This window comes from Silene latifolia, chromosome X, assembly GCF_048544455.1.
Source record: "Silene latifolia isolate original U9 population chromosome X, ASM4854445v1, whole genome shotgun sequence".
NCBI lineage: Eukaryota > Viridiplantae > Streptophyta > Magnoliopsida > Caryophyllales > Caryophyllaceae > Silene > Silene latifolia.
The window spans coordinates 152422964-152495052 of NC_133537.1; the positions used below are offsets into that span (position 1 = coordinate 152422964).

Sequence of the window (72089 nt, forward strand, 5' to 3'; positions counted from 1 at the left end):
ACGAAAATATATGGTAAAAAAATATAGGTTATTAACATCTTGGGCTACTAATAAATTTGTGGCCCATAATATATTAAGGCTAATAAGATACTTAGATCCAATAAGTCGTTAATGAATTAGCAGCAATTTTAAAAATCAATATTAACCTGTTTTCAAATATTTATAATTTGATTACATTATCTATATTCTCTTTAACTTTACTTATATTAGATTATACGGTGTATATTGATTATTAGTATTTTAAATTTTAAATTATATTTTGTGCAAATTAATCTTTTATATTTACGCATTTCATCAAACTATTAGTATATTACCTATTCAATCCCGTGCAATTTTTTGCACGGGTATAAAATTAGTATGATAGTCTTGAATGGAGGAATTGAGGAAACAAGTATTCCAGCCAAAAAAAATATAATTTTGAAGGGAATATATTGACAGGATATGTGATAGTCTTGAATGGAGGAATTGAGGAAAGAAGTGTTCCAGCCATGGTATTAGCAACGCAAAAAGATTCTCTCTAGTACTCCACCCTCTTCATTATCTTCCAGTGCCTTTTAAGGGTCCGGATTTTATTTCGGAACGATCTAACGGTTCGCTATTTTGAAGAGGTGTAGAGGAAATAATAATTTTATATTATTGTATTAGAGGAAATGGAGAGAAGAGGTAATGGAGAGGATCCATCCTCATTAGCAACAAGGATAATTCCAACAGTATAATATGCTAATGCTACTGTATATATATTATATTTGCAAGTTTGAAATGTCTATTTGATTCTTTCAATTCAACTTAGTTTCATACTTTCATTCAATATATTTCAATTCAATTCAGTTCAATACTAACTCAATTCTATTTAAATAAATTCTTAATCTAAAGAGATGACTTCACATCAAAATAATAGGGGTCTAAATGTAATATTGATAAATTTGAGAACAACAAAATAGAATCAACTTTTAAATTAACCTAAACTCTAGGAAAGGGAGATTTTTGGGTAGTGATTTGGTTTTAATTTGATATTTAACCTCAAGAAATTCTCATACCTTTTTGGTTACAACAAATTGCAATTGAGAGAGCAAAAGGGAAAAACAATAAGAGTAAGGAGAAGTACAGTATATAAAAGCATTGATTGAATCTTGATAATTTTGAGGAGTAAAGTCAAAAGGGTTGTTGTTATGGAGAAATGGCAGCATGAATATGAGCTCCGTAAACCCCTTCGCTGCATTGTCAAACTCGGTTACATTCCTTTCTTTACATCCATCATTTATTCTTATATCTACCTACCTACCTACCTCTTTTTTTTTTTTTTTTTTTAAAATAATTATAATTAATCGACACCTTGTATGGTATTGATAAACACAAATAGGGGGTGCAGCAATAACCTGCAAGAATGAACTGGAGAAGATGAATCAACAGAATCTGACACAAGTCACTACTCAAAAACCGTTGTTATATAAAAAAGCGGACGTTGTTAAAGCGTCCGTTGTAAAAGGTTATAACAACGGTTGGTTTTCTTAAGGAAACCGTTGTTAAAAATATTAACACCAGTTTTAAGTATAAAAACCCGTTGTGAAAAGTGTGACTCAATTTTGGGGGGAAAGTTATAACAACGGGTTTTAATATACAAAACCGTTGTTATAACTAAAGACAACGGGTTGTTTGTAAATAACCGTTGTTGTTTGTTCTTAAAAAATAAAAAAAAATTAAATTAAATATTACTAGATGCATGCATAATTACGGCCCGTTAGAATTCCGATGCATGCATTATTACTGACATCCTTTGTACATATGAGCGGATAATATGGAATGAGAAGGGTTAGTAATAAGATTTGAAGCAGCATTATTGAGAGATATGATGATGATTATGGCACAACTTTCTAACATATATATTAATTAAAAAGCAACTCAACCCACACATTGCTTAGTATATATACATTGCATTATCTCAACTAACATTTCCATTATCTCAATATATTCATCTCCAAACCCTAACTGCTAAAACAAACTCTACTTAATCTTTCAAAACAAACTCCAAAAACTCCAACAAAATGAATGATTTCATCCTTAAGACTCTTACCATGATCGAGAACAACAACAACTTCATCCGCCGGTTCCTCCATATTGAGGAAAGTTTCAGGAGCTACCTTGCGGATGCTCGATCCGCACTGAAGCACGCCAAAGAAGATGGCTTGACGGAGCGGCGAGATTGCGGCTATATGACGATATAGCAGCTGGCGAACGGAACCTCCAAATAGCCAAGGAGGAGAGGACGGATACGATAGAGCGGAATAAGATCCTCTATGAAAATATAAGAATTGCATTTTTATATATGTAATTTTTTTTTTAATTTATGTATTTATAAAAATATATATATATATATATATATATATATATATATATATATATATATATATATATATATTAATTATGTTTATCTTGCTTCTTCATTGTTTTACTAACTAATTATGCGAACAATACTTAAACAAATAACATAATGGTCGATAAAAACACATACATGCAAAAGAAATAAATAGAAAAAGAAAATAATGACGATGAAACTAATGATTGGCGAGATTTACTGATAAATACTGAACGTAATAGACGATGAAATCAACGGTGTGGCGAGAAGATAAAGCGCGATGAGAAAGTGAGAAAGAGAGAAAGAGAGTGTGTGTTTTGTGTTTGTTTTGTCTGCTTTGTGTTTGTGTTTGTGTATTAAGGGTTGTGTTTTTGTGGGCTGCAGACTTGACTTGTTTGTGTGGTTTATAGTATGGAAGGTATTGACAACGGTTATTAAACAACAACCGTTGTGAAATATGTTTTAACAACGGTTGTAAAAAACACCCGTTGTTAAATAAGTTTTAACAACGGGTTTCAAAAATAACCGTTGTGATTACTTTTCACTAACTTTGCGCCAATTTTGCGCCAAATTATTAACTGTGATTTGTGCATGTGTGACCGTTGTTAAAACTAATAACAACGGTTTTTATAACCATACCCGTTGTAATTGATTTTAGTAAAATTCGCGCCATACATTCTACAACGTCTATTGTGATTTTCGTGAATAATCGTTGTTAAAGGGGCGTTGTAGTTGCCTGGATTTGTAGTAGTGAGTATGTATGCACTTGCGTGAATCCATGATGTCGTCGTCTGCTCCTCAACCTCAAGAAGTTGTTGTTGTTGGGATGGATTGGAGCACTAGACCTGGAAAATCACTTATTTCTGTTGATGTCAATCACATTGCGGATCAGCCTCTGCCAGATTCCACTAACTTCATTATTGTTCACGGTGCTGGTTCATTTGGCCATTTTCAGGCCAGTCAATCCGGGGTACACAAGGGAGGACTTGATCAATCTCTAGTCAGAGCTGGCTTTGTTGCCACCCGCATTTCAGTAATCAACCAAAAGCCCTTTTATACTTTGGAAATTATGCACTCATCTAACATCTAATCTAACCATTTATTGCTGCTTATAGGTCACCTCACTCAATTTGGAAATTGTTAGGGCACTCGCTCATGGTATCTTATATCTCACTGCAAATACACCCCAACCCCAATTTTTGTAAAGGAATATACATACATACTTTTAACTAGCTTGCCTGCCCAAATCAGCTTCTCCATTTCTTATATCTATATCTTTCCAATGCGATCGTAATATGAGGATCTTTTAAATAACCCTCTCTTGTGTGTCACTGATATGAAATTAGACACTCCATCCTTCATATGACTTACTTTTTTTCTGTCGTTCATATGTATGGGCTTATGGTGATAGATATTTATCAAATCGATCTTTGACTACGGTTACCCGAGTATCTCATTTTGATTCATGATCTACACTTGGATGCATCAAACATATTAGCCATCTCCCTTAGTCTGATCTTTTCTAGCATTATATTCATGAAAAAAGACATTCATTGACACTCCAAAGTGCAATCTCTACAATGCGTATGCATACAGATTCACAATAACAAAGAAGCCAAGATTGTCATAAAACATAGACCAACTAAAACACAGAAACACATACATTCTAGAAAAATATGCGAAACATACTCGCGTGAAGAGGGAGATGTACAGTAAAGGAGCATCAGCGTGTTTCATCCCAGTTTGCGATTATTGGAATATCCATAGACAATAAGAAATCTTACTGATGTTTATGTTATCTTGCAGAGGGTATCCCCTCAATTGGAATATCTCCATTTTCAAGTGGATGGACAACATCTCAGAGAAATGTTAGTGATTATTGCTGATAAAATAATTGTCACAGAAATTCTAGGGATTACTTCAACATCTTATCAACTGATGTCATTTTGTGAATTCAGGTTGCCTCTGCAGACATTGCTACTGTAGCCACAGCAATTAACTCTGGTTTTGTCCCTGTAAGTAATGTTTACTTTGGCAGTACTATACGAAGTCTGAATACAGAACTCATCTTGATTGAGTGATATAGAAGATCCTATATCAAAAGATTGATGTATTCTTGCATAGTGCTCAGCTGTTGTCTTCTTCTTTGAGCTGTGGAGAGGAGTTGGTTGTCAAGTTAGCCATCTAATTTAACTATTCATTTATGGGGACATACTCTTGTCCGACTTGTCACTCTAGGAGATAGGGTGTATAATCGCACCCGAGCCTTATCGCTCTGAGACTTATCTTATTAGAGCCAAAAAAAATGGTATGCATTACAAAAGTAGAGAAAGAGACTCTGTAGAAGCATTAGTATGATATTTAACGAATTAAAGGGTCCTCAAACATCTCTCTATTCACTTTAGAAACTAAATATTTTACATTTATAATTATAACTAGATTTATTTGAAGACATGTCCTTGAACCCTTTTCCTCGTTTTTGGATGGAATCTTATGTAAGAAATGGGGTCAACCTGACACTTAATAGAGTCTGAGTAGTTTAATGTTAGTCATCTCATTGTTGTGTATCTTGGCCTCCTGGAGTATTACTTCATAATGATTAGGTTTGTCTATGCATCATAATTTTGTGTCTGATTTAGATAATTTTTTTCAGGTCTTGCATGGAGATGCAGTACTAGATCACTCACAGGTTGCTCTTTCTTCATCTACTAATATAGCTCTGTTTGTTAGAGTAAGCAGCTAATGCTCCAGTACATATGTCAACAGGGCTGTACCATCTTGAGCGGGGATGTAATCATACGACATCTTGCAGATTCATTGAAGCCGGAATATGTCGTTTTTCTTGTATCCATTCTTAGTTCTTACTACCTGATTGGTTGTTCCAATCTGCTTATATCCTGGCATTTCAATAGATTTAGATTTCTTAAAAGTGTTTCTAGTAGCTTACTTAGAAATGAAGTTGTCTCACAATGTCAAAAGCTCCATTGTAACTAGACTTTAGTTTTTACCAGTTTCCTAATTTTGATCTGTAGTCAAACTGTGCTCACTATGCCTGTTTCCAATGCAATCATCTTTCTAGACAGATGTTTTTGGTGTATATGACCGTCCTCCATCAGATCCCGATGCGACATTATTACGTGAGATAGGTGAGTTGTGAGCAGACTCCATGAAGGGTGATGATGTATAATCTCAAATGAAATAACTTAGGATTTCGTATGTTTGTGTGCATAACAGTCAATCCTGCCCCAGAAACTATGAGTAAGCAAGGTAAGTAGTTGACTTGTCATACCTAATACAGAGTAATAATTTACTTCAATGTTCCGAAAAAGCTCAAGTTTGCACCTCAATTTCCAACTAATAGTTTACCCGCTCATAATGCACTTTGGGTCTGTTCTTTTCGGAACCAGGTCTATTTCCGGGCATGAGATAATGCGGTCTTTTAGAAAACAAGTCATTTCTGGTCGAATGGTTACAACCTTACTGGTTGAGAGACTTGGGACAAGTGGTGCTTTTTAAGGTTTTTGTCATATTACATGTTTTGAATTTTTGATTAACTCAAGGGTAAATCTCAAATTGGTTGATTGATGTGTTTAGTTCAAGTCATTTTTGGATTCGGAGGTTAAAGTTGAGTCAACATGGAATTCAGCAAATTTGGGTTGGATGTGGTCAATTTGTGTTTTTGGCCATTTTCGAGTCATTTAGTTCATACTAGTCTAGATGTTGGGCTATTACAGAAAGGAGTGAAAACGAGAGTTAGAGAGAGAAAGTGTAATCACCCCAAAATTAAAAACCCCCAAATCAAAACCCTAACCTAATCCACCACATTCAGCCACCACCCGACACCCTCGCTCCTCTGCTGAGGCCATTTGTGTCCACGGAGATGAGGCGGTGTCTTTGCTCATCTCCGGCGGATCGATTTCCCCTGCCGTCGTTTTTTCTCCTCCCCGTCTGCGGTTCACCTTGGAGTGCGAAGTGCGGTACATCGTCGTCTCATCTCGTCTGTCGTTAATGTGGGCTTCGCTGACAACATCAGTCCAAACCCAGTTTACACAAGTAACAAACTTTTGCAGACAAAACCAATAGAAAATGGTACCATACCGGTCCAATGGCTGCCTTCTCGGTGATTTTGGCGTGTAGCTGTTTCATGGTGATTGATCATAGCCATTGCTTTTATCCAGTTGACTAGTAATCATCCTTTTCTGAGCAATAGAAAGGATAGGCTTCAGAATCACATGTTTTATTGTTTTCCGTTCACATTGGCTGAGTGTAATTGTTAGCGGTCAACCCTTCGGTCACAATTTCTTTTCATATAAATGGTTCGGACTCCATCTGTGCCGGACTCCCGTCCCTCCGTACCCTTGTCCTGTCACCGAAAACCATATTTGCAACCTAGGGTGATCCCCCATTCCCCCCCCCCTGGTTTGGCCTGTTTATTGTGTTCTTGTGTCTCTTGTGTTTTGTCTTTGTCGTCCCTTTGTCCGGCCTTTTGCTTGTATGGCGGTGGTCCTGGGAGGCGTCGGTTGGTGATTTTCTTTTTATATAAATGGTTCGGACTCCATCTGTGTCGGACTCCCGTCCCTCCGTACCCTTGTCCTGTCACCGAAAACCATATTTGCAACCTAGGGGTGATCCCCCCATTCCCCCCACCCCTGGTTTGGCCTGTTTATTGTGTTCTTGTGTCTCTTGTGTTTTGTCTTTGTCGTCCCTTTGTCCGGCCTTTTGCTTGTATGGCGGTGGTCCTGGGAGGCATCGGTTGGTGATTTTCTTTTTATTTAAATGGTTCGGACTCCATCTGTGTCGGACTCCCGTCCCTCCGTACCCTTGTCTGTCACCGAAAACCATATTTGCAACCTAGGGGTGATCCCCCATTCCCCCCACCCCTGGTTTGGCCTGTTTATTGTGTTCTTGTGTCTCTTGTGTTTGGTCTTTGTCGTCCCTTTGTCCGGCCTTTTGCTTGTATGGCGGTGGTCCTGGGAGGTGTCGTTTGGTGAAATTGGGTGTCTTTTGCGGGGTTCATGTTCAGTGCTCCTCTCCTTGTTTTTTGCCTTTTTATGGTAAGGGTGTGTGTTGGCCCTTGGCTGGGTGGTTACTGTCATGTTGGTGTTATTTCGACTATTGGGGTGGCTATGGTCATGAGGGTCATTACTTTTTTTATCCTGGGTATGTTACGGGAATTTTTGTTGGTTCTCTCTAGTGTTGGTTGGATGTGTTGTGCGTGTTTGAGATTGATTTGGTAAGGGTTTGTAGTGCCATTTTCGCTCCGGTTTTCAATTGGTGTTATGTGAGACTTTTGGATGGCTACTGTTTTCTTCTGACCACCTCTGGTGAGCCTTTATGGGTTGGTTTCGTGGTGGGGGAATCGATGGGTTGTGTCGTTATGAGCCTGGTGTGGAGTTGGTTGGTATTGCTGTGGTGGTTCTTCTCTTTATGAAAGGACTTTGTTGGAATGTTAGGGGATTTAATAATCCTCTTGCCCCTACAATCGCTAAGACTAGGGCGCTTCTTTCAAGTACTTATTTTGATTTTATTTTTTTAGCTGAGACAAAATGTAAAGTAGCTTTAGTTGATCCTATGTTTCGTTCTTTTGGGTTTTCTCGGAGTTTTGGTGTTGATCTTTGATGAAACCAAAGGAGGTCTCTGGTTTGGTTTTAGACATGATGCCAATTTTGAATGTCTTCTAGCTTGTCAAAACTTCATTATTATCAAAGTCACGCAATGTAGCGGTAGTTTTTGGTACTTATGTCTTATCTATGGCGAACCAGTCACCCATAAACGTGAAGCTGTTTGGAGTGATCTTAGTGAATGGATTCGATCTTTTGACAACCCTTTCCTCCTTATAGGGGACTTTAACCAAGTTGATTATCAAGAAGATAAATGGGGAGGTAGTAAGGGTCGGATTCCGGGGGCTGCTCTTTTTAATAAATGGAAAGCTGAGCATCTTCTGATGGATATTCCTTTTAAGGGGCCAAGGTTTACTTGGTGTAATAAGAGAGAAGATCATAGTGTAGTGTTGGAACGACTTGATAAGGGTTATGGATCGTGGGATTGGAATGACATTTTTCCGAATTCCGGTATTACTCATCTTCCTATTCAAGTTTCAGATCATGCGCCTATTATCTTTGAAACAGATCTAATTACTTGTAATGGTAGAAGACCTTATCGTATGGAGGCTTGGAACCTGGATTATGAGGAATGTATTCGTTTGGTTCATAACGGATGGACTGAGCCTGTCTCAGGCTCTGCCACCGTCAGAATGATACGTAAGTTATCAAGAGCTAGAAATTGTATGCGTCTTTGGTCTATTTCCAAGAGGAAAGAATGGAATAAGAAATGGAGTGATTTTGATGACAATCTGGTTGAAGGGCTCCACGATATTGAGACGAAGGGAGTGACTCGAACTTTCACCACTGCATATGCTAGTCAAGTGGAGTATGCTAAAGTCTCGGCTAAATATTGGAAACAGAGGGCCAAGATGAAATGGAACACCGAGGGAGATACATGCTCCAAGTACTTCTTTAATTGGGTTAAGGGTAGGGCGGCGGGAATTACATTCTTTGGGATTAAAATGGATAATGGGGAGTGGAATTTTGACAATGAGGGTATTAAGGGATTATTTGTCCAATTCTATTTTAGACTCTTTCGGGGAAGGAGCGAATCGGATCAATTTTGATGAGTACCGCCCTCTTTGTGAAAAATTTGTTCAAAGTATTAATAAAGAGTTCCTTTCTCGATGAGATGCACTTTGCATTCGTTTTACCCCTAAGGAGGTTAAATGCGGCTGTGTTTCAACTTGGTCCGTTAAAATCTCGGGACGATGGTATTCTGCTATCTTCTTCCATAAGTGTTGGCATTTTATTAAGCATGATGTTGTTGGGACTGTCTTGGCTATCCTCAATGGTAATAGCTCACCAGAATTTCTGAATAAGACTTTCTTAGTTCTTATCCCGAAATCTAGTGCCCCTGAAACAGTTGATAACTTTCGGCCGATTAGCTTATGCAATGTTATAATGAAAGTCATTACTAGATGTATCACTAACCGATTGAAAAAGTACATGCGAAAACTAGTGGGTGACTTTCAAAATGCTTTTGTCCCTGGGAGGAATATTGGTGATAATATTTTAATTACAAATGAAATATTACACAAAATTTCTTCATCTAGAAGTGGTAGGATGGGTAGGATGGCCTTTAAGGCTGACATGAGTAAAGCCTATGATCGGTTGGACTGGAACTTTATCAGAGGCACGCTTCTCTTGATGGGATTCCCTCCTAATTTCATTCAGCTGTTTTCGGCTTTCTAGGACGATGGTTATTGCAAGAGGTAAGCTTTGGATGACCTAGACTAGAGGTTTCCCTAGGTGGTGTGTTCTTTTCCACCATTCCATTTTCAAGGGTGAGTACGCGAATGCTCAAATTTTCCACTGTAGCTTGAACTCGTAGGACCATGGCATAAACGTCCTGGAGAGACATGGTGATTGTGGCTTGATCTGCTTTGTGACCTTGTTGATTGACAGAACTTGCTGGATTCCTACTCGACAGAAATGACGCGCGTTACACTCGGTTCGACATGGGATCACGCATACTAAGGCAACAAATAAAGGAAGGGATAAGATGACACATCTAGACTTGACTTGTGAACTCGTGAAATGTCGTGAGCGACTTCTCGTGTTTGAATTCAAGGTGCTTGACTTTAATTTTAGACTCGAGTGTTAACTTTGACGGAGTGACATTTACACAGTTGACCTTATTGACGGGATTGAAGACACGTGTTGATTCTGGACTCGAGGTTTGCTTATAGGTGTTAAGAAGGCTGTTTGTAGTTTAGACTCAAATATGAGGCCCATTGAGACTCGTGTGTTGAGCCTCGGAACGTGTGACTCGAGTGTTTTAGATCCTAACCGAATTGGGGTAGGGGGTCCAAAATGACGGCGTGACGCCTTAGGACTTGACTTGAATTTTGAAAAGACCCAAAATGTAAATGAAGACGGGTTTATAATTTGACTGAGTTCGGACTAGGACATAGTCGGTTTGAACTTTGACTCTAACTTAGCCCAATTGAATTTACACATTTACATTTACATATTTTGAATATTTTTTTTTTTTTTTTGTTTTTTTTTTTTTAAAAAAACGTTTTTTTTTTTGGTTTTTTTTTTTTGAAATTGGTTTGAGGCCCGAAATTTGACTCGATAAACGGATGAGAATTTTGACTGGATTTTGCGCTAATCAAATGGCCTATTTCGAAATTTTGATTAAGAAAAGGGGTTTTGATTTTTGAAAATTTGTCATGGTTTTGTTTAGAAATGGTGATCACATAAGGTACAAACATATATACAAGCATTATAACGGGATGTTGATTGCATTTAAAAGGGTTTTGGTTTAAAGGGTGGGTTGCCATACCGAACCATCAAACCCGAAGTCTGTGGAGAGGCTCGTGCCAAACAAGAGTAAGGCCGATTCCTAGTCCATTTCCTCAAGTAGTGAAGGCCCTTGATACAAACAAGAGTAAGCATCATGGTATGGATGACGTCAATCGCTATCCATCCTTAGGCCCAAATAAGAATTAGGACCGTTTAGACGGGACGATTGGTCGAATGGGTTGGGTTGGGCCTAGGAAGGCCGATTTAAACGGTCTAGGAAGACCGAGTTATGAAAACCGACAATTGTCTTGTACAAACTTATTCCCTAACCTTGTTCAAGTTTCACCCTTAGCTACACGTAAGTGTATTATCCCCAGTGAGTCGCCAAACGTTGTGGTGGACGGGCCGCCACGGGGGCGCTTGGTGAGGGTCGAAAACAAGCGTTTGCATTTTGTATGGAGTCGCCACCAATTTTTATGGGAAATTGGAACCGTTCGAATACCTCGTGTCATGTCAAGACACAAAGTAGTGACATGAACACTAAGCAATCGTTACCCTTAGCATTCTATGTCTAGAATGACTCTCGTGGATGCCAATGAACACGGGTGCTCACGGAGATCTGGAGTAAGGGGTGAGGGTACGTATTAGGAAGCTCTTTTGATCGAACACCTAATCCCGCCCGCCTCGATAGCGGCCTCTACTAATGATTAGGGAGTTTATTCGTACTCGATATATCGTCGGTTGTATGCATGCAATGCAACATCCATTAGATTAATCCTAGCATGTGAAGATTTAACTAAGTCGGTGAAACGCGTAATTAGCATACAGTTGGGTCGAAGTAGGATTTAATATTGATTTACATGTGAAAACATACAAATGATAAAAGAAATACAATAATAAAAAATTACAATAATTACAACGGAATAGGCGATTTATGTCGAAAATACCGCTAAAACGGATGATTTGAGAAAAAGAATAAAAGAATAAAAGAATAAAATTAATGAAATAAACGAACAGAAATTAGCGATATTACGGATATTAGTTAATTAATACGCAGCCTAATTAAACTAGGTCAAGCAAAGACGGAGTTCAGAGACAGAACTCAACCTGGAACAGGCGCAGCAGGACTGCGCCCTTTGGAAGAGGCGCAGCAGTTGCTGCGTCTGTTCCAAGGGTGAGTTCTGGCTGTGAAGCCGGAACTGCAAATCGTTAACGTTAATTGGTAATTTTAATGATGGATTAAAATAATTAGTCGGATGAAAGTGATTAACAGGTTGTCTAACACGTGAATGGGTCATAAAAACAGTAAAACATGAGTGAGACGAATGCAAACGAATTAATTACAGAAGTGAATAATATTAATGAGTCCTCTATTGAAATCAATTAACTAGTCTAAACATGATGATATGTGACGAATATAACAATAAACAGATGAAAGCTATATCAAAGACGAATCCCAGAAACTCAATATGAACAAATTGAATCTCTACAACCCGGAATTGAATTTAATGACGAAAACCCGCAAGTATTGAATTACTTAAGATTTAAGGTCGGATTTATGATGATTAAACATATTAATGAATGATGAATTATATACATGTGATTATTAAACTATCATGTGAAAGAATTAAATACGAACAAGAACGAATTACAGAGGACGAAGAAGAAGAAAAGAAGCAGGAACTGCGGCAGCCTCACGAAGAGGCGCAGCAGGAACTGCGCTCCTTCGAAGAGGCGCAGCAGTTGCTGCGTCTTTTCTCGACTGTCAGTCTACTGAAAATCCGTAAAAAGAGATTTAAAAGACGGTTTTAGAAATCGGTTTTAATGGTGTATTCGACATAAATCTTACAACGGTGATACGATAAATAAAATACAATAAATAAAGAGAATTATACACCCTCAGACTTACATGTTGACGGAACGAGATGAACTAAGATATCGACTAGTGAATGCTCGACGCGAATGCAAAGAGAGTGCCCTCGTAAGAGGAAAACGATTGATTAATTAAAGTTGATTGAGTGTAGTTGGTCAAATTGGTCGGTCATGCAACGGAGAGGCTGGTACCCGGAAAGATCCGAGCTTACGTGGTCGGAAGTCCAAGCACGTAGGCGCCAATAAGTAAGAACGAAGTCTAGAATGCAAAGGGAGAAGAGAAGGGCGGACACTCGCGTGAGAAATATGAGGAACGAAGGCTCCTATTTATACTAATCACACGACGGAATTATGGTAAGACTAGGACACGGAAAGAAAGATCCGGAAATAACCGACTTAGGTTAAAACACGGAAACTTGGACAAAAAGAAAGCCCTGGGAAAAGGCGCAGCAGGTGCTGCGTCCCTTGGAAGAGGCGCAGCACTTGCTGCGTCCTTTCCCGGGTAGGTTCCTCTGCGCGTAGAAAACGCGTTTGACAGCCTGTCGTATTTTAGGCATAACTTTCTCTACAAGACTCGGATTAAGGTGATTTCGGTGGCGTTGGAAAGCTAAGAAAGAGATCTAGAACTTTATGTGAAATAGGCCTGACCCAAAAAATCCGTTATGACCTCGTAAAACGGGCCTAAAGGTTGGGTTATCATTTTAGCTAAATGAAATGCACATTTTGTAATGTAAACTTTTAGTTTAGCCTAATGAAGTGACATGAGACTCAAAATGAGATATAATCTCAACATTTTATGACATCCTAACCTTAGGTAGACAAGCACATTGCTTTGACTCGGGATTTGACGGTTATAGAAAATGAAGACGGTTTTTGACCCGGACTCCAAATGTACTCTAATTACTGCCAAAACGACCGTATCGGCGCGTAGAGGACAACCATGAGGTAGACATTAATGTTTGAGCAATCACTTGACGATAATCTTACGAACTGTCACAAATCGTTCCGCGTATCAAACATGCGGCCCAATCATCACCGGGTGGTTTGCGAGGGGTGCAGAAACGAGGTGTCTCTGAGCCCCCACTTTGGCGAGGCTTGGACAAGGCGAAAGTCAAAGTATAGCCATCAGGTCAATCGAAGATTACAACCGACGACTATGGCGCGAGGCGGCTCAAGGGGTCTGAGCCAAGGACCTATCGTCGGGAACATTTTAGAGTCTGTCGACTATCGGGGAGGGTCGTTTAAAGTCCATTAGACTACGTAAGGAGGCTCGCCAGCCATAAGAAGAGACCATACCTGAGACTTCTTTCTCGAGATGTTTCCGGAGGTGCATAGGAGCTAAGGGTAAGCGTAGGAGCTAAGGGTAAGACCTAAAAGATATATAAAGATTTGTGCTAGGGTATGGGGCCCTAAAGGAAAGCATTGACGGGAAGGAGGCCTAAAGTAAGTTCAACTTAAGGAGTAAACCGGAGGTTGGGTATAGGAACTCTATTGGAAGTGATGATCCTAAAGGAATATGATCCTAAAAGGAAAAGGTGATCCTAAAGGAATATGATCCTAAAAGGTATAAGGTGATGCTAAAGGAATATGATCCTAAGGGTAGAAGTGTATGAACTCTAGGGAGTTTGGGAACTTAAAAGAAGCTAGGTGTGTGAACCTGGGTATACGAACCTAAAAGGACGGCTGGTATGGGAACTTAAAGGCTTGCGAACCTAAGAGGAATTGGGATCCTAGGGTTAAGTTTAGGAACTACTGGGTTACTAATTCTTATTTTGGACACATGCATCCAAGCTTCCTATGGTATGGGAACTTCAAAAGGATTTATGGGTTTATGAACCTAAGGTCGTTGGTATGGGAGCTTAAAGGTTTATGAACCTAAGGTCGTTTTTGGGATCTAAGAATCTAGGGGTAAGAATCCTAACTTTGGGTTTACGAACCTAAGGAATGAGGATTTGGTTTGGGAACTTCTGGAGAACGACACCTTTGTCGAACTCCGCGTGGAAACAATAATATCGAGGGTAGCAGGACGTCGGTAGAAACTGCTGGGAAATCTGCTTGCGTCGGTCTCGAGCGAACTCTGGCAAAAACTTGAGGTTGAATCTGCTTGCGTCGGTCTCAAGCGAACTCTTGTTGGGGAATATATTGACGATTAGGAACATCTTGATCGCCATGGAAGAAATCTTGAGTGAGCAATCTTTGCAAAATCTTTTTTCTGCTATTTGGGGACAAATATTTTGACGACCTAGGAACATCTTGATCGTCATGGAAGAAATCTTGAGTGAGCAATCTTTGCAAAATATCTTTGTATTTGGGAGAATGAAGACTTGGGTGAAGCCCCCAGTCGGAGCGAGCACTGCTTCTGATACTTACCTGCATGGTTAGTAGCCATACAAGAATGCAATCTAATATGCAAATAGAACATAAACACATATGCACGTAAGCAAATATTACATGGACCTCGAATGAGGAAACACATAGGTTTTGCAAAAGGCGTTTCTTTATAAAAGTTGTTTAAAACTTGTTCAAAGAAATTTGTCGTTTGTAATGCGTTATGCATTTTCAATGGGCTTTAGACATAGGGCTTGACACGACATAGACCTTATATGGACGCGACGCGAAATATAGACTTAGCCTGGACTGACGCGACACCAACTTAGATTTGACGTGACACACGGATGACTCTGACAGACTTTGCTTAAGCATGCGCAACTCCTAGCCAAATATGGGTGATAACGCGTATCGGTTCCAAAGGTAGAAAAATTGCAAGAATGATGAAGGCATATAAAGTTAAGGCATGAGCCATGGATCAGCTGTCTACTAGGGCATCTTTGGACACCGTTTGCTGTAAAAGAGATCCCTCTTGAGGCACGATGACTTGGAGAATCGATCCAAGACCTTTGTCATTGTCCGGACCGAGTACTAGCTAGACTTAGAGGAATAAAGGAAGGGTGGCATCTCGGAAGAGAAGCCCCCAGGATGAGAAGATGACTCTGGACTTTGGTAAAAAAGAGATTGGGCGACAATAAGGAGCCCCCGGTATAGAGGTGTTGGTTGTAGAAGTGATGTTAATTGAGGCTGGAAGGTTGAAATAGAGGTTAAAAGTTGATGGTTGAGGTGGTTGACAATTGAGATTGAAAGTTGGAAGTGGGGATGGTTGTGTCCTTGAGGACTGCCTACGTATTCACGTGAAGAGGTGAAATCAAACCAGATCGTAGTTCTGAGGTTTGGTTAATTTTGTTTGGGTGTTGTGGTTGTATCCTTCTTGGGTAAGAAAGGACTGCCTACGTATCCACCTGGAAAGGTGAAATCAAACCATGCTCGTAGTTCAAGTGTGTGCCTAAGCTATGTTGTTAGGGCCTTAAAGTGCAGGGGTCACAAGGGTAATGTTCCTTTGGTGACTCGAAGAATCGATTTGAGATAACTCCTTCTGGTCATAGACCAAAGAGGTATAATTAAGTTTGTAAAAATTTCCTTGTCATGTGAGCACACTTAGTGGACCCCAAGGATGATATGGGTATGTCCCGTTCTAGGTAGCAAAGTATTTGAAGACTCCGTGTATGGGGTCAAGGTGAAACTGGATTGGATATTTGGAATGTGGAGCTTGGACATAAGAGGCTTTGACTAACAAATCTCTGGAGCTTGATTTTGTGGAGTTAAAGCTCGATGGGATTATGGCTTGTAATGTGGCTTGGAAATGGAGTCTCTTGGCTTGATGTAGCCTGAGCACATAAAGGTAGGTTGAAATGACGTGGGTTCAAGTTTCCATGTCTTGGCCCTAAAGGATGGGTATACTTGACGAGCTTGATAGGATTCTCAAAATTCCTAACTATCTCCCTGGTAACGGTCTCGAGAAGGACTTAGGGTGTGATGTGTGAAAGGCTAAGTGAGGGTGCTAGCTGACCATCTTCATTGATGTCTTGGTTCTATTGACTTCGGCAGTATTCTATATTTGATTTCATGCTTGTTCTTGATTCAGACTCAGGTTCTTGGTCTAGAATATATCTCGGCTTCTTGCTCAGATTTTTGATTCGGTTTTTGATGATAACATTGACTTTCGATATTGACTTGTTTGATTGAGCCTTCTTCTTTTGACTCTTTTGTCTTGGGCTATAAGCATAACTACGGCTTTGGATATAGATCTTGGTCATTTCTATTGATTGAGCCTTTTGTCTTTGATCATGGCTCGCATTGTCTTGGATTTTCTTGTTACCATGTATTTGGGTTAGACTAGCACCTTTGGTGTGAAACGGGTTGGTCTTTTGTAACACGGGTTGTTTATTGTGGGGAATGGGCTTGCCTTCCGTCATGGATTGTCAACAAGGGAGATGGTCTGGATTTGTCCTAGAATCTCTTGAGATAGGCTCGTCCTAGACTAGGGTTATATTGTGGTTTCTATTGCCAGACATGGAATAGGTAAAGAAAACGAACACGGAGTCTTAGGTCCTCTACAACTTTGAACGGAACATCATTTAAGTGCACTCACATTGACTTGACATGTGTTGTTCATTGTCATTTTAAAAAATGTCTCAAACCAATTCTTGTTGTCACAGGAAATGGGATAGAGGAAGAGATATGATAGAATATGTGGATTGAAAAGTGTTCTTTTATTGAAATGAAGAATGAATGTATTTAACATAGACTTGAGAAGACATGTGACTCGTGGGACAGCCCCCAGGTTGTCACTAGAAATGAAAATGGAGAAAGATACTATGACAAAATTATGGGATAGAAAGCCTAAGACTCGGACTCGGACTCGGACTTTGACGCGATTCCAGATCTAGACTCGTAATCATCGGCCCATGCTTGAACATTTTCTCTTCCAGCAGCTGGCTTTGGCATCCGACTTTGAGCATTCATCCATTTGAGCACTCCGTCCTCATTATTGGGAACACTGGAAGGATAACAGTCAAGAAGAGTTTCTTGATAAGTGGTATATCCATGAGGATTGCCTAAGCTACCTTGTAGGTTAAAAGTTGAGAGGGACAACTTCCCACTTTCAATCATATCTTGGATTATATGCTTCAAACAAAAGCACGCTTCTGTATCATGTCCCCTACCACGATGATATTGGCAATATGCATTCTTTGTCCCATCTAGGTAGTATGTTTCGAGTGCTGGAGTTGGACCGATTAGGTGTAATTTGCCCTGTGATACTAACATTTGTAGTGCCGCCGCATAAGTAATGCCAAGGTTAGCGAATGCTCTAGGAGCCCGTCTTGGTCTTCTGGGTGGGGCTTCCATGAGTTTAGCCCCATCACACTTAATGTCAGCTTGAGCAAAGGTCGATTCATGGTACTTGCCGTTCTCGATATTATCCTGGATGATATTCTTTAGTTTGTAGCAATTCTCGGTGTCATGTCCCCTTCCTCTATGGTATTGACAATACGAATTGCCATCCCAAAACTTAGACTTCTTTTCCGGATCTGGGGTAGGCCCTATTGGTTCAAGAAGACCTAGAGAGGATAATTTGTTTAAGGCTAGGGCATACGGTATGCCTAGACTTGTGAATGACCTGGGAGAGTTCTTTGACAAAGGCTCCATGAGGTTGACTTTGTTGATTTTGATGCTTGGATTGGAAGAACTAGAGACAAGTGGCTCGTTTGTTGCCTTGGGACTGTCAGGTTGAGGGTTTGTCTGGACACTTTTCATCTTGAGAGGTTGGGCATCAAGCTTCTTACCCATTTCAGCAAACTGGTTTTCAATGTTGGAAAGCCGAGAGTGTAGGCTATCAATAACTCCCTCTATTCTGGAGAATTTATTGTTGAAGGCAATGGAAAGCATGAGCATTCCGCTTTGGATATCTCCGTCTTCGAGGACATTGATTTCTTCACCGTCACGAGGATTGAGGAGATGAGAACAGTCTAGAGATGATTCTTCGTCATGTTTAATGATATTAGACCCAAGAGGGTCGATTTTCTTTGATTTCTTGACAGAAGGTGGCTCTGGAAGCACGCCCCCTTCGATCATATCTTGGATGGTGTGTTTCAAGAGAAAACACTCTTCAACATCATGACCTCTACCTTGGTGATATAAGCAATATTTGTTGCCCTTCCAGAGGTTCACCTGTTTCTCTAATGGTGGATCCGGAGTCGGTCCTATTGGATGTAGCTTGCCTTGGGCAGAGAGTCTCTTCAAAGCATCGACATAAGACATGCCTAAATCGGTAAGCACCCTTTGATGCCTCCCAGGTTTCCTTTCAGCTGTTTTCGGCTTTCTAGGACGATGGTTATTGCAAGAGGTAAGCTTTGGATGACCTAGACTAGAGGTTTCCCTAGGTGGTGTGTTCTTTTCCACCATTCCATTTTCAAGGGTGAGTACGCGAATGCTCAAATTTTCCACTGTAGCTTGAACTCGTAGGACCATGGCATAAACGTCCTGGAGAGACATGGTGATTGTGGCTTGATCTGCTTTGTGACCTTGTTGATTGACAGAACTTGCTGGATTCCTACTCGACAGAAATGACGCGCGTTACACTCGGTTCGACATGGGATCACGCATACTAAGGCAACAAATAAAGGAAGGGATAAGATGACACATCTAGACTTGACTTGTGAACTCGTGAAATGTCGTGAGCGACTTCTCGTGTTTGAATTCAAGGTGCTTGACTTTAATTTTAGACTCGAGTGTTAACTTTGACGGAGTGACATTTACACAGTTGACCTTATTGACGGGATTGAAGACACGTGTTGATTCTGGACTCGAGGTTTGCTTATAGGTGTTAAGAAGACTGCTGTAGTTTAGACTCAAATATGAGGCCCATTGAGACTCGTGTGTTGAGCCTCGGAACGTGTGACTCGAGTGTTTTAGATCCTAACTGAATTGGGGTAGGGGTCCAAAATGACGGCGTGACGCCTTAGGACTTGACTTGAATTTTGAAAAGACCCAAAATGTAAATGAAGACGGGTTTATAATTTGACAGAGTTCGGACTAGGACATAGTCGGTTTGAACTTTGACTCTAACTTAGCCCAATTGAATTTACACATTTACATTTACATATTTTGAATATTTTTTTTTTTTTTTTGTTTTTTTTTTTTTAAAAAAACGTTTTTTTTTTTGGTTTTTTTTTTTTGAAATGGGTTTGAGGCCCGAAATTTGACTCGATAAACGGACAGAATTTTGACTGGATTTTGCGCTAATCAAATGGCCTATTTCGAAATTTTGATTAAGAAAAGGGGTTTTGATTTTTGAAAATTTGTCATGGTTTTGTTTAGAAATGGTGATCACATAAGGTACAAACATATATACAAGCATTATAACGGGATGTTGATTGCATTTAAAAGGGTTTTGGTTTAAAGGGTGGGTTGCCATACCGAACCATCAAACCCGAAGTCTGTGGAGAGGCTCGTGCCAAACAAGAGTAAGGCCGATTCCTAGTCCATTTCCTCAAGTAGTGAAGGCCCTTGATACAAACAAGAGTAAGCATCATGGTATGGATGACGTCAATCGCTATCCATCCTTAGGCCCAAATAAGAATTAGGACCGTTTAGACGGGACGATTGGTCGAATGGGTTGGGTTGGGCCTAGGAAGGCCGATTTAAACGGTCTAGGAAGACCGAGTTATGAAAACCGACAATTGTCTTGTACAAACTTATTCCCTAACCTTGTTCAAGTTTCACCCTTAGCTACACGTAAGTGTATTATCCCAATGAGTCGCCAAAGCGTGGACGGGCCGCCACGGGGCGCTTGGTGAGGGTCGAAAACAAGCGTTTGCATTTTTGTATGGAGTCGCCACCAATTTTTATGGGAAATTGGAACCGTTCGAATACCTCGTGTCATGTCAAGACACAAAGTAGTGACATGAACACTAAGCAATCGTTACCCTTAGCATTCTATGTCTAGAATGACTCTCGTGGATGCCAATGAACACGGGTGCTCACGGAGATCTGGAGTAAGGGGTGAGGGTACGTATTAGGAAGCTCTTTTGATCGAACACCTAATCCCGCCCGCCTCGATAGCGGCCTCTACTAATGATTAGGGAGTTTATTCGTACTCGATATATCGTCGGTTGTATGCATGCAATGCAACATCCATTAGATTAATCCTAGCATGTGAAGATTTAACTAAGTCGGTGAAACGCGTAATTAGCATACAGTTGGGTCGAAGTAGGATTTAATATTGATTTACATGTGAAAACATACAAATGATAAAAGAAATACAATAATAAAAAATTACAATAATTACAACGGAATAGGCGATTTATGTCGAAAATACCGCTAAAACGGATGATTTGAGAAAAAGAATAAAAGAATAAAAGAATAAAATTAATGAAATAAACGAACAGAAATTAGCGATATTACGGATATTAGTTAATTGTCGCAGCCTAATTAAACTAGGTCAAGCAAAGACGGAGTTGAGAGACGAACTCAACTGGAACAAGCGGAAAGAGATGCGCCCTTTGGAAAGAAGCGCGCGATTCTTTGCGTCTGTTCCAAGGGTGAGTTCTGGCTGTGAAGCCGGAACTGCAAATCGTTAACGTTAATTGGTAATTTTAATGATGGATTAAAATAATTAGTCGGATGAAAGTGATTAACAGGTTGTCTAACACGTGAATGGGTCATAAAAACGATAAAACATGAGTGAGCGAATGCAAAAGCGAATTAATTACGAAGTGAATAATATTAATGAGTCCTCTATTGAAATCAATTAACTAGTCTAAACATGATGATATGTGACGAATATAACAATAAGCGGATGAAAGCTATATCAAAGCGAATCCCGAAACTCAATATGAACAAATTGAATCTCTACAACCGAATTGAATTTAATGACGAAAACCCGCAAGTATTGAATTACTTAAGATTTAAGGTCGGATTTATGATGATTAAACATATTAATGAATGATGAATTATATACATGTGATTATTAAACTATCATGTGAAAGAATTAAATACGAACAAGAACGAATTACAGAGGACGAAGAAGAAGAAAAGAAGCGAGAGAAGCTGCGGCGGCCCTCGAAGAGGCGCGGCAGAGGCTGCGCTCCTTCAAGAGGCGCGGCGATTCTTTGCGTCTTTTCTCATTGTCGATCTCTGAAAATCCGTAAAAAGAGATTTAAAAGACGGTTTTAGAAATCGGTTTTAATGGTGTATTCGACATAAATCTTACAACGGTGATACGATAAATAAAATACAATAAATAAAGAGAATTATACACCCTCGGACTTACATGTGTTGAAGCGAGATGAACTAAGATATCGACTAGTGAATGCTCGACGCGAATGCAAAGAGAGTGCCCTCGTAAGAGGAAAGCGATTGATTAATTAAAGTTGATTAATTGAGTGTAGTTGGTCAAATTGGTCGGTCATGCAACGGAGAGGCTGGTACCGGAAAGATCCGAGCTTACGTGGTCGGAAGTCCAAGCACGTAGGCGCCAATAAGTAAGAACGAAGTCTAGAATGCAAAGGGAGAAGAGAAGGGCGGACACTCGCGTGAGAAATATGAGGAACGAAGGCTCCTATTTATACTAATCACACGACGGAATTATGGTAAGACTAGGACACGGAAAGAAAGATCCGGAAATAACCGACTTAGGTTAAAACACGGAAACTTGGACAAAAAGAAAGCCACAGGAAAAGGCGCGGCAGTGCTGCGTCCTTGGAAAGAGCGCAAAGACTTGCGCGTCCTTTCCCGGTAGGTTCCTCTGCGCGTAGAAAACGCGTTTGACAGCCTGTCGTATTTTAGGCATAACTTTCTCTACAAGACTCGGATTAAGGTGATTTCGGTGGCGTTGGAAAGCTAAGAAAGAGATCTAGAACTTTATGTGAAATAGGCCTGACCCAAAAAATCCGTTATGACCTCGTAAAACGGGCCTAAAGGTTGGGTTATCATTTTAGCTAAATGAAATGCACATTTTGTAATGTAAACTTTTAGTTTAGCCTAATGAAGTGACATGAGACTCAAAATGAGATATAATCTCAACATTTTATGACATCCTAACCTTAGGTAGACAAGCACATTGCTTTGACTCGGGATTTGTGATTTATAGAAAATGAAGACGGTTTTTGACCCGGACTCCAAATGTACTCTAATTACTGCCAAAACGACCGTATCGGCGCGTAGAGGACAACCATGAGGTAGACATTAATGTTTGAGCAATCACTTGACGATAATCTTACGAACTGTCACAAATCGTTCCGCGTATCAAACATGCGGCCCAATCATCACCGGGTGGTTTGCGAGGGGTGCAGAAACGAGGTGTCTACAAGGTGCAGAAAGATTTTTGATAGTACCGAGTGCTCCCCTATTGGTGCTATCTTTCTTTATCAAGACTCCCTTAACTTAGCTCTTTCTGCTGAAGATGGAAAACCGGGGCCCATAGCTTTCCAAACACCGATAGAGGAGGACTTGACTAATCTTAGGAATGGAGTACCCTTTCCTCTGATTCAGAGTTCTGTGAGTTGCTCTCGGACTCATATTTATGTGGATGCGGCGTGGTCTAAGGAGTTTCTTCTTTGGGTTTGGCGGATGCATCCTTTTTGATAATGATATTGTTTACGAATTCGTATCAAAGGAATGGCGAGAGAATCTTGAACAAGCGGAAGCTTTGGCAATTAGGGAAGCCTTAAAGTGGGCGCTCTCGCGCAACATCCTCCATATTAACATTTTCTCTGATTGTCTACAGGTTCTTGCCCAAGTCCTACGATTCTCTCAACTCAAACATTGGACAAGGAACACTATTGACGATATAACCGATCTAGCAGCAAACTTTCATTGTATTACTTTTGCTTATGTTCCTAGAATTTGTAACAAAGCCGCTCATAGGATAGCTAAGCGTGCTATTAATATGTAGGTCTCGTTAACCCGATTGTCAAAAAAAAAAAAAAAAAAAAAAATAGTCTAGATGTTGGGCGCGGTTGGAATTTTGGCAGGAGTATAGTGAACTTGGAATTCCCGAACATGGATCTTTATTTATTTTTTTTTTGACAATAATGAACTGAAATATATTAAAGAAGCACGACTAGGATCTGAGTTGCTTTGTTGCCGCGGCGTACAGACCAGAAAGGATAAATTACAAACAAAGCACGGATTTCCCGAAAGGAATGCCGCACACTAATTGGGACTGGCAAAGAGGTTGCCAGAACTGCAGATAGTTTACAACAAGGGACTAAGAAACAAACAGAACTCAGACCCAGAGAATGGGCATAGCGCATAGCACATAGAAGGGCCCTGGTGACAGCGTCGAAAGATGAACTTGCGCGAACAACACATGACTACGAAAAATCAGCTCAATGCGATAATGCGATGGTGAAACAGTTTGTGCGTGGGGACGTGGCATGTGGAAACATAAAAAGAAATCGCACTCCGTTGAGGTAAAGATGTATCTGTGACAACACATGGTGCAACAAAGTCGAGAGGGGTGCAAGTTGTGTAGGACGTACCTTGGAAAATTGCACATGTGAGTGCAGTAGATCCTCAATGAGTCGACAGTGTAACTGCAGGGTCACCATTGTGATTTCGAAAAATCACCGCATTGCGAGTAGTCCAAATGGCCGGAGAACACAAGCAAAAGTGAAGCGGGAGCCACCTTTGATTAGGCACCAAAGATTGTCGTAAAGATAAGACAAGAAGTCTCAACCCAAGTTATAAAGGAAATAGATGGGTTAGCCATGGCGTTAATCCCAAGGGAGGATGCGTTCCGGACATGTTGGGCGACTTCACATGAACGAAATAAATGGTCTTGATTTCGGGGGATGAATGAGAGAGTACACGTTGAGTCAACCGGCACATATTTGGATATTAAATTTACATTTGTTGGCATAATATTATGAGCCAGACGCCATAACATAATTGAGATCTTTGGTGGCATCTCTTTTCGCCATACTTGTTTCCAAGGAAAGGTATGAACAAAAGATCTAATGCAGTGAGCGTGAAGATTGAGACCATAGGAGCGAATAACTGATTTTACCGAATAAGAGCCATCCTCTGTATATTTCCGAGAGAAAGTCATCAAAATTTGAGTGGGGTTCCAAAGCAATAATCTCCTTTGCACAAATAGAGGAAAAGTAACGGAAAACCATAGACGGATTCCATCCGGATTCAGCAAGAAATCAGAGAGAGATGGTGAAGGCTCTGGAACTGGAACTGGAGCGGTGCCAAATGGCTGTTTACCATTAATCCAACGACTTGACCAAAGGTCAAGTAAACGCCCATTACCAAGCTTCCAGCAAATACCATTATTAGCCGCAGAAACAGCCTTGCAAATGCCGGACCAGATAAACGATGGTTGAGATACTCGAGAGGTTGCTAGAGGAATAGGCAAATCACGGGCATATTTCGGGGCCATATATCTAGCTTGTAAACGCGATCGGTTGTGAATGAATACGCCAAAAATTTTTAAGAAGCAAAGCCTGGCTTAGCAGATGGGTGTTTTTGAAACCAAGACCACCATATTCCTTTGGCGCTTAAAGTATACTTTTTGAAGTCCGGTGAATAGACCGCTTATTCCGTCATTGCGCCACCGAAAGCCGTTAGCAAGGCATCTATTTTGCGACACACACCAATAGGAATAGGTACCGCAGAGAAGACGTGATTCAAAGAAGCAAGCAAGATATTTGAAATAACTATCGTTTACTTGGTTCATTTGAGATGGAGAGAGAACGAGGATGAAATGCGAGTAGTGAGAGTATCAACAAAAGGAAGAAAAATCGCAGACCTCTTGCGAGGGATATCAACAGGAACTCCCAAGTAGGTACCAAAAGTGGGAAGTTGAGCCATCTTCAAAATCGAAGTCAGATGCTCTCGGAAGTCCGTAGGTGTATTCGGACTAAACTTGATATAGGACTTACTAAAATTAATCATCTGCCCTGAAAATACTTCGAAGTCCTTGAAAATATCCCGTAAAGTCTCAAAGGACAAAGGTGTTGCCTTGCAGCATAGAAAAGCATCATCTGCATAGAATAAGTGTGAAAGTGGTGGTGCATATCTTGAAATCTTGATGCCGGTCAAGGAGCCAACTTTTTCAGCTCTGATCAGTTGTCGCGACAGTATTTCCATACACATAATAAAAAGGTAGGGAGACAAAGGATCCCCTTGACGAAGACCACAATCTGATCGGAAAGATTCCGACGGTTCGCCATTAATAAGAACCCTATAAGAGACTGTAGAAACACATTCCCAAATAATATTTCTCCAGAAAATTGGGAAACCCATACGCTTCATAATCAACATGAGAAAGCTCCACGAAACACGATCAAAGGCCTTGTTCATGTCAAGCTTAAGCACAGCGAAACAGTTTGAACCCTTTGTTGTTTTGTTAAGATAGTGCAGCACCTCATGAGCGACGAGGCGGTATCGGTCATCGGCCGTCAGGGACAAAAGCTTGTTGCGAGTCGGATACTGATAGATGGAATAACCGACTTAAGCCTATTTGCCAGGCATTTAGATGCAATTCGGTAGATAACATTACAAAGACTAATAGGCCGATACTGGGTTATCAACTCAGGGTGGTCCACCTTCGGAATAAGTATAATATGTGTCTGGTTCCATTCTTTCAGCATTACTCCAGAATTGAGAAAATGCAAGATTGCCGTAGTTACAAGATGACCAATCTGAGGCCAGAAAACCTGATAAAAACGGGGAGTAATACCATCCGGGCCGGGTGATTTCGAACCATCCATACTACGAATCACCGGAGAATATCACCTCTGTGAAAGGAGCGAGAGAGAATAGAGAGTCGGTCGGCGAAAGCAAAGGAACATCCAGGTCATCAAGAAAAGCTGAAGTGGGTGAAAAATATCGCAGGAGACGACTTGTGACCTCCCAAAAAAATCGGAAATAAGAACAAATCTCGACTTCTATATCAACTGGGTCATTAATCCATGTGCCGTGGAAGTGCGTAGAGAAAAATCGTTGCTTGGAAGATCGTTGCTTAACACGGTTAAACAAAAACGGGTGGAAGGCCATCCGAACTTCTTTACGTGTCTTGTTTATTGAATCCAATAACTATGTTGCTTGGAGAGCAGCTGAAGGTGGGAAGCTCTCAGGTTGTGGTACAAAAGGGCGTCATCAGAGTCCGAAAGAGAAGTAGATGCTTGAAAAAGATCACCTTCAAGTGAAGACCAATTTATACCATAGCAGATACGGTGTTGAATAACCCAATTCAGAATAGCAAAACGAAAAGCGGACTAACTTTCGGGATAAGACATAAGAAGAGGAGCCATAAACTGGAGTGTTCCATGCATTCGATACAAGAGTCATTACTTCCTAATTTGAAGACACCGGTTGTCAAGACGGTATGGCCTCTTACGTGATTTTGGTTGCGGCATAAAACGTAGCATAATTGGCGAGTGATCGGAAATAAGAATAGGTAAGTGAAGAACCGAGGAAGCGGGAAAGAGATCAATCCAGTCTTGGGTTGCATATGCACGATCAAGGCGTTCCATAATACATTTGTTATCAAGTTGGCCATTCATCCAGGTAAAACGAGGACCAAAGAAAGGAATATCCACAAGATTGTTATGAAATTTCCACGCTGTAAACTCAGCTTGACCTCTTATTGTTAAAGATCCACCAAGTTTGTCCGAATGTAATTCCACTTGATTGAAATCGCCAATAACCAGAAAAGGAGAGCAACCAGAGATTTCATTAGAAATGTTATCCCATAGAAAAGACCTATATTGGAAAACCGGTTCCCCATACAGGAACATTACATACATATCCTTAAAAACATCTTTATTTATATATATATTGAAAATTGAAATTGCTTGATAGCTCCATATTGGAGCTTGAGGCTACTCACAAAGTTGATACAAGCATGGCTATTTATAGCCGTTGTAAGTCAATTGTCTTTACTCTAGAACTTGCTTGTTTCTAGATTTTCTTCTTGCTTAGACTAGCTAGATTATTCTAGCAAGGCAAGTGTCTAGTAGTTGACAGATTTTTCTAGATTATTCCATATGTTTTAACAGGCACACTCATGTCGGCTGGGAGTCTGGGACGGGACAATGACAATGTTATCAAATGACTAACAGCTATAAGACCATTTTCTTTTCTTTCAAATTTTGTGACTTTGATCCACAGTTGAGATAACAGTAGCGACTCATGACACAACTGGCGGCATGGTGACCAAGATTTCTGAAGCGGCAGCCATTGCTAAGCTCGGTATTGATGTATACATTGTAAAGGTATACTAGAAGAGGCTAAACTCTGTATGTTGTCTACAACATATATTTTCTGGTGATTGTTGGTCCTCTCAGTTATGTTGCTTGATGATGCAGGCAGCCACAGATCATTCCTTGAAGGCTTTGAAAGGAGAAGTCGAAAGAAACCTCCCTGATGATTGGCTTGGAACTGCCATTCGGTTCAAAAGGGAATAGTAACACTGCATTTCTGCGACATGACTTTTTAGAAGAATATTGGTATAGCCTCTGACCTCAACCCTGGTCAATCAGACATTTTTTTTCCACACAGAAAAGGAGGCTCACATAATAAAGTAGAGGCAAAGATTGGTGTATGCAAGCTTGTACTCTGTATAGTACGATTTTATCAATTTTAAGCATTATTCTGAAAGATGTTGAAATATTTCCCAGTCACATACTCCTCCCCCCCAACCTAACCCCGAATTTGTGTCAACACTTGAATATGTATTCGTATCTGCTACCTGTAGAGATCTATACATTCAATCTGCTTAAAGTGAACACAAGAGTAACCTCTATTAAAAGTTGTACTCCATATAACATACGCATCCAATACAAGGATAAAAACTCACATAATACACGTATTAATGCTTCATGCAACCTGACGCGATGTCTCATAGGATCATCACCTACTTACCAAACGACGCTATATTATCACGGCAGACTCGACACTCAGAATCAAGTCTTTTCCATCAGCGAACCCACTTTTGATCTGCACACAAAAAAACATGGTAAATGTTAAGTATAGAGAGGGTGTGGCATCACAAGTTCTAAAAACCACAATAATAGAGTAGGCAATTACCAAAAAAACATTTTTATGAATTTGTCATTTTAGGAAATTGCCAACATCATCTATATCTATATAATAATATAAAAAGACTAATTAAGCACCTACCTAACCGACACGTGGCATCACCTACCAAACTCCAAGTAGCTATGTGGCGTGACTCATCATTAAACTTTTTTCTTTATTTTATTTTATTTTTTAATTTAATTAGTCAGTTACCGTCTTACAAAGCGGTAAAAGAGAGTTTGAGACCCTTCATCTCCCCCATCTTAATTACCCTCTTCAATAACTATATTTTCTTACTCCATCATTACTACTTCACGTAGTATTTTGTCATCAAACCACCTCTTCATCTTCATTTTTATGTTTCTTATTTCACAAGCCCTTATTTATACTCATTTTTCAATATGACAAAACAAATACTTCCCAAATCTTTTTTTTTTTTACATTGGATGATGGTAATTTACGTCCTATGTTCCAACAACTGGCAGTCATGGCAGGTATTTATAATTTCTTTTTCTACGCAATTAGTTTTTCGAGTTATCTTCTGGTGCAATCTTTATCTCTTTCTCTCTCAATTTTTGGTATTTAATGGTCATTTTGGTTTGGTTTTTTATATGAAGGAGTAGCGATAATTGATTCTTATTTCAGAAGGATCACTTGTATGTATTATAGCAATGGTACGTGGCAAGTATGCTACTCAATTTTTTTTTGTTAGAAGATATCATGTTAGAATATATTTTAATTTGTCTTTCTTTAAGATGTACCAATCGAAATAGTTTCTAAAAGTTGAGACTATGGCAATGATGGAATTTGATAAGGAGTTTTTTAACCTTTTATTTACAATACTGTACGAGTATAGCGTATGAGTAAATGACTAACTTGCTTCTTAATGATCATTAATGTAGGTTATCAATTCGGTCATCACAACATTGCTTAAATTGCTGACCATTAGCACAAAACAAATGCATGGACCTAATTGCGAAGGGATTAAACCTTAATATTGAATTACTAGGGATAATTTACATTTACCTTCAGATTCTATTTAGAATCTATAAATACAGGCCACTTAAGATAGGCATTACTCAAAGAATTGGAGTCTAAAATTACCGATTAGAAATGTATGTGGTCAAACGTTTTTCAAGTTTCACCAAATATTCGACAAATTAGATATGTTTTTGTTAATATGTGAGAGACAGTTGATATTGATGATGTCTTTTATTGCGTTTCTTCCTTTCAGTTAAGAGACAAATGTCTCATAAGCTTGGTTTTTCTATTTTTGCAATATATAAGATCAAATTATTTGTTTTATTTACTATATCACTTATTTATTATATATTTATATGTATGTCCTATAGAGTATAGTTTGGAGATATACTGAATGAACCAATTACCTTTCTTATTGATTTTATAGAGCAAATACTTTGTTGCATTTACACACACAAGTAATTTTCTATACAAATCTTTATTTTCTACAAAAATCAATAAATTATAATTATATTTAATTAATCAACTTATTAGGCTTCGTATAATGTATATAAGTAACATAAAAGCTACTTGCGTGTTTAATCATTCTAAGTTCATTCATATTTGATATGAGTGAATCGCCAACCAAACATCTCCTTAGTTGTGTGAGGTCATAGTTCACCATCGATCGAATATTACTTCTTTTAACAGATAAACCATATACATGAACTTGAATAAGCCCGTGCATTGCATGGGTAAAAGAACTAGTTTAGAAGTGGAAAGGGTAAATAAACATATCAGAAGTAGAGCTGATCAAAAGCGGGCTTGGGCCGAACATGGGCCGGGCCTAGCCGCTAAAAAAGTGTCCGACGGGCCGTATTTTATAGCCCGAGCCCGCTCAGCGGGCCATTTTTCTTTGTATGTACCCGCCCACTTCAAGATAGCGGGCCGGCCCGCGGGCCTGACTAAAATAAAATACAAAAATTAGTGTTTCTATTAAAACACGAGTTTATTATCGCTACATCCCCTAAATCTTAACAATTGTCTTTAAAAGCTTACCCTTAAAAAAGTATACTAATTTTCAAAAGATAAGCTTACTTGATTTTGGAAAAAAACACAAGTTTGGCAATGTTCTGCTACAAACATCAAAAGTTCATTTTTGCCTCGGTATTTGTGCGGCACTGTTAGCCGTTACATACACTCCCGTGTAAATACTTGAAGATAGTATATTTATACAACAATCACGTTAGCATGTCCATTCTCGGAGAATCTTTATACGACAAGTGTAAATACTGACAATCTCCCACTTATACGTAAGGTATAAGTATTCATTTGCGCTACCTAATTGGTTTAAAGTGTACAAATTGCAAATGAAATGAGTAGAGAAAGTCCGAGGATTGAGGGTTTTTATGAGGTCACTATTAATAGCGGGCCTAGCGGGCCGCCCATGGGCAATTTTGCTTAGTCCAAGTCCGTCCATTTATTCTAGCGGGCCTAGTTTTCTTGTCCATTACCCGTTTAATTTTTGATTTTTCTTGTCCAAGCCCGCTATTTTGGCGGGCCGAACGGGCTGGGCCAAACGGGTCGACCCGCACTTAATCAGCTCTAATCAGAAGTAAGAGTTTTTTATGGAGTTTTCAATATATTTAGTAAACCATACCCAGTATTAAAATGCTTATTCACATACTTAAATTTTCGCTAGGTCGGTTCCTAACTTCCAACTTCTATCACTTATTAATTTTATTAAATAGTTAGTTTAAGACATTGATAATTTGACTGAGTTGTTCCTCCCACACCATTATTTGTTTACTTTTTTTCTTTGAAAGGAGTATTTTAATCAAAAGTAAACAAATGATTGGGTTGGAAAATCCTACAATTAAAGAAACTACAAGTTCAACCAACACTTGGTGTCATCCAAACATTGACCTTCTAGTTACATATCATGGTACAAAGAAGGTAGTGTGGGCCTAAGTGCGGATCATTTGTTCCATAAGAAGGTAGTGAGGGCCCGAGTGCGGATCTTTGTCCCTTTTTCATGTCTCTATCTTGTGTCCCACTAACTCTCCTTTTGACAGATCGATCACCCTTAAATCATGTAAAACATGATAAAATTATATCAAGGGAATGAGTGTCAAAAGATAAAAGTATAGGGAAGAAACTCGTGAGGGTGCTGAAGGGATTACTTTTGAACTAAACGACTACCTACTAAAATACATCATACCAGGGGAGTACTAAGTAATCAAATCCGTGAAGTGGCAAGTCCTTACCATTTCTTAGGTACCAACGGCCAAAGCATCTACACGTCGAACAATAGCTATTTTCGAGCAGAGCTCCCAGCCGATGCAAATCTCATTTCTTGTATGAATATCTGAGGATGGTCTTCTCTGTTATAGAAATCAGGTGTTTACCTTAAGTTTCCTCTTGAGAAATCACAAATTGACAGTAAAGAATCACACATTTTACATAATAATAATGTCAAGACATTGAGGTCACAATCTTTGGACTAAATCCAAGTAGAAGTATAGAACAGGACCAAAACAGAACTGTACTGTGAGTCTGGGTTTCACAAAAGGTTGGAGGTCAAGGTTATTGAGAGAATAGACGCAGATTTTCTGGCGACAATTATACTAATTCAGGGTAGAAATTGTGATATGAGACGGTCTAACGAATCATGATATTAATATCATGAGCCTGGCTTGTATTTGTAATAAATGAGGTAGTTACTCTTTGGGTTGATAGTTATTGGGTATATACAGTAAGATTTAAAGTTAAATATGGGTTGGTCTCGCGTTAAAAGTAGCACGAGACCTTTCAAGTTTCAAGAGGCTAATTGAATTTGGAGATCTGGCGATAGGCCTGGAGTTGCCATTCATAGGTCTTAACTAGTATCACATCATGCCAAGATTGGTTTGATCCTAAACACAACTGTGGGAGCTATCTACATCCAACTCCAGACTGGCCTTTCCGCAGGCTAGAGTTCTATGGATAATAAACGATCAATTTGGATGCTCTTCATTTCTTTTTTAACGGTCGTAATCTTGAGTAATGGATGACGATGCATGAGAGAAATATTAATTAAATTGAATGTATTAGAGGAAATGGACCTTTAGATTTGTTTTAGGAAATGAAGAGCACCCTGACACCTAAGAAATAACACCAAATTGAACATGGCCGGGCTTGAAAAGGCTTACAATTCATTAGCTTCTTGATAAGCATAACTTGAGGCGATCGCCAAAAGCTCCCCTGTGTGGTTGTAGGATAAGGAAGCCACAGAATTTGGATATCTTGGCAGCTGCTCACAAATAATTGTAGGTTATGAAGATTCAACAAGTGCTACTTGAAAAGGGGGGAAAATGCTTTATCATATTTCAGACGCATGTTATTGAAGGAAATAGGAATAATTGCATGGTTATCAATTGCCCGATTCGATCCTATGATTTTACGATGTTGACTGATGATGATCCTATGATCAATATTTAAGATCCTCCCCACTTCTTCAATACAAAATAGAATCCTGATCTGATATACAACATAATTTTTCTATCACTACAAATGTTAAGACCGAACTTTTCTTTTCCTAGGGATCAAGGTATGTCCATTGCTTTGTGAGACCAACAAAGTACTCCCTCCGTGTTTCAACAAGATGTTTACACTTTTATTATTTTATGAGGAGTATTTTAATCAAATGTAAACAATGTGTTGAAACTTGAAACAAAGGGAGTAACTAACTTTACACCCAATTTGGGACATTTGTGTCTTTCGAGGTGGGTTGATAACCAGTGATTTTCACTTTCCTCACTCATGTGGAAGGATGAAATATGTTTGTCCTACCCTAAGGGAGCAAAGTAGTTTTTTTTTCCCGTGAATTCAAAAGAAAACAAAAAAAAAACAAATATGATGTAGAGTAGTAAGCTCAATATGCAATGGGCTTGTAACTCTCCAATCAATTAACTTTGCTGATTCCCACGCTAATCAGGTATATTAAGCAGCACTGCTGAAGTTAAGATTGATAAGGCATACCTCCAACAATCTTTTCTGACATTTGGCATCCCACGCAATGACATGTCCCTCGTAATCTCCAGTGACAAACACACCTGGGACACTAGAGACCAACATAATGATCACCCTTTAAACCATTGGAAGAAATAATCAGTGATTCAGATGAGGAATACGTTATACGTACCGTGAGAAGGCAATATCATTCACAGTTACATGATGATACTTCCTGTTCTTTGATTTTGGAGCACAACGAAATGTATACCTGTTATACATGAACACACAACATATATTACTCCAACTAGCAAGTTGAAAAGGCATCATCCATCAGAGAAACATTATTACACCAGAGAATTGTGCTGTGTAAATCCAGTTTGAAGGATTGCCAAATATATTCATGTGCCTTTTGAGCAACGGCTTGTATTAGTGTACATATAGAACAAGAGATATACAAATACTATCTCACTGGTGCCAATGTGTAGTTGGTCAGAAAATGACATAAAGTTATGCATATTTGAAGCGACAACTACTTCCATGCTATGTGAATCCACAAACATTAGAGTTTAGGAAGTTCAGCTGCATGCTACCTTAACCCTAGCTTCATAGGTTATAGAATATACCATTGTGGGTTTTATAAAGCATTCATTCCACACATTCAGGCATTATTAGAACAAGAAAATTACCCCATCTCGTACAAATTTGTTTGCAATGTTACACGACCATCATCTGACCCAACAGCAAAACCTTGAACCAAAGATAGAGAGTCATTAGCGTATGGCTATGGTGTCAAATTAAAAGATTTTCAGAAAGGTGAGGATATTACACAAAAGTTGAACACCACACCAACAAATGGCCAATATGTAAACAAAGGGAATGCATGGGTCATTGAAGGAGGGGGAGGGAATGCTTTAAGAGCTTTATCACTCATAAAATGGATTATGCAATAGGCAAGAGCTACCTTCCCAGACTGCCATGGCTCGTACACATCTTATAGAAATACTCATCGGTAACTCCTCTGCTTGAACTGCTCCACCCAATTTCCGCAAGTCATATTTATGTACCAACGATCCTGTGCCTACTAGCAATTCAAATCGACAGAGCGAAATTGACTCCGCATGTGAAGTAAAACCAACTGAACTTCGTGGGACCTTAAATGAGCGTGGCTCCCAGGATAACATCTTCTTATCCCAGCCAGTAGTTATCACTTGGCCTGTAAAATTCAGGAAAGAAGATCATCTGGCAATGACACATCCATTAATTTAAAGACAAAAATTTACACAAATTAAACTATGTGCAAAAAGACATCAGTCCAAGAACTTCACGCAAATTAAGAGCTAAAGATACATCATTGGCTATGATCAAAATAATTTCGATGTCTTTTAAGATTGTAAGAGCAGAAATTAATGCAGCTTTAAGAGTAAAGTAGGAGGCTTTCAGGGATTCAACAGCGTCATTTATTTTGCAATCATTTGATTTACTCCAGAGAATGTTACATTAACCCGAAAAGGAACTGCTAGTTGCTTGCTGTCGCAAATTACTAAAATGAGCAAGCAGATATATGTGATTACTCAGAAGAAACAAGTGTCTTCTTCTTCAAAAAAAGGAAGGAAATTATATGGTGTACCCTGAGCTTTTGGGTTTTATTAGTTGTACCCCTGCGCTTTTTAAAATTTAAGGTGTACCCTTGAACTCTAGTCGCTACCATGACCTCTTTAAACCCTCCTCTATAGAAACTATCACAAGCTACCTTTAACAACCACAAACTACTAGTTATACATCCACGAAGCATGAAGTGATCATCTACGGTGAGTGGATGGATTATTCAGTTACCTCATAAATTGTTGGGTGAGTTCGTAGTGTGAGTTAATAGGTAAATAGGTAGGTCAATGGGTAATTGGTTGGATTAATAGATGGATTGATAGATCAACGAAGGGACAAAGTTAATAAAGATGACCAATAAGGTCATGGTAAAGACTAGTGTAGAGTTTAGGTGTACACCATAAATTTTCAAAAAGTTAGGGGTAACACATAGAAAACCGAAAACACCAAGGTACACCATAGAATATACCAAAAAATGATTGAAACATATATAAAACCTTTTGCATTCTATGTACATGACATTGTATCCCTAGCAATGAAGTCGAGCTCACAAAAATTGACAAATTTAGTTGTACAACATGAGAAACGCGGGAGAAAAATAAATCCTAGTACAACAAACGAAGTTTACATTGTAATTTATACCACCAGGCTGATATACACATCTTACTCACTTGTTTCATCAGAATATTCAATGCAGGTAGCTGAATCATCATGTTGTCCAACATCATTACAAGTTCCAGTTTGCAAGTCATGCCTACAGGAACAGCCAAATTCGAGATAGTGACATGTGATTCTCAGTAAGGCAGCAAAAACAAAACTACCGCTCCGAATGAGTAAACAATAGTAAAAGGACCTAAATTATTGGTTTTTAGAAGTTTAAGGACCTCAATCTTTTTTAGGGTGTTTTAAGGACCTCAAATTAACGTCCGTTAAAAGCTTCGTTTAAGTCTAAGAGGGTATACACTTGCAACGTAAGCCAACGATGAACAAGACAAAACTGTAATTAATAAGCTAAAAATTCCAAATTTTTTTCTTCCTAGGAGGCTTTGTCCATTACAACACAGTCTCACTAAAAATAGAGACTAATTGACTACAGTCTACAGGCTACAACTCATTTTAATTCAGCTCAGACATTTTCAATTTAAAAGAACATGGCAAATAATATAGATAAGACAAAAGCAAAATGCATAAATATTAGTAAAATACTTGTTTTATTTATAAGTGGGATGTAAAATGAGTATTGGACCATAAATTTAGTTTTGGACCATAAATTTTTAATTGATAATTATTTCTATAAATACCAGGTTTCAACATTTAGTTTTGGACCATAAATTTTTAATTGATAATTATTTCTATAAATCCTAATTTCATCAGTCTAAATAGTTTAATCTACATGTAGCATCGTTAACAAGTTATAACTTAATCGACATGAGAATTAGTATCTATAGTTAATTAATTTGACGGATTTGATTAATCTTGTGAGGAAGAGAATTAGAGAGTGTTTGTGTTTTTTTTTTGGTTTTTTGGGGGAAGGGTAAGGTATGGAAAATAAATCACAAAAAGTCCGTGAAAGAGTAAAGTGCGTCCATGAATGAGCAACTACGTTTTTTTAAAGAATACTACCCGGATCAATAACCTTAAAAAGCCAATTTAATGTAATGGAGTTGGTTCGAGTTTTATTAAAGTTAGCGTTATATTACAATGTTTTGACACCTTTTATTTATCACTTTTTAACAAAGATAATTCTATTTGATTAAAACTAGCATTATCACAAATGAATTTAGCTCAAATTGTCACACTTAAAAGAGTGTGTAAAGGATAGTACTAAATAAATGATTAGTAAATTCCCTAGACGGCACTATCCATTTTAAGAAGGGCTTAGAATTCATCGCTTGTGTTGTATATATAAGAATACATAAGGAAAAATAATATATTCATCGTATATGTATAAGTGATGATATTTGAGCCGTCTAAAAAGCTTAAGACGGATAATACCGTCTTAAAAATAAAAATTTGTTTTTTTTTTGGTACATTAAAATAAGAATCTGTGTTAATGGGTGAATGAATTAAACCAAATTAAGAATTTGTCTTGGCAGTTGGCATGCACTATTCAATTTTAAAGGTAAAAAAAAGCAGCATCGACAAATGACAAAACACTCTTCACTCTTCAGTTATATTTAACGGAAAGATCACCTTAGGTCCTTAAAGCTATGCTTTAGAATTGTAGGTCCTTAAAGCTATATATTGTCATAATTCAGGTCCTTGTAATATGGTTAACTCCGAATGAGTAAACTTTTAAAATTGAAAAGCAAACTTGGTCAATGACGTTTTGAACTTTGTCTTGAAAAAACTACTGCAATATCTAGTAACTGAAGAATTGCAAAAAAATCGCCCCTCCCCTCCCCTTATGGCAATGCTAGACATGCAAAGTCAGTATCCACAACTGCAGTCATTTCCAATCAGCAAAGGGGATGACAATCCACAACCCATGTAGCCTCCTGTCTCGTCTCAGTCAGTTGTTTACCTTTTTTTTACGAAGAATAGGTAAAGAATTGAATGGGACAGAAGGAGTAAAAGGGTACCTGAAAACGGAACCATCAGAAGCAACAGAGAAAGCAGTGGAGTGATTCTGGAAACAGCAATCGAGAACGGCCGCTTCAGTTTGAGCTTCTAATCTCAGCTCATTCTTATCGACATCGTATAATCTTATACTCTACAGTCATCAAACCCCAGAAATCAAATCCAAAACTAAGGTTGAAATTGAGTGAGGTTTGAACTAAAATCAACAGATTGAACAGAAGAAGAAGAAGAAGAAGAAGAAGAAGGATAGAAACTCACAGAATCCCAAGAAGAGATAAGAAGATCGTTGGATTGAGGAGCGAATCTAACCCGGGTAACACCATCTTTAATCGGATCCTCCAAATTCAGACGAATTCCACTCATTTTCCCAAGGGAATAATTAATTAAAGAAATGGTTGGATTTCAAGAAGAAACCCCAAGTGTGGGAAACAGAAAATGAGTGAAGTACTCCCTCCTATTCATTTTAACCTTCCCCTTTCAAAAGGGCACGCAAATTAAGGATAGGATTATTTTATTGTAAAGTATTGTGGTGGTGTAAGGTAATTGGAGAGAGGGAAGGTATTATTGTGGGGTAAGATGATTAAAATAAGTATTGTTGTGGGGTAAGGTGATTAAAATAAGATAAAGTATGAGTATTGTGAGGTATTATTGTGGGGTAAGGTGATTAAAATAAGTATAAAACTTTACTAAATAAGGAAAGGGGAAGAGTTATATGAATAGATGAAAAAGAAAAGGGGGAAAGTTAAAATGAATAAGAGGGAGTAGTAATTAACTAATTTTTGTGGAAAGGCATGTTGAATTTGAGCCCTAAAAAGTGGAGCGCTAAAAAATAAAATTAAAAAAGAAGTTTGGTTTAAACTGGAGCGTTTCCCGCCCTATCCTCTTAACAAAATTGGAACTAGCTTCGTTTTGGATCCCACCAATTCTTTTAACCTCTTGTTTTAGCCAAAAGTTGACCAAATTTAGTGTATACTAGGTAGTATCAATGACTTACGCGATCTGTTTTAAAATTTAGTTATAATAACTAGTATAGATCCGCGCAAATGCGCGGTAAATATAGTCTTTTAATTTTTAGTGTATTAGTTATAGATTTTAGATTTATATCTCAAATGTTTTTATAAAAAATAACTAATATTAAAATTAATCAAAAGAATTGAATAATTCCATGAATTGTGTTTTTTTTTATGAAAATATTTTAATTACATCAAATTATTATAAAAAAAAATCGTCACGAAGTTAATAATAGGAGATACAGTTTTTATGTATAGATTATTTTAAATGGAATATTAGTTTAATAAATGAAAATCTAATTTGTTTCCATACATAAGTTTGAGCACTTTGTAGGGAAAATTTTAGAGAAGTTGTATTATCTTAGTATATAGGAGGATTTATATACTTTTTAAATTTACACCTCATTAATATTTATCAGTTCACTCAATTGTATTTTGATATGAAACAAAAAAATGAAATGGAAAACTAATAAAAAAATTTATTTAAGTTGTGAATTTTTTTTAGTGAATATTTTTTGTCACGAAGCTAATAGTAAGCATGTGTCAAGTTATTCTCTACAGCAATAATTATTGCATTACTGAAAAATTTAGCAACTTATACTTTATAGTTTAATACCAATTTTATTTTATTTTAATGAAAAAAATTATAATTATGAATTTATTTAAAAAATTAGAGTTTATTTATAAGAATATATTCATTGAAAAGATAATAATGTAATGGAAGAATTATTACCCTATTTAGCTAGATGCTTTTTGGAGGGAAACTAAGAGAATTTTTATTCTCTTAGATGAAAAAGAAAAGGGGGAAAGTTAAAATGAATAAGAGGGAGTAGTAATTAACTAATTTTTGTGGAAAGGCATGTTGAATTTGAGCCCTAAAAAGTGGAGCGCTAAAAAATAAAATTAAAAAAGAAGTTTGGTTTAAACTGGAGCGTTTCCCGCCCTATCCTCTTAACAAAATTGGAACTAGCTTCGTTTTGGATCCCACCAATTCTTTTAACCTCTTGTTTTAGCCAAAAGTTGACCAAATTTAGTGTATACTAGGTAGTATCAAGCGCTTCGCGCGATCTGTTTTAAAATTTAGTTATAATAACTAGTATAGATCCCGCGCAAATGCGCGGTAAATATAGTCTTTTAATTTTTAGTGTATTAGTTATAGATTTTAGATTTATATCTCAAATGTTTTTATAAAAAATAACTAATATTAAAATTAATCAAAAGAATTGAATAATTCCATGAATTGTGTTTTTTTTTATGAAAATATTTTAATTACATCAAATTATTATAAAAAAAAAATCGTCACGAAGTTAATAATAGGAGATACAGTTTTTATGTATAGATTATTTTAAATGGAATATTAGTTTAATAAATGAAAATCTAATTTGTTTCCATACATAAGTTTGAGCACTTTGTAGGGAAAATTTTAGAGAAGTTGTATTATCTTAGTATATAGGAGGATTTATATACTTTTTAAATTTACACCTCATTAATATTTATCAGTTCACTCAATTGTATTTTGATATGAAACAAAAAAATGAAATGGAAAACTAATAAAAAAATTTATTTAAGTTGTGAATTTTTTTTAGTGAATATTTTTTGTCACGAAGCTAATAGTAAGCATGTGTCAAGTTATTCTCTACAGCAATAATTATTGCATTACTGAAAAATTTAGCAACTTATACTTTATAGTTTAATACCAATTTTATTTTATTTTAATGAAAAAAATTATAATTATGAATTTATTTAAAAAATTAGAGTTTATTTATAAGAATATATTCATTGAAAAGATAATAATGTAATGGAAGAATTATTACCCTATTTAGCTAGATGCTTTTTGGAGGGAAACTAAGAGAATTTTTATTCTCTTAGTAGTAGGGAGGATTGAAGAAAAATAACATAATTTATATATGACCTTTAATATTTTTACTTATAAATAAAAATAATTAAAATTTCTCAAATTATTTTTTTTTAGGATTAACTTCAGTGTTTTAAAATAAAATACATACAATTTTAATAAAAGCTAATAAGTGATAATTAATTATGCAGTATCAAAGTTTTATAAATTTTTTTGTGGCTGCTCAAATATCATATTAATTAAAATAAAATTTATTCGAATAATGGAACAATCAACATTAAGTTCTCAAATTGTATCATTTCACGATACGTTATGTTCCAAGTCAATTTATAATTGTTCAAAATGATGTGAATATAATTTTATGTAATTTTTAATTTTTTATGTATAATGTGTGATATTTATGTATCAAACATATAGAGTTCAAACTCAACTTATACAGATGTTTTGATTGTGTCTTGCATGTGTTTTTTTTTGGGGTTATTTCATAACAATAATCCAAACTATGTCTCTCCTTCTCATATTAATCCATACTATATTTTAACTGAGAAATATCTGGACTATCGCATCATTTATCTCACAATACACCGGGTAACCTGCTACCTATTGAGCAAGTCACATTAAAAAAAAAAAAAAAATTCCGACACATATTTATCTCTCTCCTTCCTCCACCTCCATTAATAATTAACCATCAATCCACCATTTTAATTGCTATCAATCTCCTTATCATCAACTGCCAACCACACTTTCCCCTCATCATCCACCCACCACCATCTCCACTAGCCCTGCTATTAAACTTGAAACCAAAAACACAAATATGCAGCAAAATTGACAATAATAAACCCACAAATTCTTTAAAGTCAAGCCCAGAAATTCAAACCAAATTAAGCCCAAAATTCCAAAGCAAATCCAATTTTAATTTGATTCACATAATCCTGAACTGACAAATCCCCTTCAACGCTGAACGGTAGTATACTCGAAGCGATCTTAGAAATCTCGCTCTTAAAAATGCCGCCAATCTCAGACAAGTTGTTGCAATTCCAGCGATTCTAGCCGGATCTTATTTTCGTCGATGGCGCTATCGGTGGGGATAGCCGCGTCAGGCGGTGGCGAGGGAGTTACTACATATTTTTGATGAGGGAGTTAACAAACAAATCCAATTTTAGAGGAATTTTTATGGTTTGGAATTTTGATTTTTCTGTGTTTGTTTGGTTAGATCAAAAATTGTTGGTGTCGAAGTGTTGTCGCAGTTCAGCGGAGGTATGGTGGTGTTAATTACGGCGGTGATTTTGGAGATTGTTGAGTGGTGGTAATGGGCGTTGTTGGGCTGCTATGGATGGTGAGATGAGATGAGTTATGGTGGGAGACTGGGGTTTGAAGAAAGAAGAAGAAGATAGAGGAAATGAAGAAAAACAAAAAAAGAAGAAAGGGATCCATATGGTCACTTGTTTAGAAACCTGGAATATTAGGTCAAAAATTGGGTCGGTCTACTATAAGTTAAATGGTGTTAAAGATGAGATTTTTCTCAGTTAAACAATAGGATAGATTAATATGAGAAGATGAGGCTTAGGATGGATTATTGCCATGAAATAACCCTTTTTTTTTGGTGAAAATGTGAATATAAATATAAATATCAAAAACTTTCCAATAATTACAATCAAGTGAGGGGTTCGAACCCCCCACAGCACAAAAGGACTACCTAATTAACTCGCCTGATTACATAGCCATTCAAGGCTCACATTAGCACCCCAAACTTAGCTTTAATTCGCCTAATTGCATCATCCTCAATTCTCTTGCATGTGTTATTGTGTCAAACATTTGTATTCTTAAACAATTATATATAAATGATGATTAAGAGTTTACTTGTAAATAAAATAGGTTAAACTTTCTCAAATAATATTTTTTGAAGTATAACTTCAAAGTATTTAAAAGATAACATATAAAATATTTAACTAAAAGCAATATTTAGCTAGTCATAATCAATATTTATACTTGACATATACATATTTTAAATGAAAAAGAAAAATGTAACGTTTTTTCTACTTTTTCATATCGTTTATAATACTAAATTATTTAATAATCATTACTTTTGTTTTGATTATTCAAATGCACTCGCGATCACTGTGTACATACATACTCGTACACATACTCGTTATCACACTATTTAAACCTATCAAAATATTCAATTTCTCGCAATATAATTTTTCATTCCCACATAAAAACTTATCTCTTAGTAGTTTTCTGTAAGTTATGTTTTTAAGAAATACAATGACTCTTCCAAATATATTTTTCTTAAGATTTAATGCTCTAAGTTTTATAACTTTCTCAAAATATCTTTTTATGTAAACATAAAACATTATGAGACACTCACTTTAATCATATCTACAAATCAAAATATTTCAATGAATACAATGAAAATTATACTCAATTTAAAGCATTTTTCGCAAAAAAACGTAATTATTTACATTTTAGAATTTTTATCAAAATAATTTTTTAATAAATTTAGAATCAAATCACCGTAATTATTTAATGTAATTTTATAATAAAATTTATTAAATTATAATTAATATTTTGCTGAGATTTATACCGCATTTATTATGTTTATATTTAATTTTCAGCTGTAAATAATACTTGTATTTAAAGCTGGGTTGACACGTGGCGCATCCACGTTGCTTCAACCAGCTTTATATTTTATATATATATATATATATATATATATATATATATATATATATATATATATATATATATATATATATATATATAGAGAGAGAGAGAGAGAGAGAGAGAGAGAGAGAGAGAGAGAGAGAGAGAGAGAGAGAGAGAGAGAGAGAGAGAGAGAGAGAGAGAGAGAGAGATATGTTCAGATGAGTCCACAAATTTGGTTGAGTCCATAAGTCCACATCTCTAACATTTGATCTTACAAGATGAATGGTTGAGATTAAAACAAAAAAACACTCATCCAACATGCAATTAATGCTTTGTCTCCCATAATTTCAATTACCAATTTTTCTAATCAATTATTTTCTCTTTCCTATCAACTAATTTATTAAATTAATATACTATCATCTATATTTCAATTATCAAAATATTATAACGAAATTTCATACCCGCGTAAAATCAAAGCGGGTTCGTAAAAGACTCCGTAAATATTCATACGGACTCCGATTAAGGCGAAACAAAATCCTATATTTATTATTTTTTCGAGCCCGACGCAATGATAATATTTTTGAATACCATTGAGTTTTCAAAATTTTGAGTACGGCTAATTACTCGGAAGTTACACCTATTTGCTTGAAATTATCTCATTTGCTTGAAATTACACCATGCCCACTTGAAGTTACACTATTTTTACTTGAACTTAATTAATTAATTTACTCATATAATTAATTGGATTCTGAATGAAGAGGCGAGGGTGGTGGAACGAACTAAAGTTACACACTTGCTTTGTTAAAGTTATACACGCCACATATTAAAGTTACACCTTCAACAATTCAAATTAGATAGACATGTGATAAAGTTACACAAATTCAAATTTTACATATACAAAATGACCAAAGAACTAAAGTTACACCCTTCAAAGATAAAAGTTACACTCGCAAAACACTAAAGTTACACTCGTAAATCAATAAAGTTACATAAACTTGTGCTAAAATTACAAAAATTCAAATTAATAAATTTAAAATTTTATATACAAAATGACCCTAAAAGATTAAAGTTACACTCGTGAAAAATTAAAGTTATACTCATAAAGCACTAAAGTTACACTCATGAAGCACTAAAGTTACATAACTTGTGCTAAAATTACAAACATTCAAATTAGTAATATTCAAACTTGTATATACAAAATGACTTTACAAGATTAAAGTTACACTCATAAAGTACTAAAGTTACACCCTTACAAAACTGAAGTTACATGATATACAACTGAAGTTACACACTACTTGAAGTTACACCCTTACAAGAATACACACTATATAATTGAAGTTACAACGTTCATCAACAATCATCAATCTAAATCAATCAATCTAAATCTCACATCTTCATCGTCAATCTATAACACCAAAGACATATCAACATCTTCATCATCAATCAATATCACCAACGAGTTATCATCATCATCATCATCATCATCATCATCATCATCATCATCATCTCCATCTTCATAAAAAAACTACAATTAATAATTAAAAAATATAGATATAATTCATCAAAAAAACAATCTACAAATCACTATATTTAAAATTATCAAGCCATTTTAAATACCTAAGCAACGATTTCAACAAAATCCAACAAAAATTAATAAGAAACAAACACAAACCATTATATACCAAGCACAACCGATCAATCTATAACACCAAGGACATATCAACATCTTCATCATCAATCAATATCGCCAACGACCTATCATCATCATCTCCATCTTCCTAAAAAAATTACAATTAATAATTAAAAAATTTAGATATAATTCATCAAAAAAATAAATCATACAAATCACTATATTTAAACTTATCAAACCATTTTAAATACCTAAGCAGCGATTTCAACAAAATCCAATAAAAATTAATAAGAAACAAACACAAACCATTATATTTCGAGCACAATCGATCAATACTAAATATTTTGAAAACTCAATGGTATATAAAAATATCACCATTACGACGGGCTCGAAAAAATAATAAATTTAGGCCTTTATTTCGCCCTAATCGGAGTCCGAATGAAGATTTACGGAGCTTTTTATGAAGTGGCTTTCATTTTATGCGGAAATAAAAATTTTGATTTGTTTGAAAATGAAATAAAAATGAGAGGTAAATGAAATTATAAGAGAAAGAATTAATTAGGGTATGGGAAATTGGTGTAAAAGAGACAAACAATTAATTATGCATAGGCAGTGTGAATTGTGTGTCTTTTATCTTTTAATCTCAACTATCCATTTTTTAAGATTCAATGGCTTAGATGAGGACTCATGGACTCAACCTAAAATGGTGGACTTATAGGATCCTATTTCTATATATATATATATATATATATATATATATATATATATATATATATATATATATATATATATATATATATATATATATATATATATATATATATATATATATAGATTTAGGATCCGGTGAGAACGATCACTCGATGAGAACGGTGAGAACGCACTATATACATTAGAATATATATACAAGGTAATTTTTTTTTTTTTTTTTTTAACAAATCTCAAATACACTTTTGACTATCGTAGGTACACTTTTTACCAGAATTCTATATACACTTTTTAATAATATAGATACTTTTTTTTTTTTTTTTTTTTTTTTTTTTTTTACCAAATCTCAGATACACTTTTTACTGTCGTAGGTACACTTTCTACCAGAATTCTATATACGCTTTTTAATTATGTAGATACACTTTTTACTGTCGTAGGTACAATTCTCAAGTACACAAAAATAACCCCAAATTTACATACGGATCGTTACAAATTATCCTAGATACACTTTTTTCAGAATATATATACACTTTTTTATATAATAGATACGCTTTTTTACCAAAGATGTCCTTTTTCTATACTAGATTTATCTTTTTTAATAATAAGTGTAGCTAATACCATATTAAATTAATTAACCATCAGGCTCCTTTTTCCGAATCTCCACTCCGTTTTCCTTTCTTAGCTACATCGTACACCAGAGAACAACCAACGCAATCATTCAATTCTCACACAAATTTGGAAATCAATAATATAATCGTACACCATTCAACAATAAATTCAATCACCAAATCATAATCATCGACAATCATTGATTCACCAGAGGAGAATACTAAAAGCAAACTAGAGGAGAGATAGCCGATTAATGAGAAGGCGAACGAACCATCGAAATCATCGAGAAATGCGTGACGGCGACCATGACCTGTGATAATCGGTAATTCGATACTACGGCGGCGATTTCCGTTGCATACGGCTGCTGGAAAACAACCTCCACGCCTAATTGGCGCACTTATTCTGATAGTAGAGTGTAGCATACAAGAGAGTGGTGGTGAGTGTTGATCAAAAAGTTGCCGGCAACGTCGACGGAGGAATATGGGTGGTCGTATCACTGTCGGTGACAAGCTCGCTGTTGGGATGGTGGCGACGGAGAAAGAAAGAGCGATTAGCAAGAAAGAGATCGGAAAAGGTGTGGAAATGGAGGAAGTGGTGTTTACGGTGCAAAGCTGGTGGTGTGTGTTCACCGCCGTCGGCGGTGGTGGTGGCTTGGAGATTGGAGTGGTTGTTGAGGAGAGGAATAATGACGGGGAGTTTGGTTTCTTTGAATTATGTTTGGGTTATTGTGAGATAGCGGGCCGTTGATTTGTTTTATAATCTTATGGTTGTAAGTCGTTCTCACCGTTCTCACCGAATGTTCGTTTCTCATAGGATCCTACCCTCTCTCTCTCTCTCTCTCTCTCTCTATATATATATATATATATATATATATATATATATATATATATATATATATATATATATATATATATATATATATATATATATATATATATATATATATAAGATTTTGGCCTAAATTGTAAAAGTATTTTTGGACTTAAAAGCACTTTTTTTTTTGAAAGGACTTAAAAGCACTTTTTAGCCAAACACAACATTTTTTAAAAGTTCAAAAAAAAAATTCTCAAAAACTAAAAATTCATAGTTTTGCCCATAAAAATAGAAGCAACAACAATTTGATGCTTCTACTTTTAAAAACACTTTTAGAAAATTAAGCTTAAAAAACAAAAACTCATTTTTGAGAACTGAGGTCAAACATGTTCTTATTAAATTGTTTATGGAGGATCAAAGCCATCTACTTTTTTTAGCCTCAAAACGGGGGTTAATTTTGTAACACCCTTATTTATGCAAGAGCCTTAACTAGGCATTCCTAGATTAAAAAAAACTGTTACCATCTCGGATTGCCCGAGGTAGTGAATAACAAAGTAAAAATAAACCATAGTACTTTAAATAAATAAATGTTTAATGGTCTTATTACAATTTATTAAACCAAATAACTGAATAGAAATTATTAAATACAATCTCGCAGCGGAAATAAAATAAGTGAAGTATCTAAATAACTGTCTAAGTGAGCTAGACTTCTATACGGTCCATTGTCATCCATCTCACGTCCCAAGCTCCCAGTCAGCTATTCTCTAATACCTGTCGGTCAATCTGCTCCACAATAATTGGTTCATCACAGGTGTTTATAGAATACACTCTCAACCAAACGGTTGAGTAGAAATATCTAATCAACATGAAATAACCATAATCTCTCTACTACTAAGAGAATAAAAACTCTTAGTAGTTTTCTCGCCTAAGAAAAATAACTCTCAAAACTATACATGAGAAACAATATTACATTTATATTTTACCTCTTTTGCAAAAAAAACAATCATTATCCCTTGTTTGGGCTAAAATCTGCACTTTAGCTTGACAAAGGAAAAGCCCACTTAATTCCACCTGAAGAAATGGGCCGCAAGGGTAGAACAATCGCAGGAAGCCCAAAAGCAAGAGGAGACCGTCTAAGGAGTTGGGCTGGGAAAACAAGCAACGGAGAGGAAGCCCGCTGATGAAGGAGTCCCGTATTTTGAAAAGTCTTCAGGGAGAATTCAGGGGGATCAGGGAGATTGGAGGGAGACGACTCGTTATGGAAAGAGTTGGAATAGAAGTAATATTCCTTTCCATAAACGAGGTAGGACATATCTAGGGTTCCTACCCTATAAATAGCCAAAGGAGCAATCAAGAAAGGGCATTGAAGATCACACGCAAAATACATTGTGCTAGCTAGATTTACATTCCGCCTCCATTGTACTCATTCCCCAATTAACGAGTTAGTGCAATATTTGGAAGGGTACCGTCCCTTCCTGCGGTTGTTCCCACATTGGGTTTTCCGCGTCATCAAATCTTACGTGTCAATCCTTATTTACACATTTAATTCCTTTATTTAGCATCGAATACAATCATACAAACAATACGCAACGAGTAAGACCGCATTGACCTCATACAATCTAATCCGGTAAAAATTACCAAAACAGTTTGGCGCCCACCGTGGGGCATTATGGTCGTCAATCGTTTATTACTTAAACGTGTAATGGACAAACAAACATCAACAGCCGTGTCAGGGAGCGGTCAGCCGTCGATACCACCAAACCCTATTCAGAATCCGGCATCGACGGCACCAACACAGACTCCTGGGCACACCTCAAGAACCACACTCGTGGCAAAAACCTCTTTACCTCCCAAATCCCCTGCTGCCACAACTCAATCCAGATCGGACAGGAGCATAGTAAGTTCAGGACTCACTCCACCACCTAGTCCGACGCAAACCCTGCTTAGTGGCATGGAAAACCTCCAGAAAGTAATGGAAGATATGCGAGAAAACCAGAGAAAGGCAGAAGCCGAAGCAAAGAAGAGGGACAGGGAACTCTGGGCGCAAATAGACTTTCTAAAGCAGCAGACCAGCACTCCAGCCAGCACGGGGAATGACGGTCGGCCCCAGTAGTAGATCTCACACAGGGGGCATCGGGCAGCAGAAGCCACGTTCGACAGATAGCAACCGAGCTGGTAACGAGACTAGATCTGACAGTAGTGTCAGCAGGAGAAAGAATAACCCCGCAAGGGTTAGGGTATTTCACACCAGACAGCTAGCAGCCAGCCAGCCGCATGGAAGCACAACCAGGTAACCTCCCAGTTGAGAATTTCGTGGTAACCGACCAGACACCTTGTGCAGGATCCGCAGGTAGCCCGCAGGTAAGTTGGCATCAAGGAACGCTCATAACCTCAACACCATTAGCCGCCACGCCACACCGGGACCCTCAAGAGATCAGGCCAAGAAGCAGCACCACAAGTCAGCAAGTAGCAGAGAGACAAAATCAAGACTCTGGAAGTCTAACCAACCAACAGTACCTGGAGCTGAGGGAGATGCTGAGTAGGGTCCCAGGATTGCCACCTCCACTTGAAAAGGCGGCACCCGACAGTTATGCTGACTCACCGTTCGTGGATGCCATACCCGTTATTGCCATGCCAAAGGGATTCACAAATCCAAACACGCCTCTCTTTGATGGCACTGCAGATCCCTTTGACCATATGAGCCAGTACAAGCAGAAAATGATGACACTGACGGCAGTAGGACAAACAAAAGAAGCCTGTATGTGTAACGGGTTTGGATCCATATTGACGGGTCTATCACTCCGGTGGTTCGTAGGCTTGCCTAACATGTCGATATCCACGTTTGCTGACCTGGTAAACACATTCACTCAGCAATTTACAAGCAGCCGGAAGCCGCGGAAGCATGCAGGAGACTTGTACAGAATTGTCCAGGGAGCTGGCGAAACCATTGGAGAGTACAACACCAGATTCAATAATGAGAAGGTGGCAGCACGAGAATGTGATGTGTCTACAGCAGTAGAAGCCTTTAGAAGAGGCCTACATCATGAATCTAACCTATACAAGCAGCTAACTATGCAACATTGTCATAGTTTCGAGGCAGTACAAGAGAAAGCAGCAGCTGCAATCAAGTTGGAAGAGGACACCCTAGCCAGAGCCAGCATACCAAGTACGCCAAGCGTATCAAGCACATCAGCCATGGAGAAATCAAGCAGGAAGCAGTCAACTAGCAAGAAGGATGAAAGGTACAGGCCGTATGGGAGGGGAGTTAACAGGGTCGACATCAGAGAGGAGAATCAGCAACTCCCCACACTAGCAGAGTATGGATTCACAACTGGCGTCGGAGGAATCCTAAAAGCACTCGAAGAGATGGGAGACGGGGTAAGATGGCCCAGACCACCAGTATAAGAACAAGCATGGCGAAAGGACAGCAAAAAGAAGTGCGAATTCCATCGTGACATCGGGCATAACACAGAAGACTGCTACACATTGCACAGGGAGATCAGACGCCTGATTGAACAGGGAGATCTGAGCCACCTATTACCACGTGGGGGCAAACAACAGGATAAGGTGGGTTCCACAAAACCTGCAACTCTACCCAAATGCACCAAAATAATAAACGTGATAACAGGCGGCTCGGACATAAGTGGGTTAACATATTCAGCAGCCAAAAGGCGTGCTACTGAGACCAAAGGAGATAGGCCAGAGACTTCTTGCAGAATTTCTCATAGTGATCTACCTGCGGTTGCTTTTGACGAAGGAGATGTGCATGACGAGCAGGAGCACCACGACGCACTCATCATAACCCTATCAATGGCCAACTGCACAGTCAGAAAGGTCCTGGTAGACACCGGTAGCTCGGTCAACCTGATCATGTTGAAGACCATAGAAAACATGGGATTCAGCGAGAAGGATTTGCAGAAGAAGACTATTCCGTTGGTAGGGTTCAGTGGAGAGACGGCCAACTCGTTGGGCGAGATAGTAATCCCAACCTACGTGGGAGGAGTCAACAAGCAGGTTAGGTACTTAGTCATAGATGGACCCTCTACCTACAACGTCATTCTAGGAAGACCGTGGCTGCACCTGATGAAAGTAGTTCCCTCAACATACCACCAATGCATAAAATTCCCCACACCATGAGGAGTAGAAACAATACGAGGAGACCAGGAGGAAGCTAGAGGTTGCTATAAGAAAGCACTGAAGTGCACAGCCAGCCCCCCCAGCATAGCAATTACAGAAGCATCACGTCTAGGACAAATACATTGAGCCTCCAGCTGAGGAGCTAGATAAGATCAACCTGGACAAGCTGCACCCATAAAGGACCGTGCTAATTGGAGCCGGATGCATGGGATACCTAAGGCAACACCTAATCGAATTTTTACAAGCTAATATGGATTGCTTTGCATGGTCACATGACGACATGATAGGGATAGATCCGTCCATCATAACACAAACTCAGTGTGGACCAAACATGCAAACCCATCCAGTAGAGATGAAGGAAGTTCGCAGCTGAGAGAAATAAGGTGATCAACCAGGAGGTAGACAGCCTACTGGCAGCAAACAAAATAAGAGAGGTGAAATACCCAGAGTGGCTGTCAAACGTAGTAGTGGTACCTAAGAAGAATGGAAAATGTAGAGTGTGCGTAGACTTCACTGACCTCAACAAGGCATGTCCCAAGGATCCCTTCCCGCTACCGCACATCGATGCAATGGTAGATGCGACAGCTGGACATGAGATGTTGACATTCCTGGACGCCTGGAGTGGGTACAATCAAATCAAGATGGATCCAGCAGATCAAGAAAAAACAACATTCATGTTTGAAAGGGGAATATATTGTTACAATGTAATGCCATTCGGCCTAAAGAACGCAGGATCCACATACCAGAGGCTAGTCAACCGTATGTTCAAAGAGCAAATAGGAAGAACCATGGAGGTGTATATTGACGATATGGTGGTAAAATCAGAAAAAGTTGTGGACCACATGCGGCATCTAGCAGAAACGTTCAGCACCCTTAGAGAATACAAAATGAAGCTGAACCCGTCTAAATGCACCTTTGGAGTGTCCTCCGACAAGTTCTTAGGTTACATTGTAACCCAGAGGGGGATAAAAGCTATCATCGAACAAATCAAGGCTGTATTGCAGGTGGAGTCACCTGAAAAACCAAAGGACGTGCAGAGACTAGCTGGCAAGGTAGCAGCTTTGAGCAGATTCATCTCGAGGTCCTCGGACAAATGCAGATTATTCTACGATATACTAAGGAAGAGCCAGAAGTTCGAGTGGACTGCAGACCACGAGCAGGCATTCAGGGAACTAAAGCATTACCTCAGCAGCCCACCATTATTGTCAAAGCCGGAGCCAGGAGAACCACTGTTTCTCTATTTAGCTGTCACAAAGGTAGCAGTAAGCGCAGTTCTAGTCCGAGAGCAGGATAAAGAGCAAAAGCCAGTCTACTACGTAAGCAAGTCTCTGCTTCCAGCAGAGACCAGGTACACATCTCTTGAAAAATAGTACTAGCACTGGTGGTTGCATCTTATAAACTGCGCCCCTACTTTGAGTCCCACACCATACATGTCGTGACTAATTACCCATTGAAAGCAATAATGAGGAAACCTGAGCTATCAGGCAGAATGTCAAAGTGGTCCGTGCACCTTAGCGGATATGACATCAGATATGATCCTAGGACAAAGAATCAAGTCACGAGCCTTTGGCGGACTTTGTATCGAGACTTGACCCGGCTATCCGAACCAGCGGGACGAGGAGATTTTGACCCTCAAAGGAGATAAGGAAGCAAAAATCTGGAAGATACACATCGATGGAGCTTCCAACCAAAGGGGAGCAGGCGTAGGACTAATCCTGCGGTCACCGCAGGGAGATCTGATAGCACAAGCAGTACGATGTGAATTTAAGGCAACTAACAATGAAACAGAATACGAAGCCTTAATATTAGGAATGCAGCTAGCCCTGGAGTTAGGGGTTAAGAATCTACAAATATTCAGTGACTCTTTGCTAATAATTAATCATGTGATTGATGAATTCATAGCCAGGGATTCAAAGCTGATCGCCTACTTAAAAGTGGCAAAGGAGCTGAAACAGAAATTTAAAGATTGCAAGCTCAAGCAGATCCCCAGAGACCAAAATGTGGAAGCAGATGCCTTAGCAACTCTGGGGGCAACCTTCAAGCCAACCGAGCTATCCAATATCCCCATCGCGCACATGTTGGAACCTTCTATCCAAAAGTTAGAAGAGGTGGACAGGGGAGAAATGGAGGATCAGCAAGATGAGGTGACAGTTCAAACAACCACAGATGGCCAGGCAGCTTCCCAGCCAGACAACCAGACGACTGACCAGGCAGCTGGCCAATCACCTGATCAGCCAGATAGGCAGATACCCAGGCAGATGACTGGGATTGGCGGACACTGTACCTAGATTGGTTGAGACATGGCAAACTGCCAGCTGACAAGAAGGAGATAAGATATTTTAAAATGAAAGCCTCCAAATTCATACTAATTGATGACATACTTTTCAGGCAGTCAGCAGCAGGACCTTACCTATGATGCCTGGACAAGCAAGAAGCACAGACTGTGTTGCATGCCCTCCACAGTGGCGAATGTGGAAACCATGCAGGGGGCAGGAGTCTGTCAAACAAAGCCCTCAGACAAGGCTACTTTTGGCCCACGATGAGGGCAGATTTAGCAGAATATGCTCGCAAATGTGATGCCTGTCAGCGCTCAGCACCAATGATCCATCAGCAGCCAGAGCCCTTATACCCCATCATTTCTCCTTGGCCATTTATGACGTGGGGAATGGACATAGTGGGTCCTCTGCCTAGAGCCACAGGAAACAGGATATGGATGCTAGCAATGACAGATTACTTTTCCAAGTGGATAGAGGCCGAAGCATTCACAGAAGTAAAAGACAAACAGGTCGTCTCTTTTATTAAACGAAATATCATCTGCAGGTTTGGTATCCCATCAGAAATCATATGTGACAACGGCTCACAATTCATCTCTAACGATGCCGAAGGATACTGTGCCAGATGGAACATCGCTTTAAAAAAGTCAGCACCCAGGACCCCAAAGTCCAATGGGCAAGCTGAGTCCAGTAACAAAATAATCATGGATAACTTGAGAAGGAGATTACAGGAGTTAGGAGGAAAGTGGGCAGATGAGTTGCCACTAGTGTTATGGTCAGACAGAACGACGCCAAAGATAGCAACAGGCCAAACACCCTTCAGCCTAGTGTTCAGCGCGGAAGCGGTGATTCCATCAGAGGTTCTAGTTCCAACCCACAAGTATGGATGTATGACAGGGGAACTGAACAATGCAGAGATGATCAGGAGCCTAGACACGATAGACGAACTGCGAGCAAGCGCGAAGATACGTTTGGCTGCCTACAAGCAGTCAGTCTCCAGAAGTTACAACAAGAATGTGAAAGTCAGGCTCCTGGAGGTAGGAGACATGGTCCTCCGTGAAGTGTTTCAAAACACAAAGAATCGTAAGGCAGGCAAAATTGCCTATAAATGGGAAGGATCATACCAGGTAGAAGGAGTTGTTGGCTATGGGGCCTACAGATTAATGACCATGGACGGTCAGATCATACACAAACCATGGAACATACTTCACCTGAAGAGGTATCAATTTTAATAATAAGTAGAAATTAGTGTACAGAGTAGTGTGTGAAGAAAAGCCAAAAAAAAAACGGTAGTAGGCATACTACCAATTTCGTGTCAAATTCTTGTTTCTTTTATTTCTTTCAAAATTCAAAAACTATTGGAGTTGTGTGGTCTGTAAGCTTCCTGGGACCACAATTGCTCTGGTACCCCATGATATGGCATCAGGTACTTCACATCGCTCCGATAAATTTCTATTTTCAGGCTTCTCTAAATGCATCTCTCTGAATTCTAACGTCTATGGTACATTGAAAGGGTAACTAGCAGGACTGTCAACTACAAATGTGGGGTGACAAGGCACATGGCACTCCAACATGCCTAACCTACATTTCTCCATTAGGAGCACCCTTACCAGGCGGCCTGTGGAACATACGAAAGGGAGCCTGGCAGACAGCTGAAAGCTTATCCAGCTACCCCTGATACCACCCCCTGGAAGTAGCTCGTAATAAACGCAATTAATCAGGGCCCCAACATGCATGCACATACATATGGAGCGCAGGGATCTCTGAGCTACCAGAATCCTGCAACGTTCCATCGGTCCTAGAATGACGATAAACTTGCCTAAGGTACGCCCCTGTTGGCTTTAAACATGATGAACACACCTTGCGTCATGAACAAGGTTAAGTAGTCAAACTGCGGCATACGCCTAAATCAGTCATCAGACTAACACGGCAGCTAGTTGAGTCTAAATCAGCCTCTTCAGGCTGACAAGACTGGTCTAAATCAGCCTCAAAGGTTGACACCCCCCCCACAATGCGGCATACGCCTAAATCAGTCATCAGACTGACACGGCAGCTAGCTGATTCCAAGTAAGTCTTTTCAGGCTGACAAGACTGGTCTAAATCAGCATCAAAGGTTGACACGACCACCCTCACCCTACAATGCGGCATACGCCTAAATCGATCATCGATCGACACTAAGAAGACTACCGAGTCCAAGTCAGTCTTTTCAGGCTGACAAGACTGGTCTAAATCAGCCTCAAAGGTTGACACGACCACCCTCACCCTATAATGCGGCATAAGCCTAAATCAGTCAGCAGACTGACACGACAGCTAGCTGAGTCTAAATCAGCCTCCTCAGGCTGACACGACAAGCCTAAATCGGCCAGTAGACTGACACGACAAACCTCCTAAGCGAGATGTGTAAATCAAAATGCACAAGATATAATGAAACTTGCCAAACCAGGGCAAGGGGCATTTCAAAATATTGGCCTAAAAGTACGACCCCAAGTTCAAAACTGCCACCAAGGCAGACAAACCAAAAACAAGAAAGTGTTTAAAATTTTACAAGTCTGCACCACACAGGGTCAGACCGTCGTGCAACAAATTTGAAAATAAATTTAGGTCACATTGATGACCTCCACTTCTGGCACTTCTCCTGCCACCTCCTGCTGACTTCCCATTTCAGGTACAGGACCGGCTTGCACGCCCTCGGCAACAGCGGCCTCCTGAGCTCCCTCAGCGACATCAGCTTCCTGAAATGAGCTGGTGCCTCCAGCAGCCATCTGCTCCGCCAGTGCAGGAGAATTCACTTCGCCAACCTCAGGCATCAACACACTTGTAGATACCTCATTTTTGAACCTCCCGCAAACCACCCGGTGATGATTAGACCGCATGATTGGTATGCGAAACGATTTGTGACAGTTCGTAAGTTTATTGTCAAGTGATTGCTCAAAAACTGATGTCTACCTCTTAGTTGTCATCTACGCACCGATACGGTCGTTTTGACAGTAATTAGAGTACATATGGAGTCCGGGCCTAAAACCGTCTTCATTTTCTGATAACCGCCAAATCCCGAGTCAGAATGTTCTGGAATGTTCCGGATATTTCTATTCCATATTTTATAAATCTTTCACAATCTTTTATTCTTTGGTAAAGTATTTCCCGTAATATTCATACAAAATATTAAGGAAAATAAGATTATCCCGTCATTCCATAAACCAAACACGGAAATCTTTCTTCCGCAGGTGGAAACCACTTGGGAAAGCAGAGCACGCGGCAGTCTTGCGCCTCTTCCAAGAGACGCAGCTGATCGCCTGCGCCTCTTCCCAGGTCTTTTTCTGCGTATTTTTCGTATCTTTTAATATCTTTTAGAGATTCACTTCCAAAGTTTTTCCGAAAGCCCTATTCCTCCGTGTGATTAGTATAAATAGAGACCTTCGGTCTCACATATTTCTCACGCGAGTGTCCGCCCTTCTCTTCTCCCTTTGCATTCTCGACCACGTTCTCACTTTTTGGCATCTACGTGCTTGAACATTCGACCACGTAAGCTCGGATCCTTCTGAGTACCAGCCTCGTTTTGCATGACCGACCAATTTGACCAACTCCACATCAATCAACTTAATTAATCTTAATCGTTTTCGTTACATTCGAGTCGAGCATCACTAATCATAAACTTAGTTCATCTCGTTTCGTCAAACATGTAAGTCTGAGGGTGTAAATCTCTCTTTTATTTATTGTTGTTTACTTTTTGTATCATTAATGTAAGGTTTATGTCGAAAATATTTCTTAAAACCGATTTATAAAACCATGCTTTAAAACTCTTTTTACGGATTACCAGAAGATGACCGTCGAGAAAGGACGCGCAAGCTCGCTGCGCCTCTTGAAGGGACGCGCACTTTCGCGCGTCTTCGTGAGGCTGCCGCAGTTCCTGCTTCCTTTCTTCTTCCTTCGTCCTCTGTCAATTCGTCTTTCGTAATTTGTTTTCGTTTGTTCTTCAATTATTTGACATACAATCACAATAATTTCACATGTATATTATTTATCATCATTAATGCGTATAATTCATCGTTAATCCCGACTTAAATCCCAAGTAATCCAATATTTGCGGGATTTCGTCATTAAAATCAATCCGGGCTGTAGAGATTCGATTCATTCATATTGAGTTTCTGGAATTCGATCTTTGGTATATTTTCATCTGTCCATTGTCATGTTCATCATTAATTCATCATTAATTCATCGTGTTTAACCTATTTAGTTCACCTATGTCACTAATCAATCCTTCGTTCATGTAATTAATTCCTTCACATTCGTCTCATCCATGTTTATTTGCTTTTATGACTCATTCGCATGTAATTAATACGTTAAATCACTTTCATCCGAGTCGAATATCGTAATAAATCATTAAATTCACCCAAGAATATTAACGAGTTGCAGTTCCGGCTTCACAGCCAGAACTCACCCTTGGAACAGACGCAGCATATCCTGCGCCTCTTCCCGAGAGCGCAGCTCTGCTGCGCCTGTTCCAGGATGATTTCTGTCTCAGAACTTCCGTTATGCCTTGACCTAGTTTAATTAGCTTACGTATTAATCAACTATTAATCGTATTATCGCCTAATAATCTGTTCGTTCCTTTATGCTATTCTTTCTCAAATTATCCGTTTTGGAGGTATTTTCGACATAAATCAATTGAATCCAATGTAATTATTGTAACTTTTTTCATTATTGTGATTTTCTTTATTGTATTTCTTGTATCATTTGTATGCTTCCATATAATTGAACTTAAATTCCTACTTTGACCCAATTGTATGCTAAACTACATGTTTCACCGACTTAGTATTAATCTTCACATGTTAGGATTAAAACTTGGATGTCGCATTGCATGCATATAATCGACAATATATCGAGTATGAATAATTTCCCTAATCATTAGTAGAGGCCGCTATCGAGGCGGGCGGGATTAGGTGTTCGATCAAAAGAGCTTCCTAATACGTACCTTCACCCCTTACTCCAGATCTCTGTGAACATCCGTGTCCATTGGCATCCACGAGAGTGATTCTAGACATAGAATGCTAAGGGTAACGAGTTCTTGGTGTTCATGTCACTACTTTGTGTCTTGACATGGCACGAGGTATTCGAACGGTTTCCAATTTTCCACAATAAATTGGTGGCGACTCTACAAATGCAAACGCTTGTTTCCCAAGCGCCCCCGTGGCCCATTGTCCACAGTTTGGCGACTCCGCTGGGGATAATACACTTACGTGTAGCCAAAAGGGTGAAACTTGAACAAGGTTAGGGAATAGTTTGTACAAGACAATTGTCGGTTTTCATAACTCGGTCTTCCTAGATCGTTTCATTCGGCCTTCCTAGGCCAACCCAACCTATTCGACCAATCGTCCCGTCTAAACGGACCTAATTCTTATTTGGGCCTAAGGATGGATAGCGATTGACGTCATCCATACCATGGTACTTACTCTTGTTTGTATCAAGGACTTTCACTACTTGAGGAAATGGACTAGGAATCGGCCTTACTCTTGTTTGGTACGAGCCTCTCCACAGACTTCGGGTTTGATTGTTCGGTATGGCAACCCACCCTTTAAACCAAAACCTTCTTAAATGCACTCACCATCCCGTTATAATGCTTGTATAAATGTTTGTACCTTACGTGATCACCATTTCTAAACGAAACCATGATGATTTTTGTAAAATCAAATCCCTTTTAAAATGTAAATTTCGAAAAAGGCCAACGATTAGCGCAAAACCGAGTCAAAACTCTGTCCATTTATCGAGTTTAATTTCGGGCCCAAGCCCATTTCAAAACCTCACTTCGAGTCCACTCCTACAACTACACTAAAGTTGACTAGGGCCAACATTTTTCAAACCTTATCGTTTCTTCAACAGCTCACTGACACAAGTGGCACACACCCACTTCACGAGTCACAACATTTCTTTCTTAGTAAGTGTGCTAGAATGGTCGATCGTGTTTTGATTCGTCGTCGATCTCTTATCCAGTTTCCAAGATGCCTGAAACAAGCGACGCGAACTTCAATCAACTCCAAGATAGTAATGATCGAATCCTAGCCGCGCTAGCTCAAATCCAAGTTACTCAAGACCAAGTGCATGATCGCCTTGACACCATCGAGGGCCGGATCTATACCGTAGAAACAAGGATTCCTCCTCAAGAAAGTGAAGTCGTGGATGACTTCGTGAATGACTTCAGGGAAGAAATCCCTCCCATGGGTGTGACTGCTGCTGAGAAACGACTCCAATACTTAGAGGAACAATTGATGTATCTTAAAAGGGGATGGCATTTATAGGGAGAATAATCGCAAGTATGAGGCCGTGAGTTCCAAATTGCCAACCAACTTCAACATGACGGATATCCCTAAATTCAAGGGGCATGAAAACCCTTTGAACCACATCCGTGCTTTCAAGGATTATATGTCTATCAAAGGCATCAAACCTGAGATGTTCTTAAGGATCTTTCCTTCATCTCTTGACACCATCCCAAAGCAATGGTTCTACTCTCTAGAACACAAGAAGATCGCTACTTAAGAAGACGCCGCGGTCGAGTTTGCTAAACAATATGCGGATAATGCCGAGATCCAAGTTAACATGCGCACTTTAGAGGTTCTTACCCAAAATGACAAAGAAGGTTTCACCGACTTCCTAAGTAGGTGGAGGAATACTAGTACCCAACTAGTTGAACGCCCGGATGAGGCTACCCTTGTGGAGAAATTTGTGGACAACTTAAAGCCCATCTATGCCAATCATTTGAGGTACCAAAACATTAAAACCTTTAAGGACTTAACTGTACTAGGAAGAAGGATCGAAGATGATATCCGTAAAGGGCTCTTGTCCAAAACGGTAGGTCGAGGATATCAAGGCTCAACAAGTCGTTCTTACGGCTCCACTAGCAAGACCGATGAAGTTAACCTCCTCGAGCCATCCAAGAAGAGTGCCCCACCAAGGAAATTTACAAATCTTGGGGACACATACTCCAATGCTCTAAAAAGGCTAATGAAACAAGGCAAACTCCAACCCATAGGACCTATGCCCGAACCTGAAAAGAAGTCCAAGTTCTGGGACGAGAACTCATACTGCGAGTATCATAGGGGTAAGGGACATGACACAGAAAAATGCTACAAATAGAAAAATGTGCTTCAAGACATGATAGAGGATGGTCGACTACCAATACCGCCGGGAGGAAAGCCCAAAAACACTCAGAATCCTCTTGGAATTCTAGTGATCACAAGTGAAGAATCTACCTTAGATTGTTCACACCTCATTTCTCCAGTCGAAGACAAGATCCACGCAATCGAGAATGAAGGGTTCTACTCTACCATTTCCCCTACCATTGCCGACTTCATCGCATGGGCAAGAAGTGTGGATAGGAAAGTTTGGGAATTGGAAAATGTGGTGACAACTTTACACGACCCCAATGCGACACCCAAAGAACATGCGCCATTAATCTTTTCTCAAAATGCCACTATGCAAGAAATAGTCGCCGTGGTTGATAAACTAGTCAACCAAATCACACAATTAGAAGACGAGATCATGAGAATGAGGGAACTAGCTACAATTAATGGAGTATGGGCCGATGATGATGAGGACGAGTATCTCATTGAACACTCCCTAGTCAAGGAGATAGTCCAAAATGATGAAGACCAAGATGTGGACCACTTAACTCGTTCGGGGCGTCCATATAAAAGCACTACTCAAAGTGGTCCAACCAATGTTATCACACCAAATGATAATGAAGATGACTCTACTGATCATTTGCTCAAGCAATTCTGAGAAGACAAAGGTGATCTTTCGATCGGCAATTAGTAGCAAGCTCGTTCCCACATCGCCAAGCTTTACTGCAAGCTTTGGCCAAGCTAAATGTAGCGCATAACTCCACACCCGACGATGTAGCCAACTTGGTCTTCCAAGAATCACCGAAGCTAAGTAATCCTATTACTTTCTCAGATGAAGATTTGCCACCCTTTGGCGCTAGTGACAACTTGGCTCTTTACATCAGCGTCATTTGCTTAAAGAAGAATATGCCAATGACCTTGGTAGATGATGGCTCCACGGTCAACGTCATACCCCTGAAAACGGCATACAAACTAGGCATGAAAGAGTCGGATTGGACCCCTACCAATCAAGGTGTCCGTGCATATGATGGTACACGACGAAAGGTCGTAGGACTCGTTAACCTAACCATAGCCACAGGGCCAATTGAGCGAAAGGTTAACTTCCAAATAGTGGACATCGAAGCTTCCTTCAACATAATTCTGGGAAGACCTTGGATTCACGCTTCCAAAGCGGTAACATCCACCATTCACCAAAAGATCAAAATCCCACTAAATGGCAAAGTGGTGACGATCACTTCGTCGCCCATCAAGGCAATAATCGAAAAGAAATCAAATAATCAAGTCCTTGCAGATCCAGTACATAAACTTGGGGGCTTTCAAAGCATAAGTGTCATAGAAAGCGAATTGGCACCCCTGTACTACGATCCCTACTCCAACTTGGTAGTCAACCACAAAGTCAAATCCCAGGGATACTTCCCTGGAATGGCTTTGAACCCTATCCGAAGAAACACCTTCGCACCCTACAAGGAAGGCAACTAAAAAAGGATTCCACTTGGACTAGGATACAAACCCACTAAAGAGGAAGTTTTCGAGATGCTTGCTCAAGTTCAAAACTGTAAGTACGTAGGAGTCCAAATGCGACCCTATCTCCCTACCCTAAATGGATACTTTGTTAAGGAAGGAAGTCTAGAACTCTTTCACGGATTTCCCGAACCTTGGCATTATCTCGAAAGGAAGCTAGGCGGAATCGAGATCTTTCAAGATTGCTACTTCATTCCTCCAGAAACAGTTCCTACCGTCAAAGCACGTCAAGCACCTTGCTTAGACGAACAAGCTGTTAGTCTACTATTTGGAGAAGATCGATTTGTTAGAGCCGCGCAGGATGAGATCATTACTATGATACTTCAAGACAACCACTTCAACCCTACCGCGTTAATCACAGAAACAAACGCGAATCAGCAGAAAGGATGGAGAAAATCAATCAAGTGGACCAACAATCAAGGAAGACTCTTCAAGCTCACCACTGGAGAAGGAGAGATGTTCAAAGGAGAACCAGAAGACGATGAATTCGAGTCAGAGTCAGAGTCGGAGTCTAGAGAAGTCACTAAGGAGTCTCCTCCTATCGTCATCCCCACCCCCTTTGTTTCTCCTAGCTTACTCTCAAATAATAACAGTAGTTCGGGAAATGCCCCAACAACTGTCCCTTTACCGCCGCTGACCACATATCAGATGGCTTCTTTGTTTCAACTTTTCTCTAACTTTAATATGAATAAATCGGAGTTACGCTTTACTCTGTGTGTTATCTTGAATGCAATTACATTTACGATGATACGAGTATGACCTGACCAGACTCAATTGAGATACCTCCCTATATAGCCAAGGAAATACTACAAGAAGGGGAAGGGGGACCAGTAATAGAGAACACTGAACCCATCAATGTAGGAACCGAACTAGAACCCCAAGAACTTAGGATAGGGACTATCTTGAGCTCCACCGAAAAGGCCAGTTTCATAGACCTCCTAAACGAGTTCAAAGACGTTTTCGCTTGGTCCTACAAAGACATGGCAGGGATCGACAGGGATATCGCCGAACATAGAATCCCAATTAAACCAGGTTTCAAGCCCGTAAAACAGAAGCTTCGTCGAATGAGGACAGAATGGGCTCTCAAGGTCAAAGAAGAAGTCGATAAACAATTCAAAGCCGGGTTCATCAAAGTTTCCGAGTACTCTGACTGGGTAGCCAACATAGTACCCGTACCCAAAAAGGATGGGAGAATCCGTGTTTGTGTTGATTTTAGAGACTTAAACAAAGCAAGTCCTAAGGATGACTTTCCTCTACCACATATCGACATATTGGTGGACAATACCGCAGATCACGCGCTACTATCCTTCATGGATGGGTACGCGGGTTATAACCAAATCAAGATGGCCATAGAAGACATGCATAAGACCGCCTTTTTCACTCAATGGGGAACCTATTGCTATACGGTTATGCCGTTTGGGTTAATCAACGCCGGAGCTACATATCAACGCACCGCAACTACACTCCTACATGACACGATGCACAAAGAAGTTGAGGTGTACGTAGACGACATGATTGTCAAATCCAAGGATAGAGAGGGGCATATTGCGAACCTTCGCAAATTCTTCTTAAGGCTACGAAAGTACAACATGAGGCTAAATCCTCAGAAGTGCACATTCGGAGTAACATCTGGCAAACTCCTGGGATACGTCGTTAGCCAACGAGGTATAGAAATAGACCCTTCCAAGATCAAAGCCTTGATCGAAATGCCACAACCTCAAACGGAGAAAGAAGTCAGAGGATTCTTGGGAAAAGTACAATATATAAGTCGATTCATATCGAAACTCACCATGATCTGTGAACCTATCTTCAAAAAGTTCAAGAAAACAGATCACACCATGTGGGATGATGACTGTTAGAAGGCATTTGACCGAATCAAGGAGATATTAGCTAAACCACCCGTGCTCATGCCACCTCAACGAGATCAACCTCTTGGTTTGTATCTCACAGTGACTGAAACAGCCATGGGCGCCATGCTAGCTCAAACCGTAGGGAAAGAGGAAAGGACTATCTACTACCTTAGTAAGAAGTTCTTGGAGTACGAGTGCAAATATTCACAACTCGAAAAGACATGCCTCGCTCTTGTGTGGGCAACGAAGAAGCTACGACATTACATGCTGAGCTACTCCGTCAAAATATACTCCAAAATGGATCCAGTCAAATACCTCTTCGAGAAACCTGTCCTCAACGGACGACTAGCAAGATGGACTTTGATGCTCTCAGAGTTCGATCTCAAATATGTGCCCCTGAAAGTTATAAAAGGGCGCGCCGTTGCCGAATTCTTTGCAGAAAATCCCATAAATGATGCACAAACAATAGATACTTGGTCATTTCCAGACGAGGATATACTCCAAACCGATGTAGACTCCTGGGACCTTTACTTCGATGGAGCATCAAACTTAAGAGGATTTGGAATAGGAGTGTTGCTCATTTTGCTTGAAGGCGAGCATACACCGATCTCTGTCAAACTCGACTTCGAGGTGACAAATAATGCTGCGGAATACGAAGCTTGTCTCATTGGACTACAGGCGGTAGTAAGCTTAGGGATTAAAAACCTCCGAGTGCATGGGGATTCGTCCCTGATCATCAATCAAGTTACGGGATCTTGGAAAATCCGAAGCGAAAGCTTAACACCTTATCAAGCCAGAATAGACCAAGTTGCCCAATTCTTTGATCACGTGACCTATCTACACCTACCTCGGGAAGAAAATCAATTTGCGGATGCTCTTGCAAAACTCACATCTTTGATTAATATGCCAGATGACAGGGTGTAAATGCTTTTGTGCATCGAACGACGATCAGAGTCAGCTTATGTCCACCAAATCACCGACGAAGAGGAAGTCACAGAGGAGCCTTGGTTTCAAGCAATACTAAATTTCAAGCTCAACGGTACCTATCCACCGGATATGGACAAAAGGGGACAACGTGCTATACTCCTACTAGCTTCCCAATACGTTCTCATGCAAGGAGAACTATACAAAGGAACACCTCTTGGTGTAATCCTACGTTGCCTTGATCATTCACAGGCGCGTAAAGTAATGGAAGAAGTTCACGATGGAGAATGCGGTCCTCACACGAGTGGGCCCATGATGGCAAAGAAAATCACACGTTTGGGGTACTATTGGACCACAATGGAATCCGATTGCATCAAATACGTAAGGCATTGTCACTACTGCCAAATATTCGGGAACGTACAGCATGTCCCTCCTTCATTGCTCTATACGATGACATCTCCTTGGCCATTTTCTGCTTGGGGAATTGATATAATCGGGAAGATAACTCCGGCTGGAACAGGAGGTCACTGTTTCATCCTAGTGGCAATCGACTATTTCACCAAATGGGTAGAAGCGGCTTCCTACACTAGTCTCACAGCTAAAAACGTGGCAAAGTTCATACAGAATAACATCATTTGTCGATACGGTTGCCCACATGAGATCATTAGTGATAATGGATCACATTTCCAAGCCGAGACTGAGCAATTGCTAGCCAAGTATAAAATTAGGCATCACCACTCTTCGCCGTACAGGCCACAGACTAATGGCGCGGTAGAGGCGGCAAACAAGAACGTTGTCACAATTCTCAAGAAAATGATTGACAACTATCGAGATTGGCCAAGCAAGATACCCTTTGCTTTATGGGGATATCGCACATCAGTTAGAACGCCCACTGGGGCCACCCCTTTCTATTTGACCTATGGCATGGAAGGAATGTCGACCGGTCGAGTTAGAAATACCATCATTGCGTATCTTACTCGAAAGTCAAATCCCGGAAGCCGATTGGAAGAGGGATAGATATGAAGAACTCATCCTCTTGGATGACTGTAGGCTACGCGCATTACATAATGTCCAAACATATCAAGCACGTATCAAACAAGCCTTCAACAAAAGGGTCAAGCCAAGGAACATCAAGGAAGGAGACTTAGTACTCAAGTCGGTTAGAGCTCTTTTACCTGTCGATCCACGGGGAAAATTCAAACCTAATTGGGCCGGGCCATTTCTAGTCTAGTCCATACTTCCAGGAGGTGCGGTTAGGATCACAGACCTAGATGGGAATGAATTCGCCAACCCGACGAACCTTGACCAACTAAAGCGGTATTATGCCTAGAATAGGAATAAAAACGCGCCTCGCGTAACCTCACGTGTCGCTCTTGTGGCACTAAATAAACGGCCCCCAGCCAAGGTGAAATAAGCTAATGTCACTCTGCTCTTGCATTTTGACAATTTGTCATCCTCATATCATCAAATAAACTAAATTGCATCTTAAGAGTAAGCAAAAAGCTCATGCTTATCTTCTAAGTTCATTACAAGCTCTTGCTTAGAACAATTATTCTTTTACATTTACTCGAACTATGCGCAAGGGTTTGATTTCATTTTTAAATGAATACGTAGGCAATCCTTCACAGGATACAACCCATTAATTTCAAAATGTAAATAGAAGGACATTTGCAGTTGCATTTGGAATTCGACAGGAATAATAAATAGATCACAACGGTTTCATAACCAATTAATCTCTTTTATTTCATCAATTTATAATAATAATAATAATAATAATAATAATAATAATAATAATAATAATAATAATAATAATAATAATAATAATAATACGTTACATAATAATAATAATGCTAAAACAAAAATAAAAATAGGCTAGGATTCTAAAAACCCTACCTTCTTATTACAATAATAATAATAATAAATAATAATAAAGACTTGGGCTATTCCTCCATCTTTCCTTTGCCCTTGTCATTTTTGTCATACATCTTGTCACGACCTCGAGCCAGACGCTCTTGCGCCACTTTGGACCTAATCACCAACGGTCTTTCTCGAGGCCTAGCTTTCCCATTCTTGTCAATCACTTTGTCCACGACAGGAGAGGTCTTCGGTTTCTTCGAAGGACGAACAACTCGAAACCCGGCTTCCTCCTCTCCCTCAATCAGATGCTTCTCTTTCTCCTTTTCCACTTCGCGCACCTTGTAGTCAACGGGCTCGCGCTTCCTCAATCTCTCACGCTCCTCGGGAGTAGTAGCTTTCCTCCACCGCAGATAGGAGTCCGACACCCATAAGGCACTAACAGAAGAGTTCAAGAACCACACGTTTCTTTGGGCCAATTTAATGGCCCACTCCCTCCGACTCTCAGTAGTAAGCGCCACGGCAGTCTGCGGGACACTGTCAAGCTTCGGGATCATCTGCTTCAGTCCAACTTGTCTCATCAACCTCTCCGGGAAGATGCATACCATGAATTCCAAGCCAGAAATGCGCGCAGATCGGGTAGGATCCAAGGAAGATACTCCAGTGACAGATTTGAGATGCCACCATGGTACAACCCATCTAATCAAAGGGCCATCATCACTCTTCAGTTTGTTTTCCTTGTAATTGCAGACCCGAGTGAAGTCCACCATGTAAAGCCTGGTCCTCATAGCAATCGAGCGAGCATGATAAGAAGGAACATGAACTGGGGGCTCGATCAATCGAAGGCGCTCCATAAGCCAGTCCTACCAAAAGCGGGTATTTAAAAAAAAAAAAAGACGAAACGAAAAAAAAAAGAAAAGACGAAACGAAAAAAAAGAAAAGAGGACGAAAAAAAAAAAAGAGGACGAAACGAAAAAAAAAGAGAAAAAAAAGAAAGAGAGAAAAAAAGGAAAAGTGTTCTTTTACCTGCAGAATAATGGGACTCCCCAAATAAGGTAGGTCGCGATTGGCTTTTCTGTTATCCAAACCCAATAAGATCTCTCCTAAGCATAAACAAGCTGAACTCCTGCGCAGTTCCATTTGCTCAACTAGGCCCAGAAGACGGGGATCACCTCTCAAATCTTCATCAACATGCCCTTGAAGGACATATACATGCAACAAGCAAAATCCGAATGCCCTTCGCCTGGCAACATAAGAGACGGTGGGGTCGGCCTTGTTAATGAATCGGTCAATAAAGTCCAACATTCGCACTCCTTTCGAGGTTACTAGACGGTCCACCTCAATTCTTGTCAATCCGAGCAAGTCTTTAAATTTGTTCTTATACCCTTGTGAAGTAGAAGGAATAGCAGGCAAGTGCTCTGGATCCCATCCACCGATCGCAACAATTTCTTCAGGAAATGGGCAGATGTCACCTCCGGGGAAAGCAAAGACATGATAATTCGGGTCCCAATAATCAAGACAAGCATCTAGGAATGGTTTGACCACCTTGATGAGCTTCAAACTCAACAATGATCCAAGATTATAAGCACCCATGTCGTGTTTCTCCATGTTGGAAAATTCGTTGGTCCACTCTTTTAGGCGAATCTCTAAAGTATTCATGATGAAGGATTATTTTGAGGACTTTATGTAATAAGACGAGGAAGAGACGGAAGAATTGTGTGAATAAAACCTCTATCGACGTCTCTATTTATACTAAAATCTGTTTCCTAAAATCCGCCAGGACGGAAACACCTGGGAACAGGCGCAGCACCGTCTGCGCCTCTTCAAAGGGACGCAGCTCCTGCTGCGCCTCTTCCTCAGCATTGTTTCTGTGATTTTCCGCGTTGGATCTTTCCTAAATTCCTTAGCGAATAATTTCCTATTCATACGGGTTATTATTTTGGTAAATACGTCAAAATTGCCATATTTCGTGTTTCCTAATTTCGCGGATGCGCATTTCGAGACAATATCAACATTTTCGTCATTTTAGCACACTTGTACATTTCTCTTAATTTTCTCTTCAGGAAATCATTTCACGTTCCATTTTAAACTTATACGTTTTTATTGTTTTCTTTTTTTAGGGGGTAGCCCTCCCTACCGTCCGGTCATTTCCGACCAATTTTTTGCATTTTTGCATTTTTTGCATTTTCAAGTCATTTGTTTTGCGCTAATTTAGGCCATATGTATGCATACATGTTCTATGTGATTTTTATGTAAATTTCGGCAGCATGACGGCGTAAACCGTCATCTACCAAACCTGTTCAAAACGAACCTGCAGATACAAGCAACACAACCCAGCAGCAAAGGCACTCAGGCCATCATATGCAACAAAAAGGGGATATGTACAACAAACTGAGGGCTCGAACCCCAAGCAAAGTCCAAATGTCCAAAATGTAGGTCCTAAATGTTCAAATGTCCAAGATACAGCCAACAAAAACAAACAACAACAAACAACAAAGCTACTGCTGGTCGCCGCCTAACTCCGCAACTCTCGCCTTGAGAGCAGCAAGCTCGGCGTCGCGAACCTCGAGCTCTCTCAGCAGACGAGCTGTCTCCTCCCGAGACTGGGCAAGCTCTCGCTCCAGCTCACGCTCCCTTTGCAAGCAACAAAATTGGCTCATGTCAATCATTTCATTTCAATCATAAGGAAATAAGAAAATTCAAGAATGAAGAAAGGTTCATACCTGACGACCTCGACCGCCGACAAGTGCCTCGATGACAGTAGCTCTCACCCGGTTGGTCACCCTCCATAACGCCACAAACCGGGATAGCGCAACCTACATTTTCAAATAAGAAGTTCTTACTAATGGGATAAATACAATCAAACGTGTTCTTACACAAGAAAATCATACAAATTAGAGGCTCACCCTCCGAATCAGATGCTGCCAATCGTCCAGGCCAGCATCCGTCATAGCTACGTCAAAGTCACGCAGCTCGGAGATCGTCGTCCTCCCAGTCGCGTCAGTGTACTCGAGGGTCTCGGGGTACTCTGGAAACTCGATGCCCACCGCCTCGACCTCCTGTAAAGTCAAATGATTCCCATTAATCGATGATCTTTCATCGCGTTCTCAAAAATCGAAAGTAAAGAAGGATAAAAGCACTTACCACAACCGGCCAGTATGCCAACCTCCCGTAGAGGAACGCCGAGTAGTCCTCACCTGGAAGAAGGAGGGCGTCACCACCAACGCCAGCCAAGTCAGCCTCCTCTCAGCCTCAGAAGGCTCTCTGAACATCGTCCTAGGAGGATCGATGGGAACCATCAAGATATCCCGAGAGCACTGACGAGCCAAGCGCTCGCCCAAGTACCACACATGACCCATCGACGTCCTCAACAACAGCCGGCTCGAGCTCCTAGGTCGAAGGACCTCAGCCACGAAAGGAGGAGCGCCAGCGTACTCCGCCCAAGGCCTGGGCACCCGCTGGGAAAAGACAAGCAATAAATCATTCTTATGATCGGTAAAAGTAATAAAGAAGCAAAACGAATATAAGTGGGATGCTCACGCTGTCCAGATGAAGAGCGTTCACGTCCCGCCGGCAGACACCGTGAGAGGAGCGCTTGCTCCTCGTCCGACACATCACCCAATCCCTCACGACGGGATATGCCTTCTCCAACGGCTCCGTCCTCTTGGGCGAGAGGCTCGGAAAGTAGGAGTACACCCACGCCTGTGAAGCAAGATAGTCAAAAACGATCTTTCGTGATTTAATAAGGAAAAAGTGATTATTAGTCCAAATGAAGGTTCATACCTCCAACAGTAGTCCAGGGCCGACAGCACCAGGAGAAGTCCCCTTCTCCATCAACTCCGGACGAACCATGGCCCTCATGAAGCGGATGAGTACCACAAAAACCACCAGTGACCCAGTCCCAACGCCCTAGGGAACTCAGGTCAGAAAGGAAGGGAAGAAGCTTCGTCGACAGCCTCTCTCCCTTGTCTCCGAGGTAGATCGAAGACAAGAACCACCAGAGCCACAAGCGGACTCTCTGCTCAGCTGTACAGGGTGGAGGAGCCGTCTCTCTCCCATCAATCACCACCAGCGCCAGGGTCTTCCCCGCAAAGTAGTCTCGGACATAAGAACTAGGCGCCAAACGAGGCACTGTGGCAGCCTTCGGCGCCAAGTTCCAGCTGATCAACCTCCTAGCCTCGGCCGAGTCCACCCTCATGGCAGTCTCCGGCCACTCCACCTCCTCGGTCCCACATGGCAGCCCAGAGATCATGCCGTAGTCCTTCAACGTGGCTCCCACCTCACCAAAAGGCATGTGAAAAGTGGAAGTCGTATCCCAGAATCGGTCCAAGAAAGCGCGGACCAGGCTGAGGTTAGCCCGCAGCTTCCTCTTCGCGATATCCCTCCAAGCCTGCACCAGGGCGCCGAACGCTCCACGCTCGATCATGGCCCGCTCCTCCGCCGACAGCCTCTCGTAGCACTCTATAGCCGTCGTGTAGCCCGAGAACGATCTGATGTTCCCGGCCTCCTATTGTGATTTGAAACAAAAGCTATCTTTAGTTTGAATGAAATTGGGAAAGAAATTAGACCGAATGAAACGAAAGAATACGAGTGATGAGTAATGAATTCAAGGATTACCAAGCTCTTCACCGTCCTGTAGGACAGGCGACCCTCCGCCGCCCAAAGCAAGTGCCTGCTGTCCCAGGTCTCAGCCCATGTAGGTGCTCCTCTCAGCTGCCGACCACCTCGCCCCACGTTGGCCCGTCTCGAGGCCTCCTCCTCCTCCTCAGCAACCTGTTCCTCGAGGATCTCGTCCTCAGCAACCTCCCCGGCTGCCCTAGCCGCAGCAAAAGCCTCCTCGAGAGCACGAGAAGCGTCAACAGCAGTGTCTATCTCCATAGGAGCCCTCCCAGAAGTAGAAGCCTCGTCACCTGCAAAATTAAAGTAATTTTAGGCCGCGTCAAGTGACGACGAGCCTTGATTAGGGGATTTCCGAGTCTTTAGAAACCCCGAAATCGCTCTTTTCTCGCCATCTTTGGCCGTATTCCCACAAACCCGATCACTCATGTGGTAATTTGGGTTAAGTCAAGCCTAAGTTGAAGCCTAGTCATGGGTTCAAGTCGAAATTTCGGCAGCATTTCGTTATAACGGCGATTATGCCCTAGAAAAGTGCCCTGAAAAAGCCGTCACAAACCAAAATTCCGAGATGGTAGGAAGTTTACCCATCATTCAAGGATTCCAAATGTCAAGTTTCATAGCAAATGGGCAAGCCTAAGGCCATTTTCGAAGCGATCTACGATTTAGCTGTGACACCGTCTCAATTTCACTCTAATGCTCAAAACTCAACAAAAATTCGAAACAAATACATGGTTATGATCCTTATACTACTAATTAGCCATTTACATGGTCAATTTTACAAGGCAAGATCATTTGGGGGAAAAGCCCCAAATTTTCGACATTTTAGGGTTGAAAACCCTAAATTTTGTCGATCTAATTCGTCCGTTACAGAAGATTAATGCAAGAA

At 39.7% G+C, this 72089-nt stretch overlaps 1 protein-coding gene and 1 pseudogene across 4 annotated transcripts; one reads left to right on the forward strand and one right to left on the reverse strand.

Annotated features, from left to right (window-relative positions):
* Window positions 1–3010: 3010 nt before the first annotated feature.
* On the forward strand, window positions 3011–28110 carry LOC141623683 (isopentenyl phosphate kinase-like; annotated as a pseudogene).
* Window positions 28111–28204: 94 nt separating this feature from the next.
* Window positions 28205–38089, reverse strand: LOC141623682 (mitotic checkpoint protein BUB3.3-like). 4 transcript variants are annotated; one of them, XR_012533518.1, is made up of 10 exons: window positions 37900–38089; window positions 37644–37774; window positions 35733–35815; window positions 34421–34672; window positions 34146–34206; window positions 33650–33727; window positions 33487–33560; window positions 32658–32758; window positions 31734–31850; window positions 28205–28425 (listed from the first exon to the last, which is right to left on the reverse strand). XR_012533518.1 is itself a non-coding variant. In XM_074439830.1 (10 exons), exons 1-9 carry the CDS (start codon window positions 38002–38004, stop codon window positions 31781–31783), a joined length of 963 nt encoding a protein of 320 aa, XP_074295931.1. In that variant the 5' UTR covers window positions 38005–38088; the 3' UTR covers window positions 28205–28425; window positions 31734–31780. The 4 variants fall into 4 exon arrangements, 3 of the variants coding, with proteins under 3 accessions (XP_074295931.1, XP_074295933.1, XP_074295932.1); XM_074439830.1 differs by having other exon boundaries at window positions 33487–33568; window positions 37900–38088; XM_074439832.1 differs by having other exon boundaries at window positions 33487–33568; window positions 35690–35815; window positions 37900–38037.
* Between the last annotated feature and the right edge of the window lie 34000 nt (window positions 38090–72089).

Bases quoted from the DNA above. Each gene is read 5' to 3' on its own strand.
- LOC141623682 (XM_074439830.1), bottom strand. From the start codon at position 38,004: ATGAGTGGAATTCGTCTGAATTTGGAGGATCCGATTAAAGATGGTGTT. The intron at 32,759-33,486 runs GTATGCCTTATC...ATTTGTGAGCAG, and splicing joins GTCAGAAAAGATTGTTGGAG to CTGCCAAGATATCCAAATTC. The intron at 31,851-32,657 runs GTAAGCCTTTTC...TTTCTATAACAG, and splicing joins TATCAAGAAGCTAATGAATT to AGAAGACCATCCTCAGATAT.